General features: G+C 51.9%; 1 protein-coding gene and 1 non-coding gene across 2 annotated transcripts; one reads left to right on the forward strand and one right to left on the reverse strand.

Moving 5' to 3' along the window:
• Positions 1-2,263: 2,263 nt before the first annotated feature.
• LOC131897281 (U6 spliceosomal RNA) lies at positions 2,264-2,367 on the reverse strand. Its single transcript, XR_009375634.1, has one exon. It is a non-coding gene; the product is annotated as a U6 spliceosomal RNA (small nuclear RNA).
• A 28,236-nt stretch (positions 2,368-30,603) lies between these two features.
• Smug1 (single-strand-selective monofunctional uracil-DNA glycosylase 1) lies at positions 30,604-33,522 on the forward strand. Its single transcript, XM_059247350.1, has 2 exons — positions 30,604-30,899; positions 31,851-33,522. The coding sequence occupies exons 1-2, from the start codon at positions 30,612-30,614 to the stop codon at positions 32,403-32,405; spliced, it is 843 nt and encodes a 280-aa protein (XP_059103333.1). The 5' UTR covers positions 30,604-30,611; the 3' UTR covers positions 32,406-33,522.
• Positions 33,523-56,939: the final 23,417 nt, after the last annotated feature.

The raw sequence follows: 56,939 nt of genomic DNA on the forward strand, positions 1-56,939 counted from the left end.
AAGAACCAACAAAAGGAAAAACTTCACCAATCTCATAACCTTATCATGGCAATATACTACACATCTTTTCATTTCCATACTTGACTTTGTTTTTTGTTCATAGAAAAAAAAAATCCCTATTTTTATATTGTGGATGGATGTCTGTTTGGGGCTTTTTTTTTTTTTTTCTCCACATGACAGAATAGTTCTTGGGGCTGAAGAGATGTCCTAGTAGTTAAAAGAGCTTGTTGCCCTTACAGAGAACCCCTGTTCAGTACCCTGCACCCACTGCCCGTAGCTCCGGGGATGGGGCATCTGCTGACTCCTGCATTCCGAGGGCACCAGGCAAACACTCACACAGCTAGCTTTGACCTCGGGTCCTCCTGGCTCAGCTTCCTAAGTGCTAGGACTAAAGCCATGCGACTCAGCTAGTGAGATGACAGTGTGTAAAGGTTCTTGAAGCACAAACCTGAAGACTTGAGTTTGAACCCTGGAACCCACATAAAGGAAGAGAGAACTGACTCCACAAAGTTGACCCCTACACGTGCTCTGTGGCATGGTGTGCCACATACATACACGTTAACTCAATTTTAAAAAAATGTTATTTGCACATTATACTTGTATAAATTTATAAGGTTCAAAGTCATATGTATATACAGTGTGAAATAATTTAATCAAATTAACATATCCATCATTTCAAATGCTTCTCATTTATTATTCCTGTCTACCTGAAACGCTCTTGACCATCACCTTTGCGTTCTTCGCGGGTGATGCAGGCACTTCTGCCTACAGCTCAGAGGAAACTGACCCGTCTAGGTCACCCGTGGCCGAGCCAGGCTCGTTTCAGGCAGGACTCTCCGGGAGCTCCTTTCCTAGTTGAGGGCCTGTGACCACTATGAGAGGCGGACTGAGCCACTAGGAGAACAGAGCAGGGGCAGGGAGCCCGAGGTGATTTGGGGGTTCGTACTGCCCCCTGGCAGCCACGGTGGAAATCGCATGCAGGTCGGCTCAATGCGGGAGCAGGCACCGTCTGGGCCCTCGGAGTCCCCACCGGCTGGATGCTGGCAGAGCTCAAGTCCAACCAGGGACGTGTCCTCCTTCCCACAGGGAAGGGAGCTAGCGACGACCCTTTCTCCCGCCTGAAGCCCGGAGAACCCCTCCCCCCGCTTCGCACACGCAGTAAGCGTTTCACTCCCTGGCTGAGTGGGGTCTAGCAGGGTCGCTCCTGTTCGGTAGCTCAGGGTCAGCTTCAGAGGAGGCTTTGCCTCCCGGGTCCAGCCGCATCGGGAGTTGGAACCACCGCCCCTTGGCCCAGTCTGGAGCTCTCCCTGCGGCCTATATCCCATGCCCCAGGTTTCTCACCTCAAGTCTTGGGCGCGAGATGGGGTGGTTTGGGGTGGTGGCTTGGAGAACTGAGTGAAGATGGGGCTCATAGGAGGGAAGATCTCTCCTATGCGATTTTCCCAGTTACCCTTGAGGCTGCCTGGATGACCTTGGAGTGTCTGCGAGTGCTCTGCATTGGTGTCTGAAAGGATCCGGCTTCACTCGCTAATTCACCATCCACTGCCTCTGAGTATCCCTGAGGCTCCAGACTCTGTGGCCCAAAGTAGGACACAGCAAAGAACAGACATGGTGCCTGTCTTTATAGAGCTCACAATCTGGGGAGTGCAAGTGACCAAATGTCTCTGCAGAGCCTGAGAAAAGGCCTCGCTGCCAAGAGTCCTGAGAGAAGATGGTGGAAGCTCATTTCCTTTTAATCTTGGGGTGTGTGTGAAATCACTGCTGTAGAAAGAATCCAGGGCTTTTTATATGTTGGGCAAGTGCTCTACCACTGAACTACATCCCCAGCCTTTAAAAAGAAGCTGCATCATCATTATTATTTTATTATTATTCTGACAGCCGGCTTTGTAGCTCTGGCTGACCTGGAATTCACCATATAGCCCAGACTGAACTGAAACTCAAGACAATTCTCCTGCCTCAAGTCTCCAGAGTGCTAGGATTACAGGTGTCAGCTAACACCTGAGGTGTTTTTGGTTTTTTATTTTTGAGACAGGGTTTCTCTGTGTAGCCAGCCCTGACTATCCTGGAACTCACCCTGTAGACCAAGCTGGCCTTGAACTCACAGAGAACCACCTGCCTCTGCCGCCTGAGTGCTGAGATTAAAGGCGTGTGCCACCACTGCCCAGCAGAGATAGTTTTTTTTTTTTTTTTTTTTTAAAAAGGTTTTTCAAGACAAGAGTTTCTCTGTGTACCCCTGGCTGTCCTGGAACTTGTTTAAAAAAATATATATGTGGGATGCTTCATGAATTTGCGTTTCATCCTTGTTCAGGGGCTGTGCTAATCTCTTTATCATTCCAACTTTAGTGTATGTGCTGCAGAAGCAAGCACAGATTAATTTATTTTTAATAGGGTCTTTCTACGTTGCCCAGGCTTGCTTTGACCTTGTGATTCTTTTGTTTCAACCCCTGAGCAGCTGGGATTACAGGCCTATACCACCAACTAGGTTTGTCCAGGAGACAAGAGGGCAGAAGTGCAGTCCAGGTGGGCGACCGCTCCTGAGCTGAGGACTGCAGGGAGTCTCCGGTCCTCGGACAGAAGGCCAGTGGGCGCAAGAGATAAAGCTGCAGGGGTGCTGGCAGAAGGCGAAGGATGTTCCTAGCCAGAGCAGACATAATCTTTGTTCGAAATTCTGGGCAGTCCCTGGAGTTTGGGGGTACCCCAGTCGTATACGCCCCATTTCAGTAGGATAACCGCCTAGGACTGCACTAGTCCTTGAGGAAGGTCGGCCTGCGGCTGGGTGAGGCAGACGGATGCCCAGAAGGTGGCGCGAGCCGGCGGCGGCGGTTGGAGCCCAGACGGAACCCGCCCCGTGTGGTGCTCGCTCGCCCTGCCATGCCACCCGCCTACCACGAATTGATGGCCCGCAGCCGAAGGCAGCTGTGCGCAGCTGGGTATGCAAATGTATGCAAATGACACGGCGACAGGGCTGAGTCAAAGGATGGGGGATGGAGCGTGGCGCTGTCACCGCTCTTGCTTCCAAAAGTTCGGGTGGGGTGCACATGGTCCTAGTCCCGTTTGCTGGGTGACCGCAGGCAAAGAGCAGGCCCCGGCCATGGAGGAATGTCCCCACCTGCCTGAACAAGCAGATGGGGCGCGGTAGGCCAGGCCATGACAATCCTGTGACAATCCCACCCTCATCCCAGCCCCAGAACCCCCTCTTCCCAGGACCAGGTGATGTCCGGATCCGAAGGTCTGTCCTCAGTCACCCCTTCATTGAAACCTGTCTCCTGCCTTCCTATCTGAAGTCCTTCCGGAAGTCTAACCACAATCACACTTGCTGTTCGTACACTATTTTTCCTTGTGGTTTGGTGAAATCGTTCCGCAAGTCCAGGTTGTTGTGTTTTGAGTGTGTGTGGATGGGCTGAAGGCTTCAAGGGCACCGTTAGCTGCCGAGGATGTCAGGGAGTGGGCCCCTACCCCCGAGAGGACCGGGAATCGGGTCTGGCGCCCAGCCGCTCTCCCTCGCCTGCACCTCCCACAACGGCCACACGGGGTCTTCCTTGCGTTAGGAATGGGAACGCGTGCGCCCCGCGCCGGTGCGGGCCGAGTGCGGGACTCGGAGCCCCCGCCCCCCGCCGCCGCCGGGCATCCCACCGCGCACCTCCCTCCCCACCCCACCCCGCGCCTGCGCCCAGACGCCCACGACCTTCAGCTCCCCTACCCCCGCGTCGTGGGAGCTGCGGGTTCCCCGAGCCGAGAGGGCGCGGGAGGGAGCCACAGGGAAACTGAGGCTACCCACCGGCCCAGCTTCGGGGGGCGTGGGTGATGGCGCAGCCGAGGAGGCAGGAGAGATAGGAAGGGGGCGATCAGAGCAGCGTTGGGTGGCCCGGATGACAAAAGGCGAACGGAATGCAAGATAGGGACGGCGAGGGCTTTTCCAGGAGGGGGATGGAGTGAGCATGGGAAAGGGAGCGTGGGAAGAAAACTGAGGCACCCGCTTTCTCCAGTGAGGCTATAGCTTGTAAGGTTTGGCTGAAGCTGCAGTAGGAATGGTGGTCAGACACCAGGAAGAACTTCCCCAGTGGAGTCAACCCTGGACGCTCATGGTGAAGGGCTGAAGATGGGGACTGTAACCTGAAACCCCCTCATACTGGAAACTGCCGAGGGCCAGGCAGTGGGAGGACGCTCAGGTGGAGTGGGTCGCCCTTCCCCCACGGAAGCGGCGGTCAGACCAGGTGCTCGCTGGCTCGGCGGCCGCCCACTGGGACGCCCGGGTGGCCCCCCGTCCCGCCCCCGCTCCGGGCTAGCCGGGTGGGCTCGAGGGGAGCGGGCCGCGCTTTGGAAACACGTACAAGGGGCTGCAAGCTCCGCGCGCGCGCGACCACTCCAGGCGGGCGACGCGGGCTGGGGGCGCAGGTGCCCGGCAGGGGGCGCCCGTGAGTGTGAGGCCCTGCTCCCGGTGGCGGGTCTCCTGTGCGCCCTCTGCTGGCTGCAGCGCGGCCTCCACTGCAAACCGCCGGGGCACCGCGGATCCTGCGCCAAGCCTGGCTTCCCTCCGTCCCTCAGAGGTGTGCGGAGATTTAAGAACACAGCTCCCTCCCGGCTCTTCAGCCGCTGCAGTGGGGAACCCCAGCAACCCCACGCCGGGGCATCTTCCCGTCCACTGTGGAGGATTGAAGTCCAGCCTGTTCCCAGCGTCTCCCAGCCTGGCCTCAGTGTACCACTTTTCTTCCCTATTTGCCAGAGAAGCCTTCTTAATATACAAACCAGCTGGCCCCTCTCCCACCTCCACACTGCCCACCGCAAAGGACACCCCGCGGGCCACCTCGGCCTTACCTGAGTCCGCCCGGCTGCCTTCCACGCACACTTTCCGACTTGTCCTGCTCCTTAACAGCCTTGGCCATGGCTTGCCGTCTGTACTAGTAGATTCCTGTTCATCCCTTAAAGCCCACTTCAAATGTCCACTCCGGAGTTTTTCCTTCCCATGGAGCCCAGCGTGGCCTCTATTTTGAACTGATGATCCTCTGCCTCCAGCTCCGTGGTGGTGGACGATAGGTATGCACCACTACCCTAGGCTGTATGAATTTTAGAAGCATTTCTTTTTTGGAGGCTTTTACCCTAGGCATGACCTATTTATTGTTCTGGTTTTCCTACTTCCATCTAGAACAAGATGGAGTTCTTATCCACACTTAGTGCTGTTGGGAGCCCACCTAAACTTTCTCACTGGCGCACTCAAGGAGGCCACATGGCTCATGTGTGGTCCCTGGGCCTAGAGTGTGACCTCTACCTCCCTGTAAGACAATGGAACAAGTCATTCCCGAAGGAAGCTCTGCCTCTATCTCCACCTCCCAAGATACCGGCTGTCCTATTTCTCTGGTTTTACTGGGAACCCAAATCTAAGGGTGCTGCAGAGCCTAGTTGCAGGTGGATGGGGGCCTTGCTCCCTGCAGAGTCCAGAGGATTCCCTGGTAGTTCTTGGGTCCCATTCACCTAGGCTGAGGCTTGGGGGGAAAATCATAAATTTGGGAGACAAAAGGACAAAGATCATTTGTTGAAAATGGTGTTGTCAATCATGTGCTAGAGAGAGTGTATACAAGAATTCCAGAAACCTGTGTGCTGGGTGCTCAGATGTAGGACTCTGGCCCCTTGTGAAGGCTCTCACCTGCTTGTCAGTTCCTCCTTCAGCCTGAGGTTGTTGTAGGTTCATCTGTATCCTCTGTATTCTCAGAGTCCTCCAGCCCTTTCTTCTTCCACCTGGGAAGGGTCTTGTGATGGAGAGCAACACCCCCACCCACCACCCACCCTGTCAAAGATTATGTTTTTGAAAGAGCCTGGAGGGGAGATTCCCAAAATTCCAAGTTTCTGAGTTTCAGGTTGAGGACAGCCAGATAAATAATGGCTTGCCAAATTAATTAATTATTTTATTAGCCTGAGTAATTATTAATCAGGCCATTAATCACCCAGCTGTGTCCTATGAATAGCAATTAGTCGGGGGATGGGGGCAGTGGAGAATCAGGTCATGGTTGTAAGGTCTTCCAGTCTCTATAACTTCTCCAGTCCTTGGAGAGATTCACACGGCCCCATCTCTCTCTCCTCTCACCCTCACACTCAGGCGTGGATGTGGGCACTAGAATGGGGTCTGCCTGGATCCCTTTGCCCTCTCCCTTGACTGTCTGGAGTCACATGCGGTAGGACCACATACACAGGTGAAAGGAAGTGAAAACTGAGTATGGAGATAGGGCTAGAGACAGTGACATGTGCCGGATGTCTCCACAGCAGCAGTCCTGACTGATCATGGACAAACGAAATGGATGATTGTATTGGCTCCAAGTTTTGTCCTTAAAACAGTGCTCTGAGTGGGTGGAGCAATAGCTCAGTGGATAAGAACACTTGCTGTTTTCTAGAGGATCCAGGTTTGATTCCCAGCACAATGGTCTGTAACTTCATTTCTGTAACTGCAGTTCCAGGGAATCCAATGACCTCTTCTGGCTTCTGAGAGCACCAGGTGTCCATGACTATAGTGCACAGGCATACATGCAGGTAAAACACTCACACACATAAAGTAATAATAAAATAATTTTTGAAAACCCAATGTGTTGAATCACGGAGAGGCTAGCCACAGATGGGGGAGGATGGAGGATACAGCAAGGAGAGAAGCTTAGGTGGGACAGGGCGAAGGGAGGGAATGGGGTGCTGCAGACAGACTGGCTTTTCACCTTGGAGTTGGGAACCTGCCCCTCCAGAATGATCTTTTCCACTCTTTGCTCCCAGGACCTCTGTCCTGACATTAGTAATGGACCCAACTCTTGACTCTCGATCCCTTGATACTTCCTAGGACTGTGTCACTACCCCGTGGGGTTGGCGTGTGTGAGATGATGGAGAGCTAGTGATGGCCTCAGTCACCACTATCTCATCTCCATCCCTCTTGCACGTCAGGCCCTGGTGCCTGGACCAGGTGCCTCTGCATGAGCCCCTCTCCCTTTCTGTTTATGGAGGCTTCTGCTTTGTATTTATAGAAGACCTGCTTGGTTTACAACCTGCCCAGGACAGCTGCTGCACTTGGGAGTCTCAGGCTCTGTCCCTTGCACTGTGTTTACTTTTGAGTGAGGGAGGCTATTGGGACAGGCCAGACTGCAGCTCAGGGAGGTGGGTGGCCTATGGAGGGGGCAGCTGGGACACAGGCACACTGGGAAGCAGGATACCTCCAATCCCACTTGTTCCCAAGTCAGCTGGAAAAGAGGCTTCCCATGCCAGGACCACCTGTTGGGGCTCATGCTAATAATGGAGAAACAGTTTTCCTCCAGCCTCAGACAGGGAGGGCCTGTCCACTGATCCCTGCTCAATGTTTCTTCTAGCAGAGCCCTGGGGGTAGGGCCAAGGGTCAGAGGTGGGCAGCTTCTGGCGGGACAGAGCTTGCCATGACATAAACAGGGCCTGGATCCCAGCCTCTTGTTTGGAATTCTTGGTAGTTGGAGTGGTAGTGTGGGAGGGGATGGTTGGGCAGTTGGTGGGAAAGGGAATGGAGAGGGTAGGGCAGACGTCAGGGAGAGTGGGGGTGGGGTGGGGGCACAGCTCCATAGATGGTGACATTACTGAAGGGTATATGGACCTTGGCTTTCAAGAAGGGTCTACTACCCAAGTCCCTTGAGCTTGTGTGACACTCCCTCTTCTGGAATCGCCCAGTGTCTCCTCTGAGCTGGCACATGTTGGCCTCGGTGGGAAGCAGAAGAAAAGGAGGCTGACTGCAAGGCTCAGGGCCTGGGGCCACAGCCCACTGCTCAACATATAAAGCAGTGCTTCCTGCCCCATGCCTCTGCCCTGGCTTGCAGGGTGGGCAAGAAGGCAGAGAGTGCCAGTGTTGAAGGCCAGGTTGCCTGCTCTGGCATTCACTTCCGGCTGGGAGCCGCTGTCTTCAGACACTGAGCTGTACCTACAGGACTCTGGGATGTCCTGCCCTTGCCAATAGGCAGATTCTCTACATCTTCCCATCACTAACCTACTCTGTGTGCGCTGGGGGTGGGTGGGTGTTTGAGGAGTTGGGAGCGCATGGGGCAAAGGGCTTGCTCCATATCTCTGGTAGCCCTGTCCCCAGGACCCCAGGTCCCCAGGTCTCCAGTGGTGTCACAGACCTTCCTGTAGCTACGGTTGTCCACCGTCCTGGTTCTTCCTCGGTCAGGGTGCATATCAGGAAAAGGCCATGGCATTTTTGTCTTGATCCCTCTGTGGAGCTAAAGAACTACCTGGTGCCCTTGCAACCCTTCTTCAAGGGCGCCTCTCCACATGTCCAAGATTTTCCCTAGAGCCTGATTCCTACACCCAAACCTCGCTAGTCTGCACTTCTGTGATTCTTTTGCAGATTCCAGGACATCTGGGAACGAGTAGAGGAGCCCCTTCCAGCCCTGGGTTCCCAGACTATCCGTGGCAGAGAGTGCAGTTCTCCGCACTGCCAGCAGAGGGCAACACGCACGCAAATGCGGGCAAAGGGGGCTGAGGGGAGCTGGAGGTCCACCTCAGGGGACTAACCAGCTTGACGGCAGAGTCAGCAGAACATTTGTAGGGCTTCTGAACGCGAAGGGAACCTCTGGTTCTTTGCCTTATTTACAGACTCCATAAAGCTAATCATATCAGCTATAATTTGAGGCAGGAAGTTTGTACCTGACATGTCACATTCTCAAAAGAACCCTGAAGAAGTATGATTTCCATTCTCGGAAGAATGAACTGAAAGCCAGGTAAGGTTAAACCACGCGCCCAAGGTCACACAGCGGGAGCTGGCAGGGGCACTCTGGGGGTGCTAGGTGGCCCTGCATGGGGGGTCCTGCCCGTCCAGCTCAGTGTGCTGCCTGCAGGCCCCGCGTCCCAGCCTCTTCCTTCCGGCGCCCAGCAGGGTTCAAAGGAGAACTGGGCAGGGAGCCCCCCTCCCTCTAAGCCCCCTGGCCTGGCCAGATGCCTTTGGGGCCTGGAGACAAGAGCTGGAGAATGGGGCAGCCATAAACAGCGTCCTGGCTGCGGGTGGCTGTAAAACTAGCCGGCCGAGGCTGGAATGCGCAGGGATCCTGGGAGGATTTTCCGCGGGGTCTGGCTGATAACATCTTTGGGGCCCAAGGGTCAAAGGGGAACCCGCCCCTCCAGCCAGCCCAGGGTCCTGCAGCCCTGCAGACAGCAGTCTGGAGATGTCACGTGTCTGTCTTCCAGCCCTTCCCCTGCTCTGTCCCAGGAGAAGGGTCCCTATTTGAGCCTGCCGGCTGTGTGTAGCTTCGGGCTCCCTCTTCTTCCCTGTGAAACACGGAGCACTGTTGACCACATCCCCCAGGTCTGCAAAGCAGGGAGGACAAGGCCTCGCCCACATTTCAATTGTTTGTTCGTTTCTAAAGACCACTGTGCTCCTGATTTCTTTTCTGTAGAGAGATCAGGGTCAGCGGAGGAGCGTCCTTCTCGCTCTTCTCACAGTCCTTCCTGGGATCCAGGAAGGAAGCAGTTGGATGGGGTGAGCTTAAGGACCGGGTAAAGCGGGACAACCTACCTGCCACCAGGCCAGGCCCCCAGCCTGGCACCGCAGGAGAGGCTGCCACGCCGCACTTGGCCAGCAGGGGGCAGCAGACGCCCGGTCTGTGGCACCCAGAAGTGGTGTGCCCGCTGACCTGGCACTGCGTGGCAAGATTGGGAAGAGCAAAAGGGAGACCAGGGCCGTGCGAACGGCAAGGTCAGGTCAATGTCCTTAGCTCTGGACCTCTGTGTGCACGAGGGTGAGGTAGGAAAGTGTTTTTCTCCACTATGACCCAGGCGACATGCACAGAGGTCGTGTGTGTCTTAGAATGCACCCAACCACCAAGTTGTCATCCTATTATGGTCAGAGCGGACTCGGGTTGTCTGATGGTCCAATCTCTTAATCTTGAGATGAGGTGGCTGAGGCTGGGAGAGGTCAAGCTGTTCATCCAGGCTTGCAGCAGTTTGTGCGTCCATTTCCACTGAAGTTACTCATGTGGTCAGTGCATGAGTATGAAGCAGGTGTGCATGTCTCTTGCGCAGCTCGAAACTGGGAGCCCACTCCTAGGTGCCTGCTGAGGGCGCTCCTGCTGTCCTACCATCTCTAACAAACTCTGCCCTGGCCTCTTCCTTATGGCTCAGGTGTCCCACTTCAGAGCACTCTCTTCCCTAGACTCCAGGTGTTTGGTGTAGGGCAGGACATCTGGTAATAAAAATGTAAACCTAACGGGGGCAGTGGTGACGCACGCCTTTAGTCCCAGCACTTGGGAGGCAGAGGCAGGTAGATCTCTGTGAGTCTGAGGCCAGCCTGGTCTGCACGGTGAGCTCCAGGACAGCCAGAGCTACATAATGAGATTCAGTCTTGAACAAGTCAAAAAGAAAAAAAATAATATAAACACTTTTTTGTTTTTAATCAGAAGCTCATGATCCAGACTGGCTCAAATTCATTATGCTAAAGATGACCTATGACCTGTGACACTATGACCCTGAATTTCTGGTCCTGCCTCCATACCCCAAGTGCTGGCATTGCCTGTGTGTCCCACTATGCCTATGACGGAATCTAGGAATTCATACGTGCTAGGCAAGCACTGCACCTGTTCTCAGCCTAAAAGCCACTATTATTCCTACCATTATCCTAGCTGACATTTGTGCAGAGATTATGGCCACATACATCAGATCATTTAATTACTCTATCCCTGAGTAGACTCACAAGGGAGGCATTTTGACCACTCACCCTCTATACACAAGACATCAAGGCTCAGAAGGGTCAGGGTCTGCCTGAAATCACACCGCCAGCCAGTACCCAGGCTGCCCTAGCTGAGCACCGAGTTCCAACCATAGGGTCCCACACAATGATGCCACCCGCCTGACAACGGGTCCAGGAAGTAGGATGCTCATCAAATGCAATCACTTCTCACTCATTGCCCTGAATTGCCAGCTAAAGCCTGTGAAGCATTTTGCAGAGGGATGAATGGAAGCTTCAATCAGTAAGCAGAGGGGATGGGGTTGGGCAGGAATAGGGCCAAACCTCCCAACTTCGCTGTCTGTCTCCAAGTTACTTCACAGTCTGTCTTTACCAAAGCCACAGGCCACAGTGAAGTAGATTCAGAAACAAAAGCTGGATTTCTAGAACTGCTCTTCCAGAGGACCCAGGTTCAATTATCAGCACCCACGTAGCTGTTCACAAATATCTGTAACTCTAGTTACAGGGGATCTGAAACCCTTCTCTAGCCCCCATAGAGTGGTACACAGAGTCACATGCAGGCAACCTACAGAGAGTCAGTCAGACAGACAGACAGGCAGACACACGTACACTGGATTCTTGGACTCAGCCCAGTACTCTCCATTGCTCTTGGGAAGGCCCTGGTGTTCTGGGAAGGAAGGCTCCCCGGTGAGGTTGGTCACTGAGGTCGTTGGAAGCATGTTGTCCTCTCCCTCCTTCCATCTTCTTGGGTCTTGGTTTCTTCCTCTGCTTCTTCCACCTTTCTGCTTCTTGTTTTCTGTCCTCTCTGAGCCTGGGCATCTCCTCTCATCCCTCAGCTTCCCAGCCTACCTGAACCGGCTCGTAGGTGTGGCTTTGAATGGCACCTGGCAGTCTTCACTGCAGCGCTGCTCAGGCTCTCTTGCTGACCGTGACCAGAACCACGCCTTCACCAGCTTCCTGCAAGAGAGCTGCAGGTCCGCCGCCGGGCTGAGGAGGCACCTCTCAGGGAGGGTCACACCCAGGCTGGGAAGGGAATGAAGCAGCCAGGCCATTAACTGCTTCCTGACTTGACTGAGGTGCCACAGCCCCATTCCCCAGAGTTCCCCCTGTCCTGTCCCCAGTGCAGCTTCGGGATCATGCCCTGGCCTGACAGCTCACTTTCAAAGCTACAGTGCAGAACTGGCCAGTCCAACTGAGGGAGAACTGGGACCCAGGATGGCCTGGGGTCCCTGGAAGCCAATAGATCTCCCCTGGCTTTTCCAGATCCTGACTCCAGTGTCTGGGATCCTTCCTGCACTGCAGATGCCTGGCTGGGCTCAGTGGGGTCAAACCTCTGGTTCTGGTGACTGAATAGGAGGGAGCTGGACAGGCCCCCAGGGTCAGAACTAGGAGATCAGAGTCTCTGGAGCTGGACACTGAGAGGCAGGACAGTGCATGTTCCCTCTCCAGCAGGTGGGGGCCAGCTTGTTGGGAACCTGGCCATGTTTCCATTCCTGTGTCAGTACAAGGCCACATGAGTGGGTCTGGGGTGACATAATCAGAGGTGTGGGGCATTAAGATCCTGATTCTGGGGTTCTCAGGGGTTGCACAGGGAGGCAGAGGCCTCTGAACCCCCTAATGCCCGAGGTAGCAAAGGTACCTTCAGCACTGATGCTCTGGTCAGTCTACATGGGGAGGCCAGTATGGGTGCTCTTAGGGTTACCTCACCTCAGGGCAGTCAGGGACCATCCCTAGCCACTTCCATCTGAGGTCCCGCCACATCTTGTCTATGGCCTTCCCTCTGTCCTGTATGTTCATTTCTCCTGTTCTGATGGACACGACTCTTCCTTTTCTGTCTCCTGTCCTCATTCTCACTGTCACGCTCAGTTTTTAATTAGCTAATGTATTTTCAGAGAATGTCATCATGAGCCCTTTCTGGCAAGTTCTCCCTGTGGTCTGTCTCAAATCTCTCCTCCAAAGCAGCCCACATCCCTATTCATCCCCTAAAGGGGAAGAAGGCAGCCACGGGTGTCCCCCTGACTGTCACAGCTCTGTCTGGTGCCACCCTGTCTCCCTCTCTCTCCTTGTGTTTACCTTTCTTTCCTCTTCAGAGTTCCAAAACTGTTTCTATGGCTTAAAACAGGTAAAACGCTAAAATAATCCCAATAGTGAAATGCTATAGGTTAGATAGCTGGAAGAACTTCCGGATAGCCCAGGAGAGTGTGGGTCCCGGAGGAAAGTGGTCTCTGGGTTAAAGCCCCCCTCCCAGTTCCTTCCTGCCACTCACTTTCCACACTGTAAGGATCCTTGGCCTCCATCATAAGTGTTGGCAAGGGTACAAAGCTCCTGGTCTCCTCAGGGCCCCACCAATTCTGCAGGCATCCTGCCCTTGCCCTTCGTCCCTGTTCTAGGACTTGTATGCTCTCCATCTACTCAGTCATCACCTCAGGGCCAGTCTATGGGGTGCCTGGGAGAGCCACATGTGTGGGGAGACCTGAATGGGGGGATATGCCTGTGGATTTGGTAGTGTGGGAGGCTGAGCATGCCTGAGAGGTTCTCACCCAGAGCTTCAGCCTCTGGGCTCTGTGTAGCATGAATCTTAAAGAGTTCTTATTAATAAAATCAAACCTGAGGCCAGTTATTGGGGTGAATGCTGGAAGGTCAGAGAGACAGAACAAGCCACAGCTATCTCACCTTGCCAGTTCCTCTGCTGGTCTTGTTTCCTCAGACTGGATGCTCCTGTGTCCTCATCCCAATGGCTCTCAGCTGAACTGCTGCTAGAAGCCTGAAGCTTAACCAGGCCAAATGCTTAACCAGCCAAATGCTTCTAGTTTCTGGTCCTCACGCCTTATAAACCTTTCTGCTTTCTACCACCACTCCCTGGGATTAAAGGCTGCTTTCTGGGATTAAAGGCATGAGTCACCATGCCTGAGTGTTTCCAATGCGGCCTTGAACTCACAGAGATCCAGAGGAATTTCTGTCTCTGGAATGCTAGGATTAAAGGCGTGTGCTACCACTGTCTAACCTCTATGTTTAATATTGTGGCTTTTCTGTTCTCTGACCCCCCCATAAGTTTATTAGGGTGTACAATATTTTGGGGAACACAATACCACCACAGCTCTGCTCCACCTTGAAAATGGCCAGGCTGTGTGTGTGTGGGGAGGGTGCATGTGGTGATGTGTCAAGGGGGGTGCAAGCTCTTGAGGGTTCCCTGGTCTCCTGCCGTGCTCTTGTTGCCCTAGGCCAGCCTGCCTGACCACCAACACACCCACATGGTCCTAAGCAGACCACTTACAGACCACCCTGCCTTGAAGGCATTGCAGGAGGGCTTGAGTCTTCAGGGTCCCTTTATGATTCCCTCTAAGGGCTCCTGGGACCCCCCTGAAGATCTCAGCAGGGCAGAGATATAGAGGGGTAGAGCCCATTGCCCTTGTGGCCAGTATCTGAGCCCTTACCCTCACCACATGCTGAAGCTTTTTGTTGTTGCTGTTGTTTTGTTTTTTTTTTTTTGAGACAGTTTTTTTGTACAGCCCTGGTTGTCCTGGAACTCACTCTGTAGACCAGGCTGGCCTTGAACTCAGAGATCCACTATCTGCCTTCTGAGTGCTGGGACTAAAGGATTGCACCACCACACCAGGCTTCCACATGCTGATGTCTTAACACAGTAGGCCAGATATGATAGTTTTAGCTGGTAATTTCATCATTTGACAGAAACAGGAGGATTGCAGCGAGTCTGAGGGCAGCAGCTCCTCTCCCCTCCCCCCTCAGTCTCTCTCCGCAGGGCTGGGGTCACATGTGTGCCCCACCTTGCGGGAATCATCCAAAATCAATTTGATCTCTTTGGAAGGAAGAGGAAATTGAAACCTAAAGGGAGATGTGCCAAGGTCTGGTAGCTATGAGAACCCAAGGTGCTAAGCTGTGTCTCCACTCGGGGCTGACCAGACGCGGGGCTCACATAGCAGCAGCCTCCCTGCTCACACAGGCTGCGCCACCTGTCCTGTCCCGAGTGGCCACAAGGGGGCTCTGGGGCCAGGCTTTTTCCTCCTTTTGGCTGGTGCTGTGAGAAGCCCTGCGACGCCAGCACACTGAGCTTCTTTGCACCTCGGGTTACCCCAGCTCCTGCCTCTATAGTTGTCACTGAGGGGCCCACACCAACCCGGACGCTGCCAGACCCATGCAGACTTTGACTTCATTTTCCTATCCTAGAATTCCTCCCATGTCTCAGTAAGTCCTTCCAGTTGTCTACCCTCCATTTCAACTGCAACTGAGGGAGAGAGAGGTGGTGGATACTGCTTCCTCATCACTGCCCTCCTGGTGTTCCTCCCTTGCCCTCAGCTGGGCCCTCCTTTTCTGAAGTTTCTTCCGACTTCCACTCTCCCATCCAAGACTAAAAGCTATTCTTCTCTTGCCCCAGAGCACTAGAGCTCTGGCTCTGCTTTGTCATTGCTGAGCCTCGAAAACAGAGTATCAGGAAAGATGTGAGCTAGGTACCGGAAGGACTTCCTCACAGGGCCATGAGCTACAGGGTTTGGCGAACTGAAGAAAGCTGAATACAGGAAAGTGGCTTGTTCCTCTGGAGCCAGGCTCTGGCTCTGCGGGGTCAGGGAGAGTATTCTGTGACCCACAGGACCCACCTACATTCTCTCGGGAAGCAGAGGGGTAGTGGCAGTCCAGTTACCTGCACTGAGCTTCTTTGAGCCTTGGACAACCGTGGACACGCCGGCGCCACAAGCGCCTTAGCCCTCTGCCAGGGTCAGAGGGAGGAAGCGGCTTTCCCAGTCACTCGGTGTGCCCTGGAGGCCCAGACGGCCAGATAGAGGCCAGCAGCCTTCTAAGCTGGTGTGAGCAGGCCTGCTTGAGCCCGGGAGTTACAAAGCCACACAGCCGGCAGGGCACCCAACTGTCCCAGCCTGCAGGTGACAACCCTCTGCCGCCCCTTTTCCTTCCAAGGTCAGTGATAGGGCAGGAGAAATGCATCCATTTCTCAGGCAGAAAAACTGGCTAAGTCTTTGGGGTGGTTCGCGCCTGGAGGATCACGGCAAGTTCCAGGACAGCGGAGGCCACACTGTGAGACCCCCATCAAGCAAAGCTCAAACCAAACCAAACCGAAGAACCAGGGCAGGAGTGACCAGGCCCAGATGGATCTTCACCAGCCAGGGTCAAGGCTCACTCCTCCCTGACTCCGCCCTCCACCGACCCAGCCCTTACTTCTCTGCTCCTCTTACTTCTGCGCCTCCCCAACCCACTCTCCCCATGTAGCCCTAGTTTCTCGATGTTTCTCTCCACCTGACCCTGCCCTTTCATGCTTCCTAGTGAGAAGAGACCATTTAGGAAACCAGGAAGTGTCCCTCGCACACCCGAGACCTCAGCCTGGTCCTGGCTCCCTTGGCTGCTATTCCTTCCTGACCTCCTCTTGGGTGCTCCCCTGCTTGGTGGCTTGCAATGCTAAGGAGATCTGAGCTGCATCTCTAAGCAGTGTGTTCCCGGGAGGTTGCACAGGGATGTGCGGCCCCTTCCTTGGTGCTGGAGGTAGTGGTGTTGAGGAGGAACGTCAGGGAAGGCTTCCCAGGGGGTGTGACTGTTGAATGGGTTTTGAGGGATGCGCTGGAGTTTACCAGGTTCGTAGGAGGCATGCGGGGAAGGCAGTCTACTTGAGAGACCACCATGGGTTGGTCTATAAGCTGTGCAAGCCCTGTGCCGTCCTCTGGTGACAGGCCAGACCAGGACACTTTTAGAGGGGCCTTTCAGCAGGGAGAGGCCAGCATTTGAGGCTTGTGTAGCCAGAGAAAGCTTCATGGAAGAGGCTGGCTGCGGTGGAGCTAAACTGTGTGTGTGTGTGTGTGTGTGTGTGTGTGTGTGTGTGTGTGTGTGTGTGTGTCGGGGGGGGGGGAGGGGGAGCCAGGTACGGTCATAGAGGATCTGAGACCACGTAGCCCGGGCTGCTGGGCTTGATAGTGGTCCTGGGGTCCGGGTGGCTTTAATCTGCGCAGGGGGGAACTTGTGCAGCCCTGAGCAATGACTCTCCTAGGCCCCATGGGGCGTCTTTTTCTCGCCTGCCCTTTCTCACCTCTCCAGGGCCACCAGGGCCTTGCTGAAGTCCAAGGCGGGGGTGGACTTCAGAGTCCCAAGGGAGGAATGGGAACTCGGACATGCAAATGAATGCAAACGGCGCGCCGGCCACACCCACCCTCTGGGCCTTGATGAGCCACACCCGCGCTTCCCAGCCAGAGCCTGACAGGATCTGAGCCCTCGGCCTGCTGCAGCCCAGAACGTGCCTTGCGCCTCCTGCACTGGCGGAGTCCGGGGCGATGTCTGCTTCCCTGAGCCAGGGCGAAGGGCAGGCTATGAGGCGCTGGGATGACCAGGGTCACAGACAGGGGAGACAGGAGGGTAGGCACGATGAGCTCGGAGACTGGAGAAGGACCCGCAGGAAAATGACAGAGATGCAGACTCGCAGCACCCAGGGACCCCGGCCACATTCCTGCAGAGCCCTGAGTGACATGGGCAGGCGGGAGGGCTAGCTCATGTGCCCGCCGGCGGACGTGCAGCTGTCTCTACTTCTCGGCTGTCTGCCTGTCCCCAGCCACAGTCCCTTTGCCTGTCCAGCGCTTTGTGTGCTTCCCTTTGTCTGCCCGCTTCTCTCCCATCCCCCTTTCTTCCTCCTCTGCCCGCTGTCTGTTGGTCCAGACCTCGCTGTCTGTCCCTGCGCTCTGCCTCCGGGCCCTGGGTCCTGGCCTCTTTTCTTGTTGAGTTTGAGTCTCCATTTCCTCCTTTCTAGGGTGGCCCAGCCTTTTGCCTTCTATCACGTTTGTGAAATTCAAGAGTGTGGGCAGATGGCTGTACTTGGACTACTCGGGGTTTGTAACAAAGGATTTAATGCATGTGAGAGGCAACATGGCTCTCTTCTCTTCCAAGGACAAAGCAAGAAGATGCAGCATGAAGCATAATGGTTAGATATTCAGAAGGACTTCCCAGAAGGGAGGTGCAGCAAATATTAGAAGAGGTCCACGGAAAGGTTAAACGACCGTTACCCTCTCTATCAGGAGGATGGGCCACCAAACCTAGCTGCCCTAAGAAAAGGCAGCAGAGACTTGTACAGGGCACACCCCCTGCTAGACTGCCACCAGCACAAGCTCTCAGGTGGGGACAGGCGCACGGGCAGCGGCGGTTCCCCACCTCCACCCGGCTTCCTCGCGTCTGCAACTCAGGACCCAGGCCGCCCCCCCCGCCGCTCGCCGCGAGATGGCTGCTGGGGACGGAGTGATGTATGGAACACAGATAAAATGTCAGCAGTTCTAAATGGGTCCTGAGATGCAGCCGTTGGGGGCGCGCGGGGTCCCACCCCCCCCTCCTCGCGAGCCCCGCGGCCGGAGCCCAAATGAGGTTTTGAAGAGGAGCCGGCGGGCGGGGCGGCGGCCGGGCGGGGCGGCGGGCGCTGATGTATGGCGGTTTCATAACTTCCTCGGTATTAAAGGCGGGTTCACGCGGAGGGCAGCGCCATCAATCAGCGGCCTCAATGGGCTGGGATCCTCCGCGAGGCGCGCGGCTGCGCGGCCCGGCCGGCGCGGGGGCGCGAGGACCCTGGCCGCACCCAGGAGGATGTGCGGGGTGGCCGGTCCGCATGGGGCGAGGGGCAGGCTTTGAACATGAAGTTGATCACATGCAAATCGCATGCAAATGTATGCAAGCGAGCTTGGGCTGCGGGGCCCACAGCTCCCGCGTCCTCTCTCCTGGGCGAGGGCTGGGGCTGGTTTGCATCCGGCTCAGCCTGGGGTCTAGGGTGCCTGGGCTCCGCTTCAACCTGGTTGTAACCGGGTGAGGGTGGGGCAGTTCTCGACGCCATCCTGTCCAAGAGATGTGACCTAAGAGGACAGGGAGGTACTGGGTGGTGGGAGAGGCCACTGGCCCCCTGAGCAAGGAGCAAGAGGTCCCTGTGGCTTGTGATTTGGGCCTGGTGTTCTCCCCAACAGGTGAAGGAGTGTGAGCCCAGGATTCTGGCATCCCCTCCTCCCCTGAAGGCTGGGGAGCCACAGAACACAGGTGGCAGACAGGGTTCCTAGGTCTGCCCTGGCACTTTGTTTTTTGACACAATGTCCCGTAAATAACAACTCGCTATGTAGCTGAGGATGACCTTGAACGCCTGATGGTCCTGCCTCCACCTCACAAGTGCTGGATTGCAGGTGTGTGGCACCATGCCCACTCTATTTTCTTCCTTCACTGCTGGGGGTAGAACCGGGAACTGGAACCTGCTAAGCCAGGGCTCCCCTCTGGGCACCGTCCCAGCCCTGCACAGGGGTTCACTCTGCATATACTAGGCAAAAGGCCGGCTGCACTCTGAGAGAAGCAAGTGCCAACGTCCAGGAACACACAGGCTGGCAGAGCCATGAGCCCTAAAGCACCAACAGACACACTGAACTATGGCTTCCAAGGGTGGCCAGCCGCGTCCAGGCAAAGAGAGGGGAACCCTTCCAATAGGGGGGAATTGGGCCTTGGGATTTGGGGAACAGGAAAAATTCCAGGCCAGGGACAAGAGTGGTGTGTCACTGAGGATGAGAAAGGATGGGAGGGCTGAGGGTGAGGGGAACCCTGCTCAACAACACACTTCTGTGGTATCAGGTGCGGAAGGAGACTCGGCAGTGATTAGCGATGTTTCTGGCTTCCTTAACACTGTTCTGTTGGCTGTGGAGCAGAGAGGTGAGGAGTGGGAGGGGGCTCAGGGGGTTGGAGGACGTCACATGGGACTGGGGCAGAAAAGGGAAGACAGGCCCAGGGAGGCTCTGGGAGAAGGCAGATGGGGTTAAGTGTGGCCTTCAAGTACCATGGGAGGACTCGGTCTTCCTTTGTGGCTGGCTGACTGTGGACACAGGCAGGGGTGGGGGGTAGGATACCAGCTAGCTGGCATGTTGGGTCTCCTCTTCCCACTTGGCTTTGTGGCCTTGCTCCCTGGTATATCATCTTTTCTCTTCCTAGTTGCTCAGCTCAGCTCAACTGCAGGAAACATTCTCAGTCTGCAAAATCGAAATCTAACATCCATTTTTCTCACTCTAAGACCTGGGGGTCAGTTCCCCCCACCCCAAATGCTGTCTGTCTGATGTCTGTGTGGTCCCCTCAGGGTAACTGCTCTGAACAACTCTAACACCACTCAGACAGATTACCCAGCATCCTAGCCCCGACATCTCCTACCACTGCATCAAGCCAAATTACTCAGCACCCTCTCCCCCCAGCCCGGGGCTCTGATGAAATCAGATTAGTGAGGAGAGAGCCTCAGTGAGCTGACGGCTCCTCCGATAATTGCTTCCCAAGCAAGCAATGCACATCAGCTGCCCACTCCTCTCCTGGGTACCCAGGCATCCAGAGCAAGGCGCAGAGGCACCTGAGCTGGAAGACTAGGAAGCTGCCACCTCTCTCCAGTTAACTGGGTTTCAACCCAAAAATTGATCTCGGTGGTCTTAGGTTTGAGGGTCAGAGTAAAGCCTTAGCTAATGGAGGCCCATGTTTCTGCCTTCTCACCTCTTGGGGGAAATATGCATACCCATTTCTCTGAAGGATAGAGGCAAGGAAATGGCTTGATATGAACTCATCTCCCTGTTTCCCCGGTTCTGGGAGGTGGGTCCTGGGAGTGGGGCCTGGGGACCTGCAGGCAGCGGTCTCTGCTATAGTCTCCTACCCACCAGGCAAGCTAGAGAAGGTTAAATCCCTGCAGAACCGGAGTGTCCTGTAACAGATGCCTTCAGAGGCTGGTCACCTTTTGAGCCAGAGTCAAGGACAGGCTGCTGGGATGCAGGGTGTCCTCCCCCGCCCCTCACCGCCCCATCCCCAACCTTGAGTCCCCTCCCCGGGTCCCCCCACCCCCACATACACAATGGGCCTGCCCTCCTTTTCCCCAAAGCAGGAAGTTTTGAGGGTTGGTGTTTGACACTTATTTACAGATGTGTGCTCATGTGCCTTCACGCAGGTAGAGCCCAGAAGACAACTTGCCAGAGTCAGTTCTCTTCTTCCACCATGTGGGTTCTGGGGATTGAATTTCGGAATTTAGATCATCAGGTTTGGTGGCAGGTACCTTTACCTGCTGAGCCATCATGCCACCAGCCCCATTTTCTGGCTTTCTTTTTTTTTTAAAGACAGGCTGGTGCCATACTTGTGATCCTCCTGCCTCAGTCTCCCGAGTGCTGACATTATAAGTGCATGAAACCATACCCAGGAAAAAAGGCATTTTATGTGCCTGCTAATTGTTCCTTATTGACTCTCTCTTTCTGTCGTCTCTGTCTCTCTCTGTCTCCCTCTGTCTCTGTCTCTGTCTGTCTCTCTCTGTCTCTGTGTATACACTGGCATGGAACCCAGAACCTTGTGCATGCTAATCTGCAGTTCACCGCTGAGTTAGACCCTGCTCTCCTTCCTTCATCCTTACCGCATACCCTTCCTTTTTCTGATCTTTCACCCAGTCTCCTCCAGACCTTTGGAGACTGAAAGGTACTTTGCAGCCCCAAACTCCCAGTCCCAAACCTAACCAGGCAAGCTGTGGTCTCTGATGAACTCTCCAGGGATGAGTTGGTTAGTATGGTGCCTTTGTGTCTGTCCAGGAGGTTGTGTGCTCAGCCCCAGCATCTGCCTGCAGGCCTGCCTTTAGCCATAGCAACAACGACTAACCTTCATGCAGCCTCTCTGGGCCAGGCCTTAATAAAACACCTTGCCAGTTAATTTATCACGAAAGAGATAGATTTCAAGGATTGTCCCATTTTACAGCTGGGATAACCGGGGCACAGAGATGTGAAGTAACCTGTCTGGGGTCCCACTAGTAAGCCAAGAGACCGCAGATCTAGCCCTGGCTCCCGGACTATCAGCTTTCATGCTAATGTTCGTTCATGCATGACCTGGCTGGGAGAGAGGGGGTCAAAGCGTGGACAGAAACTCCAGAAAGTCCTTTGGAGTTCCCCAGGGAAGTGGCCAGGTGACACCTGGTACCCAGTGAGGCGAAAACGAGGCCTGCATTGATCAGATAGGCAATCTTAGCTTTGTGCAGCCGGAGGCCCTTGGCAGGGGAAGGGATGCTTGGCCTAGAAGTCCACGCGAGGCAAAGCTAGCTCCCCAGCGGCCGATAGATGGCGCTCATGGCCCAACGCAGCCCTTGCAGCCTGCCGAAACCCAAAGGAAACAAGAAAGCAAGTTAACCCTTCCGAACCCAGGCAGGCCGAGTAGCTGCTGCTGGGCCTCAGAGGCCGCTCCACAGCCCAGGACGCACCTGCTAGCTCTTCCTTGGCCACAGCCAGGATCTGCTGTTGCCCCTGCCTCACAGGCCATCAAGCGCTGTCCCTGGAAGGCTTCTGGAGGGCAAGGAAACCAGGGAAGGGCTATGCCCACCTTTCATCTCGGGATCTCATTTCTAAATGTCTTTACTCCAGCAGAGCTCCAAGCCCACAGTTTCTGAAAGAGAGGAGGGGTTGGGGGAAGGCTGGATTAGAGGCAGGAGAGGCTCCGTTCAGGGTCAGCGTTAGCAGTTAGCAGTGGCTGCCTGAACCTCAGTTTCTCTTTCCCCAGGGACTCGCTCTGAGCTTCCAGGAGCCTGAGTGGACTCAGGGACAGAGGAGTTATTCGGTTCACAGAAGTTAACATTAGGTGATAAGCTTGAGAGAGGGTCTCACTATGTACTCCAGACTGGCCTAGAACTCACAGCGATGCTCCCCGAAACCCCAGATGCTGGCATTAAAGGCAAGAGCCACCACACCAGGAAGGAGGGGGGCATTTTGTAGGATCTCTGTTTCTCAGCTACTCACTTTACTCCTTGTTGTTCTGCCCAAGGCCAACTTGGGGTTCTGAGGGACTATAAACACCAACAATGGACTGGGGGGTCGGGGGTGGTGGTGGCAATGGGCCTTTAATCCCAGCACTCGAGAGACAGGCAGATTTGGTCTACAGACCAGACCATTCTGGTCTACATAGTGAATTCCAAGACAACCAAGATGAGATCCTGTTTCAAAACAACACCATCACCCTTCCCCAAAACAGGAACAAAAACCCAACAGGAACAGCTGGGCACGCCGAACAGTTGTGGGGAGAGGGGTATCTGAAAGGATGGTAGGGCCGTGATGAATTCCTTCCATCAACCCCTTTTCTCTTCCTTTTTGGACAAGATTTCATTTAGTTCAGGCTAGCCTCAGACATGATATGTAGCAGAGGATAACCTTGAACTTCTGCCTCTCTCATACTGAAAACTGGTGGAGTGAGGAGAGGTGGGAAACTCTGCCAAGGGTGAGGCAGTGGGAGGACGCTCAGGTGGAGTGGGTGGCCTTTCCCCCACAGAAGCTGCAGTGTGCCTGTGTTGGACCAGGTGCTCACAGGGTGGCCCCGCCCCCTTCCCTGCTCCGGGCTGGCCAGGTGGGTTGAGGGGTGGGGGAAGAGACCTTGCACAGGAGTGGCCCTGGGTGGCTGCACTTTGGGAGCACATAGAAGGCTCTCTCTCCAGGGTCTCACTGCGTAGCCCAGGCTACCCTTCAACTGATAGTCCTTCTGCTTCAGCCACCCAAATGGTTGGATTAGAGGTATGTGCCACCACAGCAGTCATACTAGCTTCCAATTCTGCCTTTTTGCAACCTGGGGCTCCCATCTTCTGCCTTCAGACGTCATGGAGACTGGTCTGCTTCTCTGTAGAACCAGCTCAGGCTCAGATTGAACTACAGAGGGCTTTCCTGGTTCTCCAGCTTACAGACCGCAGGTTCCATATGACTGTGAGCACATTTCCACACTACATCTCCTCACACAGATAGAATGATTTTGGTTCTACTTCTCTGGTGAGCTCCGGTCTGGGATACAGGCTGACAGATGCCAAGGGAGCCAGGTCAAAATGGTGACGCTGTGGATTTGCACGCTAATGGTAATGGGGATGTTCATTGTCAAAGAGTGGGGGATGAGAGAGATGCCTCCTTGGATGTTATGCACACAGTAATGGCCCAGGGAGGGCTGCAAAGGTGAGGTCTCATAACTTGAGGCAGCAGCGGGGGCTGGGAAGGGTCTCTGTTGGGTGAGGGATTAAGGATGGCTGGAGAGTCCAGATTGTTGTGAATGAATTGGCCTCTAACTTCCAAGACAGCTTGAGTTGAATCATATTATTAAACTACAATCCCCAGCGACCCGTGGAGCTCATTTATCGAGCTTTCCGGGGATTTAGGCATTTCCGGCGGAAGCGGACGCTGCTAGCTATTCTAATTTAAACGCTGTTGACTACGACTTCCAGTGTCCTTTGCGCCAGGACGGAGAAAGGAAGCGGAAGCTGCTGGGGGAGCTGCTGCAGGTGAGGCAGTAAGGGGCTGGGTATCAGTGCCGGGCGGAGGGGCTCTCGGGGCTCGGGAAGGGTGGCCGCGCTACGACGCGGAGGCCTAAGGGGCCTCTATTAGTCCTGCTGCGCTGCTAATTTTGGTTTAAATCCCGTGGATACCTGGAGAGTTTATAAGAGGAAGGGGCAGCTAATGGCTTGGATTCTTGTTTTTATTTTATGTATTTTATGCATATGGATGTTTTGTTTGCATGTACGTCTGCACACCAGAAGAGGGCATTGGATCATATAGGACTCGGTTAGACTGTTGTGAGCCGCTTTGTGGGTGCTGGGAATTGAACTCAAGACCTCTGGAAGAGCAGCCAGTGCTCTTACTGCTTAGCCATCTTTCTAGCCCAGTGTGGCTTGGATTCTATTACACTTTTTGGAGTTAATTTCAGATAGATCGGATATGAGTATGAAGTCTAGCCTTGATCACATGTATATAAGGGTCGCCCGTTGCTTTTAAATGTAATTTGAAATGTGTGACACATTTCTTAAGCATCTGGGTTTTGGCTTTTTGAGAAAAAAATCGCATGTAGTCCAAATTGGCCTCACCCTTGCTATGCGGGGAATGCTCTTGATCTGATCTTTTTGCCTCCACCTCCTGAGTCGCCCTATAGGCATGTGGCTCCACACCTGGTTTATTCTGGGGGATTGAACCCCAAGGCTTCGTATACCCTAGGTAAGGGCTCCACTGACTTGCAGCACCAGCCCATTAAGTGTATGGCTGTTGGTGACTTTGGGTAGGGCTGCTAGGCTTCCTCTCAGTGCTCTGTTAAGGTCTGTCTGGGACAGTAAAGCTCAGATTATACTGTAATACAGCTTGTTTGTCCTCTTAGCTCATGGCTTACCCAGAGCTTGCCTTACATTTTATTCATTTTGGAGTTATTCCCCCAGCAAGAGACTGGCCCGTAAACAAGTTAACAGCTGGCGGTAGATTGATGGAATATGTGGCTTCTATAGAGAGACTTGTGCAAGAGAACCTTCTTAGATGTGTCAGCTGGGAGGGCCCTTGCCACCAAACCTGATGACCCGAGTTTGGTCCTCAGAGCCTTGACCGTAGAAGAAGAGAACCAGCTCTCCAAGTTGTCTCTGACCACATGCGTGCTATGGCGTGCCTCATCTCCCCAATTTAAGGGAGAGAACCTTTTAAGAGAAAAAGCTGCTGGACAGTGGTGGTGGCATCTTTAATCCCAGCACTCGGGAGGCAGAGCCAGGTGGATCTCTGTGAGTTCAAGGCCAACCTGGTCTATAGAACGAGATCCAGGACAGGCACCAAAACTACACAGAGAAACCCTGTCTCGAGAAAACAAAAAAACAAAAAGGAGAAAAAGCCAGGGCTTTTTCAAGTTAGCTGAGTTTTAGCTTGTGGTATCAGACGGGGCTTTGAAAATTGAACAGCGGAAATAAGGTCTTGTTACCTTTGTGTATGTCCATCCTTGTTGTCTTCCACACCTGAGAGCAACCACTGGTGCTGCTTTTTCTAATATTGATACTACATAAGGAAGTACAAAGCAAGGTCCCAGAAAACCCAGTTCACCACACCGTTCTCAGCTTACCAGAATGTCCTGGGCAAATTGGTTAAAGATTTCAGGCCTGACACATGCAGGCAATCCTAGCACTCAGGAAACGGAGGCAGGAAGACTGTCACAGTTTGAGGTTAGTCTGGTCTACATCTTGAGTTTCAGGACAGCCAAGGCCATATAGTGAGACTTTATCTCAAAACATATAAGACACAAACAAAAGTGGCACACATCTTTAATCCCAGCACTCAGGAGACAGAGGCAGGCAGATCTCAGTGAGTTCCAGGCTAGCCTGATCTACAAGAGCGAGATCCAGGACAGCCAGGGCTGTTACACAGTTCATACTCATCCTTCAAGATGCAGCTCAAACCATCTCCTTGGTGAAGCTTTGCTTCTTCAGTACACTGAAACATTCCTCAGAGCCCAGCCCCACCCTACAAGCTAGGGTTAGAGGAGGAGGAGGAGGAGGAGGAGGAGGAGGAGGAGGAGGAGGAGGAGGAGGAGCAGGAGGAGGAGGAGGAGGAGGAGGAGGAGGAGGAGGAGGAGAAGAAGAAGAAGAAGAAGAAGAAGAAGAAGAAGAAGCAGCAGCAGCAGCAGCAGCAGCAGCAGCAGCAGCAGCGGTGGCTCATGATGTAGCTTAGTGAAGAGTACCTGTCTAGCCTGTGCATAGGCCTGGGCTCATTCTCCCACACTGGTTTGTGGGGTGATGATGAAGAGCCCATCAGGAGTGGCTCATCAGGAATCAGGGGTAGCTCAGTGATGAAGTGCTTGCCTAGCCCCAGGGTTCCACCCCTAGCATGGGAGAAACAAAAGTGCTTTATTGGAAGGTAACTTTAAACAAGACTGATAATGTGGAAGTGGATAGAGTTGGGAAGGGGCTGTTGAGTACCTGAGATCTAGTACCTAAGATCTAGGACCCTGTAGGTGTGGCAGGGAATTTAATAGAGCCTGACTCCTGGTCTCCCTTACTTCTGTCTAGGGAGGCAAAGGGTGAATTCATGAAGAAGCCAGTCAGTACTCAGTGGCTCTTAGCCTTCACTAGGGCATCTGAATCGCTTTGTTCAAGATACATAGATATATGTTGGCTTCACAGCCAACTTCCTTGTGTGTGATATGCCGGGAAGTTCATTGCTGTGATAGATACCTGAGAAAAGCAGGATGAGAGAGGAAAGATAGATTTTGGTCCACAGTTCAGAGGTTCCAGTATATTGAAGAAGCAAAGCTTCACCAAGGAGATGGTTTGAGCTGCATCGTGAAGGATGAGTATCAACTGGATCTGTTGGGTCGCCTTATTGGTTGACTGCTGGTTGATGTTCTGGTTACCTCAGTCATATTTGGTTGGGTTTGTAAAAATGACCTGTGCAAAGTTTTGGGAGTTGGGGTGGGAGAAGCACTTTGAAAGTGAGTGAAATGGCCAGGGACGCACACTGGGTGTGTGTAGGAGTGTGAGAACAGCTGTTTCAGTTAGAAGGCTTGCTGCTGAGTCCCTCCCCTCTTCCCGTTCATAGGCAGCTTTATGAAGTGGGTATTATTATCCTCAGTATTCAGATGTGAAAACCTGCGGCTCTGGCCATGGTTGCATAGCGTGTCAGAGTCTGTTCAGAGTCTGGCAATCATCCTTCCCACCTCTGAGGATTCTCAACTGTGGGAAAGAAGGTGGGCTGGGGTTAGGGGCTTGTAGAATTAGTAGGGTGGCCGATCAAACCATCTAAGGCAAGATGGTGTGGGTGGTTAAGAGCATAGCTTTGAGTCAGGTACTGTGGGTTCAAATCCCAACTTCATTACTTGCTAACTGCATGACCCTAGGCAACTTGCTTGATCTCGTTAAGCCTCAGTCTCCTGGCTTGTAACATGGGAGCAATAATACCCACCTCCTGGGGTTGTTATGAAGATCAATGAGGTGTACCTGGCGGAGAGCAATTGCTTGCCACCTGGAAGCTGCTGTAATTAGCCCTCCCAAGTCTCTGGGCTGTGGTTGTGCACCTGCATCTCATTCGTCAGCACAGTATTTCCAGGACATGCTCATCCTGACTGGACTGGTTTTATTAAGGATGACATTGGAGAGAAAGGATGTCAGTAGATGTGTTCTGTTAATGTGGCCTGGTGCAGGCTTTAATCCCAGCACTTAAGAAGTGGAGGTGGGCCAGAGGAATGGCCTGGTAGGTGAAGGTGCTTGTCACCAAGTCCGAAGACCTGAGTTCAATCCCTGGGACCCATATGGTGGACAGTGACAACAGACTTCTGTGAGTCGTCGTCCACAGGTGTTTCATGGCACGTGTATGCGTAAACACATGCATGAGACACAAATATATAAAAATATAATTTAAAATCATTTGCCAGGCAGTGGTGGTGCGTGCCTTTAAGCCAGGGCTACACAGAGAAACCCTGTCTCAAAAAAATCAACCACCACCCTCCAAAAAAGAAAAAGACTTAACTTCATTTGTGTGTGTGTGTGTGTGTGTGTGTGTGTGTGTGTGTGTGTGTGTGTGAATGTATGCCACATGTGTGTGGTGGTCAAGGAAGCCAGAAGAAGGCATTGGATCCCCTGGAGCTGGAGTTACAGGAAGCTGTGAGCTTAGGTGGGTGCTGGAAACTAAACTCTGGTTCTCTGCAAGAGCAGTACATCCTCTTAACCACTAGGTTGTATCTCTCACCTCTTACTTATTCCGATATAGTCACATGTAACCTAGACTGCTCTCGAACTTGCTATGTAGCTGATGATGGTCATAAACTCCTGATCCTCCTGCCTCCACTTCTTTTTTTGTTTGTTTTTGGTTTTGTTTTTTCTTTTTGAGGCAGGGTTTCTCTGTGTAGTTTTGGTGCCTGTTCTAGATCTTACTCTGTAGACCAGATCCACCTGGCTCTGCCTCCCTAGTGCTGGGATTAAAGGCATGTGCTGGGATTAAAGGCATGTGCTGGGATTAAAGGCATGCGCCGCCGCCGCCGCCGCCGCCGCCGCCGCCGCCGCCGCCGCCGCCACCACCGCCGCCGCCACCACCGCCGCCGCCGCCGCCACCGCCGCCGCCGCCACTGCTGCCACCGCTGCCGCCACGCCTGGCTGCTTTTGTTCTTTCAAGACAGGGTTTCAGCCGGGCGGTGGTGGCGCACGCCTTTAATCCCAGCACTCGGGAGGCAGAGCCAGGCGGATTTCTGTGAGTTCGAGGCCAGCCTGGGCTACCAAGTGAGTTCCAGGAAAGGCACAAAGCTACACAGAGAAACCCTGTCTCGAAAAAACCAAAAAAAAAAAAAAAAAAAAAAAAAAAAAAAAAAAGACAGGGTTTCTCTGTGTAGCTTTGGAGCCTGTTCTGGAACTTGCTATGTAGACCAGGCTGGTCTCAAACTCACAGATCCACCTGCCTCTGCCTCCTGAGTGCTGGAATTAAAGGCGTGTGATTTTTTTTTTTTTTTTTTTTTTTTGAGACAGTCTTACATAGCACCAGGCTGGCCTCAAACTCACAGAGATCCACTGCCCTCTGAAGTGCTGGGATTTACCATGCTTGGAACAAAAAAACAAAAACAAAAACAATTTAAGAAAAGAAATGTACTCCACCCCCCAAAAAGAGAGAAAAGAAACCTATTAAGTAGCTATGATGCTTATGTAGGCTGAATCTCACTTATTTCAGAGGCTGAGGCAACAGGATTACAAGTTCAGGGCCAACCTAAGCTACAGGGTAAATTCAAGGCCAGCTTGAGTAACTTATTGAGACATACCACCCACCATCTAAACGGAAAAAGGGGTTAGGATTGTAGATTAGTGATAGAGTACTTGCCTAGCATGGTCAAGAATTCAGGTTTATCCCTCAGCACTGAAGAAGGAAAAAAAAAAAAGACAGAAAGAGAAGAAGTGAGGCATGTCTCTGGGCATGTCTGTGAAGGAGTTTCTAAATCGGGTTAACGGAGATGGGAAGACCTAAACTCCAAGAGTGTGGTGCCATCCCATGGGCTGGGGGCCCCGGACTGCCCTAGGCTTTCTGTTGCTAGGATAAAACATCATTACCAAAAGCAAGTAGGGGAGGAAAGGGTTTGTTTTAGCTTGCTGTTTCATATCACAGTCCATCATCAAGCAAAGGAAGTCAGAACAGGAACTCAATGAAGGAACCTCAAGGCAGGAACTGAAGCAGAAGCCATGGAGGGGTGCTGTTTACTGACTTGTTCCCATGCTTGGCTTAGTCTGCTTTCTTTTTCTTTTTTTTAAGATTTATTTATTATGTATACAATGTTTTGCCTGCATGTATGCCTACATGCCAGAAGAGGGCGCCAGATCTCACTACAGATGGTTGTGAGCCACCATGTGGTTGCTGGGAATTGAACTCAGGACCTCTGGAAGAGCAGCCAATGCTCCTAACCTCTGAGCTACCTCACCAACCCCATCAGTCTGCTTTCTTACAGCTCCCGGGATCAACAGCCCAGAGGTGGCGCTGCCTACTTGAGCTGAGCTCTCCTACATCAGTCAGGAAAATGCACCGCAGGCCAGTCTGATGGGGGCATTTTCTCAGTTGAGGGTCCATCTTCCAATATGATAAGCTGACATAAAAACTAGCCTGCACAGCATAAAAAGGAGCTCTAGCCAGGTGTGGCAACACACACACCTTTATTCTCAGGTAGAGAGGGGAGGAACTCGAGGTCAAGGCCAGCCTGGTCAACATATGGAGCTTCAGGCCATCCAAGGTTACATAGTGAGAACCTGTCTCATAAAACTGAGGTGGGGAGGGCCTGGGAGAGAGAGATCTAGTTGAATATAGGTATTCATTGCTTTCTGAGTTTTGACTGTGGCTGCAATGTGATCAACTACGTTATGCTCCTGAAGCCATGACCCACCCTGATGAATGTACTCTCTGAGAGCTAAAATAAATCCTTCCTCCCTTCAGCTGCTTTTGCAGGTACATTGTTGCAGCAAGACGAGTAACTAATGTAGGATGCTTGATGTATCACAAAGAGGGAGGACTCTGGAAGTGGGGAGCAAAGGTCCCTTCATCACAGGAACTGGAGTGAGCTTGTAGTAACTGACAGGGCTACTTCCTAGGGTCTCTTCTAGGCCAGGAAATGATAGTGAGAGCCCCTAGGAAGTACAGATCCTAACACTGGGTTGAGGTTGAAGGAAACTCTGTCCACCTCTTTTCCAGGTGACAGCAGCATGGCTGTGTCCCAGACTTTCCTGCTGGGGCCTACCCATGAACCTGCAGGAACAGTGGAACCTCGGCCTTGCGCTCGAAGCTTGGCTGAGGGCTTCCTGGAGGAGGAGCTTCGGCTCAATGCTGAACTTCGCCAGCTGCAGTTTCCAGAGCCTGTGGGTGTCATCTATAATCCAGTGGATTATGCTTGGGAGCCGCACCATAACTACGTGACTCGATACTGCCAAGGTCCCAAGGAAGTGCTCTTCCTGGGCATGAACCCAGGACCCTTTGGCATGGCCCAGACTGGGGTAAAGGCCTGGCTTCCTCTGGTGGGTGGTTCTGAGGTGGATGTTTGCTTGGGTGTGCTGTGGAGGAAGAACATGTAATTGGCTGGGAGGTGGGTGGGTCCTCCACCCCATCCCCTGCAGGACATACACTGGCTCCTGTGGTCTCAAGCACTCTCCTGATGCTTCTCTGTTCATAGTTAACCAAGCACATTAATGGTAGTTCCGTTTCCCCTGTGAGCTCTCCACTAATTGCCTCTGAGAGCCCTCCCTTCCGCCATCCTGCCCTATACCTTACCTTGCCGGATCTCCTTTTTCCCTAGAGTGGTTGGAGTCAGGAGAGGGGCTGGGACTGCTGGATCCTCCAGGGAGACTGGCTGGGGGCGGGATGGGGGTTTAGGAGCTGCCAGGCATCCTGGTGGCAAGTCCCTGGGTCTCTGAAAGGTTCATAACAGAGTCAGCGCAGGTCGGCCTGCTTTCCCTTAGGGATCAGGATGAGTGACTGCTGTTCAGTACATTGCAGGTGGGGGAGGTAAAGAAGCCTCAGGGCAGGAGGCTCAATCGCTTTTATTGACCCCAGCTGAGTGATGAAAGGTGATCAATGATGATCGATGGAAATGACAGCCTGAGGCCTGGGGCTGCCAGGGTACCCAGAGATCAGTGGTCAGCCTGTCCTGCCTCCTTTCGCCTTGGCTAGCTTTCTGTCTCGGGAGATCTGTCTGTCACCGGTATTAGAATCATGCCCTCTGTAGGGCCGAATGTCCCCGTGTTCTGCCTGTATTTGGTCCCAGCACCCGGAGAAAGTAGAGGCACACGGTTTCTGGTCACAATTCATGGTGGGGAAAACCACAAGGCCAGGAGTCCATAACACAGCAGACTTGAGGGTGAAGGTGGGGGTGGGCGAGATCATGGCAGCCTGATCGGCACCCTGAACTCCAGCCTAAATCCCCTTGTGTCTCTCTCCTTCCCCCACAGGTACCTTTTGGGGAAGTGAATGTGGTCCGGGACTGGTTGGGCGTTGGGGGCTCTGTGAGGACCCCTCCCCAAGAGCACCCTAAGCGACCGGTGTTGGGACTGGAATGCACACAGTCCGAGGTGAGCGGAGCCCGATTCTGGGGCCTTTTCCGGTCCCTCTGTGGTCAGCCGCAGGTTTTCTTCCGGTACTGCTTTGTCCACAATCTGTGTCCTCTGCTCTTCTTGGCTCCCAGCGGAAGAAACCTGACCCCAGCGGAGCTGCCAGCCAAGCCACGGGAGCAGCTGCTGGCGATCTGCGATGTATCCCTCTGCCGGCAGGTGCAGCTGCTGGGGGTGCGGCTGGTAGTGGGAGTGGGGCGGCTGGCTGAGCAGCGGGCACGAAGAGCTCTATCAGGGCTGGCCCCGGAGGTGCAGGTGGAGGGGCTCCTACATCCCTCTCCTCGAAACCCACAGGCCAACAAGGGCTGGGAGGCAGCAGCCAGGGAAAGACTCCAAGAGCTAGGGCTCCTGCCTCTGCTAACGGATGAGTGCCTGGCCAGGTCCAGCACACCTTAGAGACCCAGTCTTGCCCAGTAGATGCCTACACACGGGGTTTACTGGGCTCTCTGTTGGAGGAAATGTGTTTTCAGCCCTCTGGGCTGTCCTCAGGGCCAGGCCGACTCTGATTCCAGGGTGGGCAGCTTTCCTGCTGTCTTGTCTCCAGGGCTTGTTCTGCACAGCATCAGCAGAGGGGCGGGCCTTTGCACTCACATGCCACCTCATTTCCTTGGGAGCCTCCTCTGTGTGCACAGGGTCCTAGATAGGGATGTCTGAGGTCACATTTGACGTTTTGGAGGAAAGATAATTTTAATTTTAATCTTTCCTGTTTTGTTTTTTATTGGCATTATTTCTGGCACTGCCTCGTGTACACCAGGAAAGCTAACACTGACCTACCTCAGCCTTCTTGACACTCATTGTACATATTAGTGGGGTTCAGTGTGATGTTTCCACACATGCATTAAGTGTGTACTGATTGAGTCCAACCTCCCTTTATCTGTCCCTCTCCATACACACACACACACACACACACACACACACACACACACACACACCTCCCCCCTCCCCAACCAGAGGACAATCTTTCCAGGATCCCTACTCATCCTTACAGAACATCTCCCTCTAGCTGGCTCCTCTCCTCCCAGGGGCCAGGACAGGCATCATGTTGAGAATGAACTTCTTAGCCAGGTGTCCTGGCACACCCTTGTAATCCCAGCACTCAGAAGCAGGAGGATCAGATTAGGCTCTGCCTCAGAAATAAGTAAGTAAATAAATAAATAATTTCTTCAGGGAGACCAAGGTTGGGTTTGAGGGAGACTTCTATGTGGTAGACTAGGAAAGATCTAGATTTTCATTCTCCTCTCCCCCATGAGGCCTGTGAACTTTTTTTTAAACCTCCCTCAGCCAAGCAGTGGTGGCACAGGCCTTTAAACCTAGCACTTGGAAGGCAGAGGCAGAAGGATCTCTGGGTTCAAGGCCACTTCGGTCTACAAAGTGAGTTCCAGGACAACCAGAGCTACACAGAGAGACCTTGTCTTGAAAAACCAAAACTCCTGTTTTGTTTTTGTTATTGTTTGTTTTTAAAACTTGAAGCAAGGTCTCATTGTGTTGGCCTGTAACTCATTATGTAGACAAGATCCAGGTCTACAAAGTGAGTTCCAGGACAACCAGAGCTACACAGAGAGACCTTGTCTTGAAAAACCAAAACTCCTGTTTTGTTTTTGTTATTGTTTGTTTTTAAAACTTGAAGCAAGGTCTCATTGTGTTGGCCTGTAACTCATTATGTAGACAAGATCCAGCCCTGACCTCACAAGAAATCTTCCTGCCTCTGTCTCCTGAGTGCTGGGATTAAAAGGATGTACCACCATATTTTGTTTCTTTCTGGATTTTGAAACGATCTCATGGAGCGGTAGTTGCTGGCCTGGTACTCTCTCTATAGACCAGACTGGCTTCAAACTTGTGGTCTTCCTGCCTAAATGCGGGGGTCAGAGGCATGGACCACCCTGCCTGACTTGCTTGTGAACAACTTATCTAAGCCTCAAGACTCTTTGTAAGATGGGGGTTCTGCCTCCTGGCACTGATGTGAGGTGTGAAGACTGAGGGAACACTGCAGAGTGCTTTGCAAAGGGCTGGCATGTGCTCACTACATACACTTCCTGCTTGCCTCACTCTGAGATGAGGGGTATCTGTGCACTACGAGGGACTTCCCAGGCCCCTCTGAAGACTTTTCCTTACTGGGGAAGGACCAATGTTATGAAAACTTAAGCCTGTGATCTTTCGGACTAAGCATTAAAGACTCCTAAGCCTTCTGTGTTGGTTCTCTCTTCCTGTTCTGCACTTCATTGGTGGGAGAACGTTGCTTTTAGGATATTTCCTCCCATCTCTTACCTATTCATTGTTTGCAAAAACTTCTCTCAGGTAGCTTGGGGAGGGGTGTATGAGACCTTTACTTGCCCTAGCCAAGCTGTGGGGTTTTTGGTAGGGGGCCTGTCCTGCAGTTTATCAGGTACTTGGGGCACTGTTGAGGTTGACAGGGAGGCTGGTGTCTCCTCCATCTCTTGAATTAGGTAATTAGTGGTTAGGGCTAGAGAGTGAACCACAATGGGAACAGGTCTTAGGACCACCTTAATGAGGACCATGTGGTCTTCCTATCTCCTGGGACACAAGTCATCTCCGGCATTCTAAAAATTAGTAAGATTTTAATCAACCATCCTCAGTTCCTGAGAGGGAAACTGAATCTTTGAGGTTTCCTCCATGATAGAAGCGTCATTATTATTTACATTGGAGCCACAGAGCACAGCAGGATTTGTTGAGCTTTGACTCAGATGGAGTCCAGCCCACTAGAAAGACCAGCTCTATGCTTTGAGGGTCGGAACTTTGAAGGGTGATCTCAGCCTAAGCGCCAGGATGGGACAAGGCTAGGGATTGAGTTCAGCCAAGTGGCCCATGATCTCAACCAATTATACACTATTTACACAGTGACCCTGACCAGAACTCTGCACACTAGTTTCTACCAAACTTGCTGGTTGGTGAACACATATATGTTTGTTTCTTTTTGGGTAGTTGGTGCTGGTTTGTATATTCGTTCATTCATATTCTTTATGTGTCATTTTAGAGTTGAACCCAGGTTTTGTGGATGTGAAGTGTGCACTGCTCTGTCACTGAGCTAAATCCCTAGCCCTTGATTTGTATTTGTGATAAATTGTTATAAATAAATACAGTGTTTTTATTTCCTGAGTTTCATTTTGCAAATTACTGAAGCTGAAGGGTTTCTGGGAACACTTGAATTTATAGCTAGTTGGGAAGAAGTGCAACTGGTATCTGAAGTTGTTGAGCGATGTCTTTCTGTATGCTGTGAATATGTGTTGCTATGATTGGTTAATAAAGAAGGTGCTCTGGCCTGTGGTGAGTCAGGTCATAGCCAGGCAGGAAATCCAGGAGAGAGACAGGAAGAAGAAAGGCAGAGTGGGGGAGACACTAGCCCGCTGCCCAAGGAACAACATGCTAGCAGACTGGTAACGCCACAGCCATGTGGCAAAACATAGATTAATAGAAATGGGTTAATTTAAGATGATACAGCTAGCTAGCAAGAAACTCAAGCCATTGGCCATACAGTTTGTAATTAATATAAGCCTCTGAGTAATTATTTTATGAGTGGCTGAGGGACCATGGGGCCCGGTGGAACCAGATGAACACAGGACCGCAGGACTGGAGAAAACTTTCGGCTACATGAGGTGACAGCAGTCATGTTGGGGAACCTCCCTAGGCTGGTAGAGTCTGTGCAGACTCCAGATCATTGTCAGGACCACCTCACAGCTTCACACCATCACATGCTGTGGGCTCCTGGCCGCTCCGCAGCTACTGCTAAAGACGGATCATGTGGCAGCATTGTGAAAGCTGCAGAGGCGAGGCTGCTGCATGCTTGCGTGTTTAGCTGAGGTGACGAGGAGAGGCTCTGGTGGTGGGTCTTGAAGACTGGGAAAATTAGAGCTTTCAAGGGCTTAGTGAAGGCTTGGCCAGGTGGAATAAAAAGTGAAAAATGAGTTAGAGCCAGCTCATGAAGGGTCTTGACCACTAGGCTGATCTTTGAGAATTTAGAGTCTACAGTGAAGAGAGTCAGATGCATGGCATACATGTGCAGAAACATCCAAAAGAAGCCCACAGTTGAAGGAGCCCAGTCAGGCAAACATTATCATAGAGCTACACCCTAGACTGGAAAAAATTTATTTTGCTCACATTTGAGCATTTCCAACCCATGGACACTTGGCTATGTAGCTCCTGCCCTCAGCCGCACAGTCCATCAATGTTAGGTGTGTGGCAGAAGAATTCTGCTTGCCTCATGGCAGCTGGTAAACCAAGAGGTAAGGGCTGGAGTTCTAGTATCCTCTCTAAGGACATACCCAGTGAACTCACTTCCTCTTACTAGGCTCTACTTCTTAAAGGCTCCGCCACCTCCCTGTAGGACAATAGGCTGGTGGCCAAGTCTAAAAGGCCTGGTTTCTGGGGAACATTGAAGACACAAACTTCAGCAAAGGAAGTGAGGGCGATGCTGTAGTAGGGAGGTGTGGGAAATGAAGGGGTTAACATGGAGTGAGAATATGCAGGTCTAGGGGAAAGCCTGGCCTGGCATACTTGGCTGGTAGAGACCAGTATGGTGCCTCAAAGGCCTTCCTATGGCACAGTCACTATATGCTCTGCTGTAGTGGGACTATTGCCCTTGATTCCTCCAATGTGACTTCAGGGTTAGGGTTAGGGTCCTGAGCTTGCTGGAGCTGCCATAACAAAAACATCACAGTCTGGATGGCTTAAACAATGGAGTTTATTTTCTTATGATTCTGGCCACTGGAGGTACAAGACGATGGTGTTAGCAGCTCAGGCTCCACGGAAGCCTTTCTTCAGTGCAGCAGCTGGCTTCTGCATCCTTACGTAGCTTTTCTGCCATGTGCAGCTCCACGGTGTCCCTCTTCTTTCCTAGAAGGATAGCAATCATTGGATTATTGCTTTACCCTCAGGATTTCATTTAACCTTTCTCTAATGCTTCTTCATTTATTTAAAGAATTTATCTCCAAATATTAGGGCTTTAGCATATGAATTTTGTGGGGCATAATTCAGTTCAGAGCAGCAAAGTCATTTTATCTCTCACCAAGGTTAACTTCAAATAAGATAGTGCACTCAGGAGAGCCCCCACCCCCATGCTTGGAATCCGGTGTGGGTGCTTATCTAGCTGTCCAGACTTAGTTCCACCGGACTAGCTTTTATCAATTAAATCAGAAGAGGTTATGTCAGTGCAGATAAGAGTATCCTTAAGGGAAGGAGGCTAATTGCTGTGCCCTTAATCCCAGTGTGGAGACAAGATTGCTGGGGTTTGCTGGCCAGTCAGTCCAGCTAGATAGCAAGCTCTGTTTTCACTGAGAGACACTGTCTCAAAAATTAGGACAGTGATAGAGGTAGACACCTGTGGTCTACACAGGCATGCACATACACATGTACTTGCATATATACATTCACATATCTACATGAACACTCACACCCAACACCACACACACACACACACACACACACACACACACACACACACGCTCGTGCAAAAGTGGGGAGGGCAGCTGAGGAAGACACTTGATGTGAACCTCTGGCCATTATAGGCATGCATGTACATATAGGCATATTCACAACCACACTTGCACAAACACACATAAAACCTGTTATTGTGAGTGTGAAGTCTAAAATCAAGCTTGGGGTTGTCCAGATGGCTCATTGGGTAAAGGCGCTTGCCACATAAGCCTAGCAATCTGGATTAGATCCCCAGAACTCATGTAAAAATGTAAGGAGAGAATCAATTTCTCAAAGCTGTCTGCTGATGTACACACACTCAATATATACACATCTGTCACACACATACAATAATAAATTTTTGTTTTGAGACTGGGTTTCTCTGTGTAGTCCTGGCTGTCCTCGAACTCACTCTGTAGACCAGGTTGGCCCGAACTCAGAGATCCACCTGCCTCTGCCTCCTTAGCTCTGGGATCAAAAGTGTGTGCCACCATGCCTGGCCTTGCATTTTTTAAAATAAATAAAATGGGAAGCTGGAGACGTGCCTCAGTGGCTAAGACCATTTGTTCTTGTAGAAGACCTGATTTCAATTCCAGTACCCAGAAGGCAGCCCACAACTGCCTATAACTCCAGTTCCAGGAAATTCAAAGCTCTTTTCTAACCTGTGTGCACCAGACATATATACACAAACATACAAACATTCAAATGCATAAAATAAATGAATTTATAAAATAAAAATAAAACATAGAATCTAGGGTCATCTAGAATTTTGTGGTCTGATAACAACAATCAGTAGCCATGTACAGCCTATTGATGGATTGATTGACAAATAAATCTCTGGTGGCCCAGGCTTAGCTTGAACTTGCTATGTAGATGAGAGTACACCTTTTGAATGCTGGGATAGCAGACATGTACTTCCACACCTGGTTTTACATAGTCCTGGGAATCGAACCTAGGGTTTGTGCATGCTAGGCAGGCAATTTACCAAATGAGCTGCATCCTCTGCCACGTGTGAAGCCATTTTAAGTGAATAAGAATTAAATAAAATTTCCTTCAGTTCACTAGCCATATTTCAGGTGCTCATACACACATGGCTGTTGGTGCTAACAGAATGTCACAGATAAAGAACCTCTCCATTACTGCAGAAGTCCTCTCGGGTAGCTCTGATGCAGAGGTCAGTGGCTTGCAACCCTGCTGTGAATCAGAATTAACCATGGAGGTTCAGAAGAATTCAAGTTCCTCTGCTTTACTTCAAGAAATTGATTTGAGAGACCCGAGGAGTCCTGCTTCGACTTTAACAGAGTCTAGATCTCTGTATGTTCCCCTTATGAAACCCAGGTTAATTCTCCAGGAGGGCCAGGAGAAGGGCTCTTATATTTCTTTCATCCCTATGCCTGGCACAATGTAGGTGCTTGCAGGAACATGCTTTAGTAAGCGTGAACCTGGTTTGGGAGGATTCATGTGCCCATCTATGACCATGAGTTTATTATCTATTGGCATTGCTTTTGCCCTGTGATGGTGTTTAGATTTAGAGAAGTGGTGGAGGTTTGGAAGTTCTTACACACACACACACACACACACACACACACACAGAGAGAGAGAGAGAGAGAGAGAGAGAGAGAGAGAGAGAGAGAGAGAGAGCAAAGCTGTGCTTGGTTGGGGTGGTGATGCTTCTGAGATGGAAGGGTAGAGCAGGCTGGGGAAGAATCCTCTTACCTCCTGTCTCTCCTTTCCCAAACAGATCAGCTTAAAGGGAGACCACTGTGTGGGCTCTCACATTTTTCTCACCTCAGTAGATGTTCCTCATGTGTCATTGTCCATGCTAGGCACTGCAGGGAGAGACAAAGGGGATGAGATGATCCTTTATCCTTACAGTGTTCAAGTCCAGTCCTAGAGATGCAAGCATGTACGTTATAGGATAGATCAAGTTGAAAGCATGTTGTGAACAGGCTGTTCACGCAGTATTCTGGACACCCCTAAGGTGGATGGAGGTGTGTGTACTGGTGGGATAGGTCAGATGCTTTTCAGCCCTAACTGCTCTGGGCTAGGAAACAGGTTGGAGGGAGGGGCTCAGAAGGAATCATGCAGGAGCCCAAAGGTCAGGCATATTTCGGTGGAAGATAAGAAGTAGAGTTTGTTTTCAATAAGCAGGCCTTGTACAAGTAGCTTCTGGGGTAGAAAACTGCAGGACTCTGTGTCAGGGATTGTTATGGTCCTAGAGCAAAGGTATCTGGAAATGGGCTGGGCTGCAGGTCTGTAGTAGAGTGTCCACTCAGCATGTTCACTCTCCAGTACTTACCCCCTCCACAACATGCTTTATAAAAACAAGACTGGAAATGCAGCCTGGCCATAGCTGAGGCCAAGAGCTACTGGTAGAATGGGGAAAAAAGAATAGAGATTAGAGATTGTAACCTATTCCAGACCAACTCTCAACTCTTCTAATATTCTTCTTTAGGGTCCCCCCCCCCCCCAATTCTCCAGAGAAGTAAATAACTTCAACTGGAACATGAGACATTGAGGTTAGACACATGGATAAACTGTCCAGCCATGGTCATCAGGTGATGCAGAAATAAACTGCTTTGGGGGAAGCTGAATTGCTTTCTTGTTCAGAAACTTCAATGCCAGCCAGGCCCGGGCCTGTGCTTAGCAGTCAAGGTTGAATTATTATGTCTGTGGGGTCACTTTCTCTTCCTTGGTTGGGTCCTCACACTCTCAGACGCAATGCAAGCAGGCCAACTGTGATAGAATACATACATTTTGCCCGTTCTTCTGTCCCCACAGCCAGCTCAAAGATCCCGAGGCTGACGTCATTCTCTGGGCCCAGCTTGCAGAAGGGATGGCTGAGAGCCCAGAATGGTCCTCCATGGCTGCCTGTGCCAAGCCAGGTTGCCATTTCCATTTTCATTAATTGAAGTAGTGTGACCCTGATCATCTCAGGCCAGCAATTTCCTGTTGCTGGTTGGGAGTATGTGGAGGACATGCTGTCCTTTCACCTGCCTTGATGGTGCTGACTTCTCATCTGGCTTCCTACTGCACGTGAGAGGGGAGAAACCCACCTCACACAAATGCCAGTCTCACGCCTTGGGGTTCCGGTTTCTGTCCTCTTAGGAAGGCCCTCCGGCTGTCTGTCTACCCGACTTGTTGTAATTTGGACTCAATTTGTTTCTTTGTTCAGTTTAAGGAACTTCGTTATAGATGCAGTTGCCTCTTGAAGCCTCACGCGCTGTGGTTTGGGAGAAGGACAACATGTCACTGAACAAAAGGTTTTGCTTCCCAACCCGAAAAGGCTGCTGCGGCAAATGTGTGATGGCCTGGCTGAGTGACAGTGAACTGCAGGCTTCCCTCCTTACTCTGAGGAGGGCCTCTGCCTCACCCTGTGAGGTCACTGCTTTGGCATCTTCTTGTGCCCATGCTTGGCAGTGGCACTTTGTGAGTGCCATCATCCCGGGAGAAGTCAGGTGTTGTGGTGCCTTGCAGCATGCGCTTCCAGTGTGTTAACATGCGTTTGTGTACTTCTGTGGTCCTGGGGACCTTTTTTTGTCTGCCATTCTTAACCTTCCAGATGGACACTCGTGCAAATGAATGTAGCCCATTTTTGCTGCTGCTGCTGTGTCTTTGTGTGTCTGCATCATTTGTGTGTGTGTGTGTGTGTGTGTGTGTGTGTGTGTGTGTGTGTGTGTAGCTTCTGAGTTTTCAGTCTGCGTAGGCTGGTGTCTTTCCGAGTGTCCTCTGGCCGGGTTTGGAAGGGAGGGAGAGAAGCTTCGGAGGCGGGAGGGATTGGGCGGGAGGGGGTGCGCGGCAATCTGTGACTCGGAAAACAGACGTGCGGCGCGTGCGGGGCGGAGGCGGGGGCACTCTGGCCCCCAGCTCCTCCGCAATCCAATTAAATAACATTTAAATGCATAACCAGCCCGCGCGCCGATGAGGCTGGAGATTGGAGCGGGCGCGGCGGCGGGCCGCGCGGGCGGCGTTTTGTGGAGCTCAGCGATTCTGGCGGCAATTTCCCCGCGCGGCGCGGCTTTTACGAGCCCGCTCCCGGCGCCCGCCCGCTCCGCTGAGCCCTCCGCCTCCGCCCGCCTCCGCCCGCACGGCCTGGCAGCGTGTGGTCCTGCTGCCCGCGCCGCCCGCTCCTCTTCGGAGCCTCTCCAGGCCCCTTCCTCTAGTGTATCCTCCGTCCCTCTGGGCAGGGCGCCCACCCCTCAGTTCATCTCTACTTTTTGCCTGCTGGCTGTATTCAACGTGGACTCCTTTTGGCCCAAGCTATCTCGACTTCTCTCTGGGTCACCAGCTTGCACAGCTTGCGTTTCTCTCTGCCTCAGTTTTCCTCTCTCAAGCCTCCTGTGCCCTTTGTCCTGAGCCCTTCCTTCCCTTTTCCTCTGGAAGCTTGCCTCCTAGCACCAGAGTAAGAGGCCTAAGGACGAAGGAGAGGAGGGAGGTAGTGGGAACAAGTGCGTGATTGGAATATGGCTTCTTCTCTAAATCCTTTAGGCACAGAAAGGACGGGCCTGTCCATCCAGGGGCTTCAGACTGCTCCTGTCCGAAAGTCCTGAGGGTGCTAGAGAGATGTCGGTCCGTTAGCCATCGGATGGAAAGGGGCCACTTGCTGAAGAACCAGAGCAGCCCTACCCCGAGTTCCCTGAACTTCTGAAGACAGTGTCCCAGAAAGATAGAAAGGAAAGGCTTTTCATGTTTTGTGTGGGACTCGACTCTACTGTTTGCTCTTCCTTTTCCCTTCCTTGCTTATCTGTGTTCTGGCCCCCTGCATAAGGAGTCTGGCGTTTACCAGATGCCGGGGCTCATGCAGTTAGGGAAGACCTTTCCTGCCAAGAAACAGCAAGGGCAAAATCCTCCTGTGAGCATGTCCAACATGTTGGATGAACAGCACTGAGGCCAATATGGCTGGAGCCACAGAAACAGAGAAGGGGATGAACAGCTTCTAAAGAGGTCACAGGAAGCTAGTCATGATTGTGTAGGGACTAATGAGTCACAGCAAAGCTTCCACTCTGGAGAGTCAGGGCCTGAGAGTGACGTACTATTTCCTCTGAATACTCAATGCTGCTATGTTGAGAATGCAGTGGGAGACAAGGACGGAAGGAAGCAAGATGTCCGAGAGTGCATTGGTGTGTGCACTGCAGCACCGGGGAGAGACAGAGCCTGGGCCAGGAGGATGCGGTGGAGTGGGGAGCATGGTCTGGATGAATCTTGCCGAGTCAGCTGTGGGGGGATTTGTGGTGGATCAGATGGGAAGGAGCAAGGCACAGTCAAGGATAAACTAAGAGGTTTTTGTTTTGTTTTGTTTTTACATCAGCGACCAGATCACGGAACTTGCCATTACCTCGTGTCATAGAATACTGAGGAGCTGGCTTCAGGGGACATGCTTTGGATACATTAAGTGTGAGATGCCTGCTAAATATTCAAGTAGAGGAGGCTCCTGGGTCTTAGTTTCCGAGAAGACCAGGCTGGAGGTAGAGATTTAGGAGTCCTCAGTGAAGTGGGATGAGATCCTTCAGGGGGTGGAAGCAGATGGAAGCCTCCAGTGACAAGAATAGATCCTTCAACACGCAACACGATGAAAAAAAATGCTGAGGAGGATTTGGGATCAGGACTCTTGACTTAGTCGTTCTTCATTCAGAGCAACCCTCATTGGCCCCTATCTAGATGGTGCTGGCTACTTGCTGGCCCCACTTCGTTCCCCTGGGAGCTCTCCACAGCAGCCACTTGGCCACCCTGTGCCACTCTTGACCAGGGCCTGCAAGGATTTATGAGGCTCAACATTCGGGCCCGGAAAAAAACACTGGAGATGGATAGGGTCTGAAATCCTGACTCAACTTTACTGCTTTGCCAACAGGGAAACTGAGGCCTTGTGAGAAACAGCTTGCCCAGAACTCCTGCCAGCAAGTGACCAGGGCTCCTAGAGCAGAACTGAGTGTTCTTCATGTGCCTGCTCTGCCACAGGCAGCAGAGGGTTCCTGAGCACAGGACTATGTCCATCCGTGAGAGGGAGGCTTAAAGGAGACAATGGAGACAGAGGATTTCTCACTGTTCAGAAACTTGTACAAAGATGTCCTTTGCTCCTTCTTTTCCCACCTCTTGGTGACTCTTTGCTTTCTTGGTGACTTTCCATTATGGACTCTCCTCTCTACCCTAGGTCCTTCCTGTCCTCCAAACCTTACTCTGACCCGGTCTTTCCTCTTGGATTGCTGAGCCTGTCAGGTGACTCAGGCCCTGAACCCAATGGCCAGTCATTCTTCCTTTCTCTGGGGTCTGAATACCCAGGCCAACATGTAAGTTCTTCAGCCCCATTCTCAAAAGGTAACGTGGCTCTGAGCCGTGTACTCCACTGCCTCCACCTGAAGGGTTTCAGTGGAAGCCACTTTGGTTCTTCTGTGTTGCTGACTGCTGCAAGCCCCTAACTGGCCTCCCTTGCTGGCCCCATTCTGCAGCAGTCACTGTCACCAACCCCTGGCTCTGGTTCCTGAGTCTGTGTTCCTTACTTCTCCTGTGTCCTTCAGTCAGTCCCAACCAGTCCCCTGTCCTGTGCTCACCCTGTTAGGTGCAGCCTGTCTTCACTGTCTCGGCCTCTGGGTTACAGGGGCTGGAGGAAAGTGAGCAGATTTTATCTACAGGAGGTATCTGTCAGAAGACCCCTTTCGTGGGAGGCTGTCTGACTAAAAATAGAGTAGCATCCTGGAGGGGGCCCTAATAAAGAAGTCAAGTGACAGAGTACTTATCTAGCATGCCTAAGTTCCTGGGTTCCCTCTCAGTACTGGCAGTGGGGAAAACATGCTGGAGTACGCCTCTGGAATGGGGGTAGGAGGGGAGGCACACATCCAGGACTTTCCATCTTTTCTGTGTCCTTGTATTCAGACTTCTCCTCATCTGCTCCTTATCCTGTCTGTCTTTTGATCCGAGGACAGATCTCATCAGCCTCAGGGTTGAGAGAGTCTTCAGTTAAATTAACCCCTTGTTCCGCAGGGCTGGGGACCCAAACTTAGACAACTAGGTGAGAACAGACCTGTTTGCTCAGCCTGGCCACCCAGATCTAGTCATCCACAGGTATTTGTTTGTTTATTGATTTAATGTGTATGTCTGTATACCATGTGCATGTCTGGTGCTTGTGAAGGCAAGAAGGAGAAGAAGAAGAAGAAGAAGAAGAAGAAGAAGAAGAAGAAGAAGAAGAAGAAGAAGAAGAAGAAGAAGAAGAAGAAAGTATAGAAAGTATAGGCTCCTCTGGGAATGAAGTAACAGATGGTTGCTTCATGTGGGTACTGGAAATCAACCTAAGGTTCTCTAGAAGAGCAGCCAGTTCTAACTGCTGAGCCATCTCTCCAGCCCCCAAGTCATTCATAGTTTTATCTCCAGTGCCTGGTGTTTTTCACTCAACTGGTGCTTATTTCTTATTTATCAAATAGGAGCTTTAATGAATGAATGGCTTGGGCATTCTGCCTTCCTGTGGGGCCTCTGGTCTGCCTTTCTGGACATCTAGGCTATGACCTTCAACTCTAATGTGTTCCTAATCACCTAGGGATCAGAGCTTTAGCACTGGGCTGAATGGGTCTGGGGTAGGGCCAAGAGTTTGCATTTCCAACACTCTGATGGAGATGCAGATGTGGTTGCTTTTCAGATTACAAGCTTCCCTCAGCCTCAGACTGACAGATTTCAGACTGAGTGAGAGAGACATCGAGAGAAGAGCCCAAACAAAGAAACTCTAAGGCCCCCAAAGCCCCTCAGAAAGCCCCTAACTGAACAGTTTCAGGAAGGCTGGAAGCATCCATGGCTTTCCACCACATCAAATCCTCTTTCTCAAAGGCCCCCCCCTATGATGGGGGACAGGCTCTTGGAATGACTGCGGTTCCCCCAGTCTCTAATTGGCCTCTTTACTCAGGGAACCCTGTGAGTCACAAAGAGAAAACTGAGGTGAGAGCAGGTCTGTAGTTTTCATCTGGGTGTTCAAGCATAGCCCGGAACTGCCTTCCAACACAGGCACAGAGTGAACTCAAGACAGAGGCCTGTCCCGTGGGGAGGGGACACACAGTGACCGAGGTAGGGACTGCGAATGCAGCTCATTGGGTAGAGCGCCTGTCTACCGCGCATGAGGCCTTGGGTTTGGTCCCCCTGCACTGCACACAATGGGCTTGGTGGTACATACTGTAACCCCAGCCAAAGTTATCTTGGCTACATAGAGTTCTAGGGCAGTCTGGGATACATGGAACGCTCCCTTAAGATAATAGTGAGAGAATGGGAGAAGTGGAATTTAAATTTCGCCTTGGAGGAAGATGGAGAGAACACTGATGAGGTTTGGGGTGGTGAGATTGTGCTAGAACAGTGAATGGGAAACAGGTGATTCACAGTATTGTCCTTTGAACCATAAAGGGACCAATAGCTGGAGAGTGGGAAACATGCTGGGACTGTGCTTTCTTGGAGGGTTCTGAATGCCAGTTGGAGGAATCAGTACTTTGACGTAAATGCAGGTCTCTCTCTCTCTCTCTCTCTCTCTCTCTCTCTCTCTCTCTCTCTCTCTCTCTCTCTCTCTCTCTCTCCTGTGTGTGTGTGTGTAAGCTGTGGATGGGAATTTCAGCAGGACACAGGTGCGTTTGGAGGGGAGCTTCTGGGAGGGGTTCTGTATTTGTTGGTTCACCAGTCTACAGGTTGGACCTTTGTCTGTGGACTCCCTTGTCAGTGTGTATTTGTTGGGGAGGTTTATGTGCTTTCTGCCTCAACTTCACATTAGTTTGCCCAGGAACTTCCCATGAAAACCATTTATGACAGTTTTTGTTTCTTTGAGACAGGGTGCCGGTCTGTCTAACTGACCTAGTACACTGTGTCGTCCAGGCTGGGCTCAAACTCTGGCAAACCAGAGGCCGCTCTTTAGAGTGAGGCAGCTTCGCTGGTCCACATTGGCAAATGCTTCTATCCACCTGCCTTCTTCCAGTACCCCACCAGCTGCTCAGATAGCTTTCAGCTCAGTGTTTAAGGCCTTGGAGAGGGTGCCGCTGCTCATATGTTCAGTGCCAGAGGGCTTTTCATGCCTGGATATCCCTGCCAGTCTTTCTAAGAGCCAGCTTAACTTTAGTATTGTGTATTGCACGCACACGTGTGCGGGCTGCTGGGGAAAGGCAGCATCTTTCTGACTATGTGGGAAGGAGCTGGGCTTGCAAGTCAGGCTTCTCCATGACAAAGACTCACTTCTTTCCCCCTTCTTTCCCCTTTTTCTTTTTAAAGAATATTTATTTATTATGTATGCAGTGTTCTGCCTGCATGTTTGCCTGAACACCGGAAGAGTTATCAGATCTCATTACAGATGGTTGTGAGCCACCATGTGGTTGCTGGGAATTGAACTCAGGACCTCTGAGCCACCTCTCCAGCCTCCCTCCTTTCCCCTTTCTGCACCTGACATCATTTTCTTACTGGTACGATTTCCTCCTGTAGGTCAGAAGTTGTGCCAACAAGGAAGGAAGATTTTTGTTCCCGTGGAAGGTGTGGGATATTGTTTTCATTTAATTTATTTTGTTGCCATTGATCCCCATGCTAATCAGAAGCAGCCAGGAGTAGTGAGCAGCATTGGGTAGAAGGTAGAGAAACTGGCTAACAGGGGCTTAGTTCCCCATGGGCCATTCCGGAGTGTGTGCATAGGGGTTGGAGGCAGGAAACCCACTGGAGGACTGGTACCTTCCTTCCTGGATTTGGCTTCTCTTCTCTGGGAGGGATTTGTGGGACACCATGGCTTCTGTCTTCCCCATTTCTCTAAGATCATGAGCCCAACTGCCTTCCAGTTCCATAGCAAATGTGCTCTGCCTCACATGTCAGGAAAAATCTAGAACTTGTGTAGTGATGAGAAATCCTTGCTGTTGATCACATTTTTTCTTATTTATTTTTTAGTTTTGAGAGAGGTTCTCTCTATGTAGACCTGGCTAGCTTAGATCTTACAGAAATCCTCCTGCCTCCACCTCTCCAATGCTGGGATTAAAGGTGTGTACCACCACATTGAGAAGTCTTTAAAATAAAAATTTTACTTTTATTTTTAATCATGTGTATGCATGTGTCTGTATGTAGGCGTATATATGTGAATGAAGGTACCCACAGAAGCCAGAAGAGGCCGTTGGATCCCCTGAAGCTGGACTTACAGGTGTCTGTGAGCTGCCCAACATGAACCTGCTGGGAGCAGAGTTCATGTCCTCCGCAAGGACAGTGGCCCCCTGAGCTTCTGAGCTGCCTTGCCAGCCCCTCCTTTCCTCCTCCTCCTCCTCCTCCTCCTCCTCCTCCTCCTCCTCCTCCTCCTCTTCCTCCTCCTCCTTTTCCTCCTCCTCCTCCTCCTCCTCCTCCTCCTCCTCCTCCTTCTCCTTCTCCTCCTCCTCCCCCCCTCCTCCTCCTCCTCCTCCTCCTCCTTCTTCTTTTGAGACAGAGTTTCTCTATGTAGCCCTGGGTGTTCTGGAACTTACTCTGTAGACCAGGCTGGCCTTGAACTCACAGGGATCATCCAGCTTCTGTCTCCTGAGTATTGGGATAAAAGGTGTGCACCACCATGCCCAGCTCCATTGTTCTTTTAAATTTTTAAAAAATATTTATTTATTTTATTTTATATGTTTCATTGTTTTTCCTGAATATGTCTGTGTACCACATGTGTACCTGGTGCTCTTGGGGGACAGAAGAGGACATCAGATCCCCTAAAATTGGAGTTATGGGTGGTTGTGAGTTACCATGTCGGTGCTGGGGATTGAACACAGGTCCTTTGCAAAAGCAGTAAGTGCTCTAAACCACCAAGCCCTGTTTTTGTGTGTGCACATTTTTTTTCTTTAACTTTACTTATGGTTGGAGGGATGTCTAAGAGGTTAAGAGCACTTGCTACTCTCATAGAAGACCCGTGTTTGGTTCCTAGTACTGATATGGTGGCTCATAACCATCTGTAACTCTAGTTTCAAGGGATGGGTAGTAGATACATACATGGTATACATACATGCAAACACTCATACACATACAAGTAGACACATATTTAAATTTCTTTATTTTCATTGTGTTTATGTGTGTGCACACACATGAGGAATTGGTGCTGGGAACAGGATTGATAAGCCTTCTGATATGGGGACACTTATTTATTATTTGAAACAGAGTCTCATGTAGCCTAGGCTATCCTAGAACTCATGATGTATCCAGGGATGACTTTTAACTCCTGGTCCTCCAGGTTCCATCTCCAAAATGCTGAGACTGCTGGTGAATACCTCCATGTCTGGCTAGGGAAATTTTTTTTAGCTGTTATTTGGTTCCGAATATTTTTATGTTAGGAATCTGAGGACTGGGTCTTGGATCCCTCTTCAGTAGCTGTACATTCTTGGCTTTCCTTCCCAAGAGCATTTCTCACCCCACTTCTTTATTGGTGCTGGTTCTATCATGGGTCTTAGATGGTAGGTCATCTCTGATCCTGTGGGGTGGCAAGTGGGCAGGGAGGTCCTGAAGATCCTGTCACCAGTCACGTTGTCTGCAGCCGCTGTGTGATTTCTTTTGGGTCATCACCTGCCAGCTCATTCCCAAGTAAAGGCCCCAGGTTGTCTGTAGACACACCAGATTCTGCTGGGAATGCCTGGAGAGTGAACAGAAAGCCAGTGTGAGATTTGTGAGGTGGCATGATAGGAAGGGAGAAATGAAGATTGGACAATAGAAAGAGGATCAAGGAACAAGGCACGGTGGGGCAGGGCCGTGGAATCTTCTGAACTCATTATACCAGGCCTCAGTTCACATCTGTGGAATGGGTATGACAGGGCTGTTTCAGGAATCAGTCAATACCCATCACAATCTGGAATGTGTGGTGACAATAATGATAACGGCAATGCTGCCTGCTTCCCAAGGGTTGTTTGAGACTGGGGCTTGTAGATGTGAAGCCATTGTCTTTTCTCTGTTGTGGTAACTACATCCTGGGGGTCCACATGCCGATGAAGGGGGGCACTGCCAGGAGGAGGTTTCTGCTCTACCGTGGGACTCTCCTTCCCCTGTCTTCTGGTAACCGGAGTCCAGGCACCCCAGGCTCCTTACTGTAGCAAGCTTGGTATGTGACGGTGTGGGTGGCAGGAAGGAGGCCGAGGGAAGCCAAGCTGAAAGTGAGAGCTGGGAGGAGGCCATGGAGTAGACACAGCTTGAAATTGTGCTCTGGCGGATGCCTTGCCAGTTCCCTCCATTGTCCTATGCCTGTTCGCCAGGCTCTTGCTTCTCTCCTCTCCAGGCTCCCTTTGCTCTCAGCACATCTACATCCCCTGCCCCCCGCCCCCCATTGCAGCTCCAGGCTCCTCTGTTGGTGGCTCCTCTGGATTCCCCATCCCATCTCCATTTTCTACCTTGCCATCCATTTCTATTTCAAGGGAGCTCCTCTTTATCTCCTCCTGGGCTTTCTCTTATGTACTTCTGGCCCATCCTACTCTCTCTGTCTCCCTTTCTCTCTCTCTCTCTCTCTCTCTCTCTCTCTCTCTCTCTCTCTCTCTCTCTCTGGTGTAAGTCTGCCATCTTTCTGTTCCTGTCCACCCCCATCTTCCTCTTATGTTCCTGTCTCCTTATTGCCCCTTCTAACTATCTACACGGCCTTACCTATACACCCCTCTCCTGACTCTTGTCCTTGGTAGCGACACCCTGTTGTTGGACACGCTATTGGATCCGGGGCTGTTGGCTAGATTCAGGGTCCATGCTTAACCTTCACTTGCTCACCTGATGAAATCATAGTAACAGCAAGCCTAAATGTAATGAGCACTCACTACAGAGCTGTGCACAATCACGTAACTCTCTGTAACTCTGGAAAAGGAATATTATTGTGTCCATTTTGTGGATGAGAAGAGCAGGTCTAGAGGAGCCAAATAGCTGGCTGAAGGCTTTTCAGTAAATCACATTGGGCGGGCAAGTGCAGGCTGCCCTCCTATAGGGCTCTTAACCACAGCCCTGGGAAAGGCTGGTTTCAGTCTCCCAATGAGACAGAATCTCAACCTGAATCAGAGTCTGTCTGTCTGTCTGTCTGTCTCTCTCCCTCCCTCCCTCCCTCTGTCTCTCTCTGTCTCTCTCTCTGTGTCTCTCTGTCTCTGTGTCTCTGTCTCTCTCTGTCTCTCTCTGTCTCTGTCTCTCTCTCTGTCTCTGTCTCTCTCTCTCTCTGTCTCTCTCTCTCTCTCTCTCTGTCTCTCGTGTGTGTATGTGTGTGTATGCACATGTATATATGAATGTGTGTGCCTGTGTGGAGGCTAGAAGTTGACTTCGGGTGTCTTCCCACCTTGCTCTTCACCTTATTTTTGAGACAGTCTCTTACAGAACCTGGAGCTTTTCAGCTAGACTGACCAGGGAGCTCTGGGATCTTCCTAGCTCCACCTTCTGGCTCTCGCATTACAGCATTGGGGTTACAGCCATGCCTGGATTTTTATACAGGAGCTGGAGATCCAAACACTTTCTCATGCTTGCATAATAAGCTTTCTTCTCAGCCCCCTCATCATGGGAGGAGGGGGCTGAGTAACATCCTCGCAGTACCTCCAGAGTCTTCCAAGGATCTTATGATCCCTTCTCCCTTTGCGCATTCCTAGGCTGGCCCCGAGATTTGTTCTGTAATGCCAGGCACAGACCTAGATCAGATCTTTATCCACTGTATCTCATTTAGTCATAGTAATCCTGGGAGGAGTCTGCTACTCATCACCTTACAACAGCACAGGGAAGTCTAGCAACTTGACTGGGGTCACACAGCAAGTGGCTGAGCAAGGTTCTGAGCCTGGCACTCTTGCTGTCCAGAACCTGCCCTCTCATTAGAGACACCATTTCACACAGCTTCTAAAGCAGAGCGGTGACACCCACTGTGACTGGCCAGATACTTTGAGCTGCTCTTGTAGTCCACTCCAGCCCTTGGCTTCAGCCTGCTTCTGCCAGTGCTGCCTGCTGTGGCCTTCTCTGTGCCAGCAGGCGGGTGCTGAAGTCTGTTCGGACTGCCGGCCCTAATGGGTACCTGAGGGGATTTATAGACAGCTATCCCCGGGGAGCAGGGACAAGTGTTTTCCTCTCCAGCCACACCGTGCAGCCTCCCAGGCCAACATCTCCCTCGTTCCGGCCCATCACAGCAGCTGATTTAACTCAGTGGCTGGGGGATTTAGCTGCTGCCCTGGTTCCTACTATAAATCCCTGGGCAAATAACGAAGTTGTGCATCAAAGCTGCCCAGGAGCGAGTGGGAGCAGATGGTTGTATGGCCATGGGGTGGGGCAGGTGAGGAAGGCTCCAGGCCTTACCATCCATCCCTGGCCACAAGACCAGGGCGCATAGTGTTCAGGCACACCGTCCAGTCTATTCTGGATGGCTCACCAGCCCTATGTCTCCATCCCTCAGGTGCAGGCTCTGGCAGAATCTGATCTCTGCAATCCCATTTGGAGTTTGTTTACCTGACCCTGCACCCCAAAAGGGCAAAACTGACAGTTTTCCTAGGGTCTGATCCTGCTTCCCAGTCCAGCTTTTCTCAGTCTCTCGAAGTGGCTTTAACTCCCAGGCTGGCCAACCCAGGCTCAGTGGGAAGGGTGAGATGCTTAGAATGTAGGGACCAGAGTTGGGGCTGAGGCAAATTTGCAGACCAGAAAAGTGTGGATGAATCCCATAGGGTAGAGGCATTTCCTAAGAGTGAAGGCAAGAGGGATGGGTAGCCATGATTGGGATCCCCAAACTTCCCACACTTTGGCCCATACTCAGAAAGGCAATGTGGCCTCTGTGGGTCTGCATGGATATGGGGATGAGGTGGCATTGGATGGGACCACATTCTGCTAGCTTTTCTGATGCTTCTGACACCTCTTGACTTTTTCAGTGGCTCCTCCTTGTGGCTCCTCTTTGCCCCCCTCCCCCGCCCTGTTCTGCTGGTTTTCTTGTCCTTTTCCACAGCTTTCTCTCTCCATGTGTTGAAATCACTCTTCCCTGGGCTGACCAGCTAGTGGTGATAGGATCCTGCTGGAGCCCTGGTTCCGCTCCCTAGAAACCCCCTCGTCCAGAGCCTGTCCCTGGTGTCCGTGCTATTTCCCTCCTCATCCATCTTCCCTGTCCCCCTCCCAGCCTCCGCCTGGGAAATTACAGACACTGAATCAGCAGCCTCACCAGTGTTCTGCTGACAGGGGATTTTCTGCCTCTGAGGGCTCCTGGGTGAGGCCAGGCTCCCTCCTGGGGCCTGCAGACATGGGGTAGGGGGAAGAAGGAAAGAAGGGAAGGAGAGGGAGAGATGAAGGACAGACAGTAAGAGGGCAGGAGGGACCTTGGAGAGACAAAAGGCGAGTTGGAGAGGGGAATTGGGGCGGTTGTAGTGGCACACGCCTTAAATCCCAGCACTCGGGAGGCAGAGGCAGGCAGATCTCTGTGAGTCTGAGGCCAGCCCGATCTATATAGCAAGTTCCAGGACAGCCAGAGTTACATAAGACCCTGTCAGAAAAAAAAGAAAAAAAGGGGACTGGAGAGATGACTCAGTGGTTAAGAGCACTGGCTGCTTTTCCCGGGGACCTGGGTTCAATTCCCAGCACCCACATAGCATCTCACATCTACCTGTCTGTAACTCCAGTTCCACACTTCTGATACCCTCACGCAAACATACATGAAGGCAAAAAAACAAAGCAAAACAAAAAAATGAACATAAAATAAAAATAAATAAATTTTAAAAAAGGACCTTCTTACCCTATTGGCAGGAAAGTAAAGGATAATTAATTTGTTTAAAAAAAAAAAAAAGCCAGGAGTGGTGGTTCACATCTTTAATCCCAGCACTCTTGAGGCAGAGGTAGGTAGATCTCCGTGAGTTCAAGGCCAGCCTGGTCTAGAGCGTGAGTTCCAGGATAGCCAGGGTGCTACATAGAGAAACCCTGTCTCGACAAGACAAAACAAAACAAAAAAGAGGTGATACATGAAAGACGGGAGAACAATGCAGGAAGTGGAGAGAGCGGCAAGGACAGGAGAGGGGAGAAAGGAAGAATGGAGTGTGTGGGAGCTTGTCTGACCAATGCGTGAACCCCCCAGCCCAGCCCCTGTGCTTGCCCCCACCACCCTTGAGCCAGCAGGTACCTTGGAGGCCCAGGTTCACTGGAGCTGGATTGAGGGGTGCAGACTGGGCCTAATGTCCCCGGCTTGGGGCTCTCCCTTGCCCCGCCTCTCCCTCTCACGTGGTGGTTTGTACTTCATCTTGTTTGCGGGGCGGCTGGGGCCTGCTCTCGGGGTTTAATGATCTGTGCCATTATTTATAGCTTTGCGCGCCGAGAAACACACTGAATTTATCGCTTGCTTCTATAAATAACCCTGGCAAACGGGTGCCCAGGGATGAGGGAGGGAGAGGGAGGGAGAAGCAAAGAAAGGAGAGGTGGGGGGTAGGGCAGGGGAGGTCTCTGTGGACTCAGTCCCTAAAATGGGGTGATATGCATGCACAAGGACAGCAGAAGCTGGAGGGAGCGTGGGTGTGTGTTTAAGAGCAAGTTAATAGGAGCAGGGTGGCTTGTGCCTCTCTGAGGGGGAAGCAGATGCCTGTGTGTTTCTGAGGACGCTCGCCTGTGAGTCAACTGTTAGTGGTTGTGTTTGTTTCCTGGTGCCATGTTGGTGACAGTGAGATTGAAACAGCACAAATGAGCCCCAAGAAATGGCTCATTTGTACACAGCTGTGTACAAGAGGCAGGGGTAGGCAAAGGAGAGTCTGACTCCTTTCTCTACAGTTGGGGTGACAGACTGTGGAACTGTTCTCTTTCTGGGTGTTCAAGGCCATAGGTGGGAAGAAATGAGGCTGGAGAATGCAGGTTAAGTCAGTAAGAGGGAGGAAGCTCCCAGTGTCCTATGGGGCAGGGACCAGGGAGCCTGAAGGACCACAGCATTTGGGCTTGGGGGTGTAGAGAGGTGGGGGGTGGGAGGGTGGAGAGGTGGGGGGGTGGATGAGGAGAATGGTGCACTTGGTACCAGCATTCCTCCGCCTGGTCCTGGTCCTGAAGGGAGCAGTGCTGTACTCCATCCAGTCTACCCAAGCATAGCCAAATAGCCTATGCAAAGACTTCCAGTGGCAGAAGCCTTCTGCTTGCCTGCCCACAGGGGCCCTTGGTCCCTGCCATAGGCTCCTCCCCAGCCCCCTCCTAAAGCCTGCCTAGGACCAGCCTTAGGGATGGAGAGCCCTGGTACCCCTCTTCCCTTGCCCACAGTTCCTGCTCAGTACATCTTCACAGAAACATTGCAACCATTAGCTCAGGAAGTGCTCTGCATTGCTAATGAGTACATTTGCATATGTAATGAAGACCCTTCACAGGTGTTGGGGAAGTCCCCCTCCTCTTCTCCCTTTCTTCTCTCCTGCCAGCTGCCACTTTGACCTGTGGCTCTGGTGCTGAGGAGGGGGTTCCTCATCTGGTTTGGAGATGTGCCAAGGGGTTACTGAGGCAAGTGAGTATCAGGGGTTCCCTTACCTGGGTCAGAAACAGTCAAGGTGAAAAACCATTGTGTTAGTGTATGCAGACAGGTCCAGGGACATGTGACTGTGAGCCTGTGCACATTCACAGAAATAAAGTACAAGGTCATCGTGTCCAACTCTGCCTCGTGCACTGCGGCACATTAGGTAATGTGTCCCATCAGTGTAAGTATTCAAAACACGTCCTGGGCTGCACCCATACCATATGTACAGCTGCCAACACAGACTTCTTCACACACACTGGCTGGCATGGCCTGGCATGGCCTGGCATGCACATGGGCAGTTGGGGATCACACCTGCGTTGGCATTTCCTTCTTTCAGTGCTTCTGTTCTCCCTTTCTCCCTCACAGAGGCGTCAGCACGTACCTGGTCAGACCAGAAAACTGTCTCCTCATTGGGGACTAGGTAAGCACATAAGAGGCCATTGTCCTTTAAAGAGAGAAAGAGGAGTCCTAAATCAATGATGTGGAAGGCAGGAGAGAATGCCAGAGCTGGGAGGTGGATCTCAGATGAGGAGCAGGGGCAAGATGGAAGGATGTCTGGGGAGACAGGGCAGAGCCAGGGGCACTAAAGTCCCTACAAGGTCATTCTCAGGTTATCCCCAACAGCCCTCAACTCTCCTGCTTCAGCCCAGCCAATCCCTAGCTCAGAGGCTTCCCCTCACCCTCCTATTGGCCCTGCCCAGCCATGTGACCCTTTCCATCTCTGGCAGCTGCCCCTGATGATGGATGCTGCTGCTTAGCTGTACCTGTTGGGGGACAAGGACTGCACAGCTCCTAATTACCTCCTTCTAGAATGAGGGTTGGGGGCTGGGCAGTGTGAGGCAACTTTCCCTCTGGGGCCAGGGCTGCCATCCTGAGCTGGAGGCAGGTGTCCCCCAGTGCCCCTGGTGATGGGGTTACAAGAGCATTGGGGTCAGGGGTGTGAAATGAGGGGAGTGTTTCTGGAAGGCTAGTAGAATGAAAGCTTGTCAAAGCCACAATGCCAGTGGCCTGGTATACCGGCATAAGGCTTTAAATAAATGGCCTTTTCCCTGTGTCCTTCCCACAGAGGGCAAGATCAAGGACAAGTGTCACAGAGAAATGCCTGGTAGTCAAGGGTAAGATACATTTGAACAGAAGACAGAAGTGAGGGACTAGAAGCTTGGTGATACTTCTGAGGAGGGTGGATCTCCTTTTCTTCCCCAGTGGGTCTCCCACAGGTCTCAGCTGCAGAAGTAGTCTGGAGTTAAAGCAGGAGGGCATGAAGGAAAGCCTGGGATCGCTGCTTAGAGAGGAGGAGCAGGTGACACTGACTGGCAGTTTGAGAAGGGTGTCATGCTGGCGCAGGAGCCTCTGGTCTGGGTTGGCTTGGGGAATGGAGAAAAGACCTCAGGACTGAAAAGATGACAGAGCTCCTGCTGACCCTTCCCCACGGGCACCAAGGACTTATGGGTTAAAGCATGTATTCAGCAACTCCTCAGTGTCTAGAGCTTGAGGGGCAAGCCTACAGAAATGGAGGATATGGGACCTCTACAAGTTTTGCTGCTTCTGAGCTCCTGTGAGCCCCAGTGAGGATTCTCCACAAGTGTCAAGAATGGAGGCTGGGGAAGGGTGAGCACAGAGCTAGTGGGCAGCACCAGGCACCCAGCCTGCCTGTTCTCTGGGTGGCGGAGGCTGTGATGGGGTAGCCATGATAACTGTTAATCACTGTTAATTGCTGCATCTCAGTGATGACACCCCTCCCAGGATTCACTATTTGCAGTCACCTATCTTTGGGGGTCTTGGGTGAAGGAGGAAGGGTAAGGCATGGCCTAAGCACCTTGCCATCCAGGGCCCTCAAAAAGGGCAAAAGAAAGCTGTCCGGCATGGTGGTATGATAGTGTTCTTGTGGCCACAGTACCTGACAGTCAGCTGAAAGGAAGGAGGATTCATTTTGGCTCATGGATTCAATCCGCCATGGTGAGGAAAGTGTGGTGAATTAGCTTAGTTCACGGTGGTAGGAGTGCTTGGCTGAGGTCGTTCACGGCACAGCCGACTAGGAAGCACACAGGCATCAGATCTGCCCCTTGTGACCTACTTCAGCCAGTTAGGTCCACTTTCTGTGTGTGTGTTTATATTCACGT

The sequence above is a fragment of the Peromyscus eremicus genome, chromosome 20 (assembly GCF_949786415.1).
Source record: "Peromyscus eremicus chromosome 20, PerEre_H2_v1, whole genome shotgun sequence".
Lineage (NCBI taxonomy): Eukaryota > Metazoa > Chordata > Mammalia > Rodentia > Cricetidae > Peromyscus > Peromyscus eremicus.

Coding starts and splice junctions, on each gene's coding strand:
- Smug1 (XM_059247350.1), top strand. CDS start 30,612: ATGGCTGTGTCCCAGACTTTCCTGCTGGGGCCTACCCATGAACCTGCA. Junction 30,900..31,850: donor TTGGCATGGCCCAGACTGGG/GTAAAGGCCTGG, acceptor CTTCCCCCACAG/GTACCTTTTGGGGAAGTGAA.